Raw genomic sequence first — 72,089 nt, 5'->3', positions numbered from 1 at the left:
CAGCTGAGGGAGGGAGGGCTCGTGCCAAGCCAAACTGGCGGCAGGCAGCCGAGCGGGGGAAAGAGGGGTCCTAAACCAAACGTTTGCGTGCCAGATGAAGGCGAAGGCGTAAGTCACAAATCCCACACCATTTGGAATTATGATTAATAGAATGGTTATTTATTTAAAGGGGAAAAAACTTACAGATCACTGTCCCAGACAACAGCCCTCTGCGCAATCAGGAAGGGAGTCTAGTCGCTGGAAGCAGAGCAGGAAGTAAGAGAGAGCGAGGAGGGAAGTGGCCGCTTTTTTAAAGAGAGAGAGACCGCGCCCCAATGGGCTGGTATCTCAGCGACTATTGGATGGAGGAGCGGAAGGACCTCCCGCAACAAAGGCTGATCATCTGTAGGGTAAAATTTCATATGTAATATATATATATATATTACATATGTAATATATATATATATATATATCCCAGTAGGAATATAAACTAACTTAAAAATCAAAGCTGGATTTGGAGTGAATAATGGCTATCCTTCTCTAAATCCAAGCATGTTGTTAAAATAAAAATTCAAAGTGTCTGTCTCATGTCAGAAGCCATCTGATATGGGACAGAAAGAAGAAAGTTCTTAGGAAAAATTTTACTTTTTTCCATACCTATTTTGTCTAGATATTATCATTTATTGAATATATGTCTATATAAATAATGTTCAAGTTTTCCACAAAAAATAATAGATTTTCCTGCAGTAATCTTTGAAGTTTCCAGGAAGAAGTTGGGGCCCCACAACAATTACTCCACCTAGTATATATGATATCAGGATGCTGATAGTGCTACTTTAAGACCAGTTTTTGGTACCAGCTGCTCAAGATGCTTAACTTGGTTAACTATAATGGTGAACCTTCTTACAATGTTCTGGCCAGAACTCCAAATAGGAACCCTCAGAAAAACCCATCGACTATTCAGAGACTATTTGCAATTATAGCAGACAGTAATCTTGAAACTTAACTATCATTTTACTTTTAGAGGATCGCATAGAAAGAAGATCACCCCATGACCACTAGAAGCAGTTTTAGAAGATGACATCCCCTCTTCCAACAAAGTTTGTCCGCAGGGTTAGGGACATCAATTAGAAGTTTATTATAATTGATATAGGGTTGGGGGTTGAGGTGGAAATTATGTAGGCTTAGGGATCTCTTTGAAAAAAATGGGGGTATTGGATGGGACAGTAGGTAGATTGTGTGAGCTTAATCACATTAATAATAATAATAGTGAGTAATAGAGTAAATATTTGTATGTGAGCTATTATTTATGGATAATTTATATTGGTATAGATTCTTATATATTGGTACAAGTTCAAATTATACTTTTTATATTGACTATGCTCCTATTTATGATTACAATATTTGTGCACCTATGCAAATTTATTTTGTCAGATTGTATGCATGCATGTTTCTACCTCTGTTTAAGACATTTTGAATATTGATATAATTTTAGAATATATTTATCATATTGAATTTTACATTTCTACCTTTGTTCAAGATACTTGTACATTATTTACATTTTGAGGTCATGTCCTCAATTGCTGCACAGTTGTTAAAAGATTTTTTATACGAAGTCATAATCCTTAAGTTATACAGTTATTAAGTATTGCAGGTCAATAGTCATTCATATTTTTCATACATATAGTTAGACTAATCAGGTTCTATTGATATATAAAGATTGTATTCTGCATAGATAGGTAATCTTCAACTACTTCAAAGAACTGTAGAACATTACATTTAAATAACTTAGGGTTCTTTTGTCATGAGACACAATTGCTGTACCAATATATCCCCAAGAGAATGTTGAGCACTGAAGGCATTCCATTTGGAGCTTGTTTTCTTCTTGGCAAAACTGGCCTTTTGGGCAAGGTACTGCTTTGACCATTGACAAAGTGTACTATGTCCAGACAGAACAAGCAGGATACAAGTAAAAAGATTGCCAAACCTTGCCAAGACAGGGTAAGACTTTTCTGAAAATTTTCCTATCTCAGAAAATGATCTGTCAGTTATTCTAGGCCTTAGCAAAGTTGGTTGCTTCACCATTCATTACACATGAGACTTTGGGTGATTGCCCAGGTAGCCAGTTGTCTCTGTCTTCTACTGCACATTTTAGAAGCTGCTTGATTGCACTTCCTGCCTACTCAAGTAATATTATCTCCCTCCTCAGGCCTTAGATGGGGTTGAAGATTAGATAGGCATAGTTATTTTCCTCTTATGATTTAGCCATGCCATTTCTAATACAAGACTTAAACTCCTTAGGATAGACTGACTATTGAAACATTTAGCATATGTTCTTTGCTTAACATTGTCTATTCTGGCTGTAATTCTAATTTTTATACTTGATATTTGTTCTTATTATATATAGTTTGTATTGGGCTTTAAACTCTTTTATTTAAACAAAAGGGGGAGGTGCTATAAAAATTCCTTCAGTCAGTAGCCTTTAAGATACCAGCCCACTTGGTCATAGCCTTTTATATTATAAATGCCAATGTAAAGGACAAGCAGCCCCTATCCTGGCTTCTGGCTTTGTGTCCTGTTTCCCATTTGTGCAGAATACTGTGATCTGTGAGTCTACCCCTAAATACATAGTCCTTTATTATATGCAATTCTGAGCTAGTGTGGGATTATTTTGTAACTTCTGTATTCTGGCCCTTGATATACAGTAACCCAAGGTTTCTGAATCTTACAATGTTCCCGTCTCTTGCTTATTTCCAGTATTTTCCCACTATAATGCCCCTCAGAATTCTTACTACAATTTTTTTAGAGGAGGTTCAGTTCAGTTGTCTTGTCCTTCTCTGAATATGATCTTTGAAATTAGAAAGTTCAAAGTTAAATACCAGTAGAACCATTTTTTCATATCTAAATTTAGACTATATGATATTGGCTTTTTAATCTTTTCTTTAATGTCCATGTTTGTTTGCCTGCTTGCCTGTATGTGTACCACATGCATGCAGCACCTATAAAATTGAACCCAAGACTCCTATGATGGAGTTGGTTAATTAATAAAAAAACTGCTTGGCCTCATGGGTTAGAACATAGGTGGGTGGAGTAAACAGAACAGAATGCTGGGAGGAAGAGGAAGTGAGCTCATATGCAGGGCAGCTACTCTCAAAGCCAGATGCAGTGAAGCAAGCCGCCAGGTCAGACATGCTGAATCTTTCCCGGTAAGATTGGTGCTACATGTATTATTAGAGATGGGTTGATTGGGATATGAGAATTAGCCAGTAAGGGCTAGAGCTAATGGGCCAAGCAGTGTTTAAAAGAATACAGTTTGTGTGTTGTTATTTTGGGGCATAAGCTAGCCAGGCAGCCGGGAGCTGGGTGACAGGAATGCATCCGGCAGCACTCAACAGAATGACTGCCCAACGTGTGGACAACCGAGTCCACAGAATGCCTGAGAAAGCTTGGGAAAGAATAGAGTAAAGCATGTTTTCTTGGTAGCAGCAATTTCTCGGGTCTGCTCTGCTTGCTAGAGGCAAGCAAGCACTCTCATCTAAGAGAGGCTTCCTGACTCAGCTTTAGCTGCAAAACCCTGCAGCTCATTAAGAGGTCCTGCCAGGAAACACTTAAATGGTATTGATAAAACCTGACTGTATGCTTGTTTGTTTTCAGTCATAGCAGGAAAAAAGTTGTGCTGTTTTAAAATGCTGGTGTTCTGGTCTGTACTGCCAGGGAAAACTCTGACTCTTTCAGACAGGCAGGCCAAGTGTGGCCTATGAGCAGAATGCTGCAGCTTACTTGCTGGCAGGGACCTTGAAATGCCACAGACTTGTGGCAGTAAACATGACTACAACCTAAAATGGCTCCAGTGATAACTCCGCCATGAGGCTGGAAAGCTAAGGAATGGGCTGGATCCAGCCACCAAAGCCATGGCTTTAGTCCTACCGATATTGCTTGGTAAATTAAAGACTCATGTGGTCACAAAAAGAGAGATATTCAGTAAAAGAAAGATTCAAAGTTAAAGAAAACGTTTAAATGATTTACAGTATGTTAAATATATGCAGGCTAAAAGTTAAAGTTCTTAAAAGTAAAAAAAGGAAGAAAGAAAGTAGTTGGGTGTGGTAGTACACACCTTTAATCCCAACACTTGGGAGGCAGAGGGAGATTGACCTCTGTGACTTCAAGGTGTGGTAGCATACACCTTTAATCCCAATGCCTGGAAGGCAGAGACAGTCGGATCTCTGAGAGTTCAAGGACAGCCTGGTCTAAAGAGTTATTCCAGGACAAAGATATACAGAGAACCTGTCTCAAAAAATAAAAGTGAAAATAAATGAAATAGAGGTTAAAATAAAGCTGCACAAAAATGGAAAATACACAGAGAATTTTGATACTGTGTGCTATTATGCTCTCTTTGAATTGTTTGAATGCTGAGGAAAGAGCGACAGATGCTAAAAGATATTTGTTTATAAATGCTGCTGAACTAATCCAACATAGATATTTTGAAAATACCTTGACTTCAGAATTTGGATCTAAGGATATGATACTTTGGAAAAGAGTTTCTTCTTTTGTTTTCACAGACAATGAGACCCTGTGTATTGCTTCTATCCCAATATGGTATGATAGACCACGCCCTCCTGAAAGGTTGCTGTGAACACCCTCAAAAAAATTACTTTGCTCAACTGCCGACTGAGATGAACCTAGCAGACAGGTTATCCCATAAAAGACCTGAATAACAGCGCCCCCATTCAGCAGGAAGCAGGTTGGAAAGAAATAACTGCGCCCATATTCCCAAATACTGTTTATAAATGTTCTTTTACATTTAAAGGGGGATATGATATAGGTATGAATAATTTGCATTAGTATAGATTTTGCTTTAGTGATATAAATTTAAGGTCAATTTTGTTATATGTATATGTATTTTTGATCTTGATTAAGGTATTGTGATTGTGTAGTTCATGTAAAAATGTAATGTATATAGGTTGTTAATGGATAATCATTAATAATAGTCAAATTTGTAGTCATGTTAGTTAGATTTTCTAGATATATGTATATATATTTTAGTTGAATACGCATTCTTCATATCTTTCAAAGACTATAGAATATGACATTTAATGGTTTAATAACTTAGGGTTTTTCATGACAATGAGACACTCTGCTCCTGGCAGCACCAATCTACTTCAAGAAGAAAGAAGATGGGCATCAAAGAGGCATCTTATGGAGTTTGATAGCCATTTGGGCAAGAAACTGCTCTTGCCTGGACTATTATATAAACTGGACACAGAGAATCCGCAGAGAGAGGACTACTGAACTTGCCTAAAGGTGAGATGATCTTTCGGGGTTCCTGATTTATGAAAGAGTCTGTGAGAGATTCTGCAGGACACAGCAGATAGTGACTGAACTGCCTTTGAATTTTCCTGCCGCATGGAAATGTCTGCTGGATACCATGGGCCTGTAGGCCAAAGATGGATGCCCCAACAGTACAGAGAAACTTTGGGTGACTGTCCAGGCAGCGAGATGTCTCTGTCATTTCTAGAGTTTGGAAGTTGCTTATTTCTTGTTTGCTTAGGTAATATTGTATCTTTCTGGAGTCTTTGATGGAGTTGAAGAATAGTTAGTTATAGTTATAGTTTTCCTTAGTTATGATAAAGATAAAATAGATGTAAATATTGTAACTGTAATTCTTGCTTGATAACTGTTTTGTTATATGTAATTTTGCTGTTAAAGTTAAAGCCTTCCCTTTTTTTTTTGTTTAAACAGAAAAAGGGGAAATGATGGAGGAAGGTCATTGGTTAATTAATAAAAAAACTGCTTGGCCTTGTGGGTTAGAACATAGGTGGGTGGAGTAAACAGAACAGAATGCTGGGAGGAAGAGGAAGTGAGCTAAGATGCAGGGCAGCTCCTCTCAGAGCCAGATGCAGTGAAGCAAGCCACCAGGTCAGACATCTTTCCCGGTAAGACTGGTGCTACACAGATTATTAGAGATGGGTTGATCAGGATATGAGAATTAGCCAGTAAGGGCTAGAGCTAATGGGCCAAGCAGTGTTTAAAAGAATACAGTTTGTGTGTTGTTATTTTGGGGCATAAGCTAGCCAGGCAGCCGGGAGCTGGGTGACAGGAATGCATCCCGCAGCTCTCAACACTCCTACAAGGGTGGCAAGTGCTCTTAACATTTGACCAATTTCTACAATCAAGCTTTTACATCTTTTAATGGAGCATTTAGTACTCAAATTTATAGAACAGGGGAAGAAGGTGTAGTAAATAAAATGATTGCCAGAAATAAATTCTTATGTTCTAAGACATCTTGCCTAGCAATCTAAAATGATGTCACAGGTATGCACACTGTCTTTCTAAAGCTTCACTTTGTGTTAGAAATGAAATAAATTAATGGCATTATTATTAACTAGCCATATTTCATTCCAGCATTAACTAGTGGTGTGAAATGTTGCTCCTTGCATTGAAACATTTGAGGGATTCAAACATTTGTGCTTACTTTAAGGTAGTTGACTTTTTGAAGTGAGAAACAGATGCTAATACTTTTGTGGATCTTATAAATAAAATTGAGAAGATGGTTTGTGACAGACACCTTGAGTCTCATTTTGTACCCTCTCATTCCAGTTGACAACATTCTCCAGGCCCAGAGTGGACTCCCTTCTTTATACTTTTGGTTACACAAATTCCAGACCACTGCCTTTCCTCCCCATTAAAAATATATTTTCTATCTTTCACAATCCTGGGTTCCTACTATTTCCTCAGGCACCTGCTCTCATATTTTTTCGTACTAATGGTTCAGTGAGTAAGAATATTAAGCTTCCTTTCTGGATAAGCCATTTCTGCATCTTTTAAAAAGGATATAATTCTCATCAAAATTTTGATGATTTCATATGTGCATGTAATATATTCTGATTAATCACATCCCACTATCCCCTCTTCCCCTCCGTTTTCACATTTGTGTCTTTTAAATTTTGTTTTGTGACCCACTAAGTGTAACTATGGTTATTGGTGTGACTGTGGGTTTAGAACTGACCACTGGAACCTGCTAGGCTCACCCACAGCAGAGGGTACACAACAGATAGTCCCCCCCCACCCCGAACCCACAAGTACCCAACAGTTCAGCAGGAAGGAGTAGGGTTCATACATAAGTAGTTTTTTTTTTTTCTTTTAGACTCCTGGATTTGGCCTCCTCCCAGTCCTCTTGTCTTTCCAGGAATCACTCATCTACTCAGTTTCCAGGGATTGTAAGCCTGGCCTTGGGAAATAGTACTCTTGATTTCCCAGTGAAAGGTTTGCTGCAATCATCAGTATTTTTATGTCAGTTTCTCAGACTGAGCATCCTTGATTTTGGTCTAAGCTAAGAAATAAAATTCCCTGTATTTTTATTATATCTCTTAATAGTCCAGAAATGCTTGCTAAAATGTATACCTTTCAGTTTTCTGTCTTTTTGTTGTAGTTTCTTTGTTTTCTTTTCTTTTGAGACAGAGTTTCTTTATGTAGCCCTGGCTGCCTTGGAACTCCTTCTACAGACCAGTCTGGCCTTGAATTCATTGAGTCACCTGCCTCTGCTTCCCAAGGACTGGGATTAATGTGCCACCATGCCCAACTGTAATTTTCTACCTTTTAAAATTCCATCCTTGTATTTTTGTTTCTCTTTTCCTTTTTTCCCATTTTCCCTTTACATTAAACGTTTTAAAATATACAATTTATTTTTAAATAAGCATGCAATGTATTGATATTGTGGCATTTTCAAAAAAGCAAAGTATATTTTACTAGCTTTTCTTCCAACATCTATTCCAACCACTCCTGCCCCTGATATCCCCGTATAAAACATTTCCCTAGTCTTTTGTCCTATTTCTTGTCTGTTCCATGTGTTCTGTTCTCATGCACCAACTCTATTAACTCTTAAATACTAGAAAGGAGACCACAAGAGGGTTAAAATAGATGCTGTGGGGAATGAGAATCTACCAAAAAAAGAATCTTTACAGTACCCCAGACTCTTGTTACATTTATTCCTCAGTCTTCCCCACCCCCAAAATAATTCTCTGTAGGGTCATTTTTACCTTACAATATATATAGGCTGTTGATTTTTATATATTGACTTTATTCTACATTTTTACTAAAAGGCTTAATAAGACTTAAGAGATGACCTAATAGAGTCTACAGGACATTTTAAGTGCAGCATCCTGTAAGAATAATTTGTTTTCTTACTAATTTTCCCTTTTTATGTTTCTCTCTCTAGTTTTATTGTACTCAAAATCTTGTCTGTAGCTAGACAATAAGTGCAATATTGAATCAAAGAAGTGAGTGGTCAGCCCTCTCTCTCTTTTTCTCTCTTTGCAGATGGAGACTGCTGTTCATTTCCTATATGCCGAGACACAAAATAATCACACAGAAACTACATTAATTCCAACATTTCTTGGCCAATCACTTAAGCATATTGCTAGCTAGCTTTTATATCTTAAATTAACCCATTTCTGTTATTTTATATTTTACCACAGGATTGTAGTTTACCAGTAAGGTTCCTATATCCTTTGGCTGCTACATGGCATCTCTTTGACTTCTCCTACTTTCTATGTCTTTTTCAGTCTGGCTATATTCTGCCCTGCTATAGGCCAAAGTAGATTTATTCATTAACCAATAAAAGCAACACATATACAGAAGAAATTCCCACATCATTTCCTCTTTCTGTTTAAATAAGAAAGAATGTTTTAACTCTAACAAAGTAAGATACATAAAACAAAACAGTTATCAAGCAACAGATATATTTATAATATTTAGTCTATTTACATTTGGCAAAATAAGGAAAATATTATGTATGTATCCTATCTTTGTGAGTCTAAAGTTTTATATCTAATCTATCTTTTCTCAGAACTCAGGAGAAGTATAACTATAACTATATGTTTTTCAACTCCATCAAAGAGTCCAGAAGGATATATTACCTAAGTAAACAGGAAGGGCATTATAAGCAACTTCCAAAACTCTAAAATTGACAGAGATATCTCATTGTCTGGACAGTCACCCAGAGTTCTTCTGCAACATTTTTAGCCTTCAGGCTCATAGTTTTTGGCAGACTTTTCGACAAAACAGGATATTTGAAAGATATTATCACCTCCATTGGCAGTTTGTCAGTCACTTTCTTCTGTATCCTACAGAATGTCTGGCAGACTCTTGCATGAAACAGGAACCATGAAGGACTGTTTCACCTTTAAGCAGCTTCAGCAGTAATTTTTCTGTGGGTCCTGCATGTCGAGTTCATACAGCATGTCATCAAGCAATTCAGGTAAGACCAGTTTCTTGCCAAAATTGCTAACCAATTCCATAAGGAACCTATTTGATGCCCATCATCCTCTTAAAGTAGACTAGTGCTGCCAGGAGCAGATGAGTCTCATTGTCATGAAAAGTCTTAAGTTCTTAAAACATTTTCAATGTCATATATTTTATGTCTTTGTAAGATTTGAAGAACACCTATCCATCTAAAAAAGATCTCTACATATCTAGAAAATCTAACTGACATGACTACAAACTTCACTATTATAAATGGCTATCTATTAATTTGTATTTTTTAACTATACATTACATTTTAAAATGAGCTGTACAAACTCAATACTTAAAAAAGAGCAGAGGTATACATATAACAAAATTGATCTTGAGTTTGTGCAATAGATCAAGATCCATTGATGTGAGAAGTCCTTCTAAATATGTGTTGCTTTTATTGGTTAATGAATAAAGAAACTGCTTTGGCCTGTGATGGGGCAGAATAGAGCTGAATGCTGGGAGAAAGAATTGAGTCAGGGAGAAGCCATGTAGCCTCCACCAGAGACAAAGGTGCCAGGATGTTACCCAGTAAGCCACAGCCATGTGGCAATACACAGATTAGTACAAATGGGTTAGTTTAGGATATAACAGTTAGCTAGCAATATGCTTAAGATATTGGCCAAACAGTGCTGCAAACAGTATAGTTTCTGAGTGATTATTTTGTGGTCAGGGCAGTTCAGGAAATGAACAAACAGCCTCCTCCCAACAATCCATACTAATGCAAAATATTCATCTCTATATCATATCTCCCTTTAAATGAAAAACAAACACTAATAAACAATATTTGAGAATTTGGGCATAGTTTTCTCTATTCATTCCTGCTGTTTTTTGGGCAAAGTATTTTTAGGGTTCATGGAGACCTTTTAGCAAGTTTTGTTCTATGAAAGCATGTTAGTCTGGAAGGAACACACAGATTCTCAACCTCTGGGGAAACAAAAGCAGAATCTCTGTTCCAAATCAACATATCCTTAGACCCAAATTTTGAAGTCAAGATACCTTTATCTTGTTTTAACTTAGCAGTCTCCAGAATCAAATATCTCTCTGTAGTCAAAAGAATTTAAAGAAAACACAATAATATACATAATCAAGACTCTCTGTGTCCATCTTTACATGACTTTTTTTACTCCTTTAATCTATGACTGACTGTATTCAATCTTTTTCAAGACCTTGTTTTATTTTTTAAAATGATTAACTTCTTTTTAAAGCTCTCTCTATTCTTTTTCTTCTCTCTCCCAAGCCTACATATATATTTTTAAACACACTGTGTCTTGTTTAAAGGTCTTTCCCTCCTGAATCTGTCCAATTATGTATCTATAATCCTTTTCTGATGAGGGCTGCTTATTAAAATGCTAAGCAGCATGGCTAGGACTAAGGTTGCTTTGCTTTTTGGCTCTACCCAGTCCAACAAGGTGGAGGTGTGTTCAGTGCCAGCCGTGCGAGTCATGCTCACAGTCCCATTTCTAGGCACAGCAGGTCTATATTACCATTAAGCAAGTTGTAGCGCTCTACTCACAAACTCCACTCAAATGCTCTGTCTCCTGAAAGAGCTAGAGATGTTCATGCAACTAGCATCAACCAGGAAGCTGCTGTTTTGTAATGAAGCTATCTGTTTTTTTTTTGCTGCTCATGCTGAATTAGGAAGACCTCTCTAGGAGGAGCCACAAGCAAACAGAGCCCATCTGAAAAAAAATGCAGCTACCAAGAAGCTGTACTAAATTCTGTGTGTGTGTGTGTGTGTATGTGTGTGTCTACAATTCCTTTTTCAAGCTCTCTCAGGTTTTATGTGGATGTAGTCATTTCCATGTTGGGCACCAGATGTAGACTGATGCTACAAAGCAGTTCCATGCTAGCTCAGAATTTAGTATAATAAAGGGTTCTTTACTTAGGGGTAAACTCACAGATCAAGTCTTCTGAATGAGTGGGGGAACAAAAACTAAATTCAGCAGCCAAGAAAGCACTCAAGCTTTGCAGCTTTACAGCTGCATTTATAGTATAAGAGACCATGCTCAATTAGGCTGGTATGCTAAAGTATACAGACTGAAGGAGTTCCCACAGCATCTCTCTCTTCCTATGTCTGATGTGGGAGTCCCCTCTGTGTGCTGTGATTACCATTAATGAATAAAGACACTGACTTGGCCTGTTGATAGGGAAGAACTTAAGTAGGCAGGGAAAGTTAGGCTGTATGCTGGGAGGAAGAAGGGTGGAGTCAGAGAGAGACACCACGGAGCCACCAGAGTCAGACATGCCGAAATTTTGCTGGTAAGTCACTGCCATGTGGCAATATACCGATTGATAGAAATGGGTTAAAATAGCCAGGCAGTGGTGGTGCATGCCTTTAATCCCAGCACTCAGGAGGCAGAGGCAGGTGGATCTCTGAGGCCAGCCTGGTCTACAAGAGCTAGTTCCAGGACAGCCAGGGCTACACAGAGAAACTTTGTCTCAAAAAAAAAGAAAAGAATAAAAAAAGAAAAGAAATGGGTTAAATTAAGCGTTAGCCAATAAAAAGCTATAGATAGTGGGCTAAGCAGTGTTTTAATTAATAGTTTCTGTGTGGTTATTTCAGGGCTAAGCTAGCAGGGCAGCCAGGACAAACAAGTGGGCCCTCCTCCAACTTATGTCTCTCTCTGGTTTTTCAAGATAGGGTTACTCTGTGTTGCCCTAGCCGTCCGGGAACTCTGTAGACTAGGATGACTCCAAACTCACAGAGAACAGCCTGCCTCTGCCTCCTGAGTGCTGGGATTAAAGACTTGTGCCACCACTGCTCAGCTTTGTCTCTTCTTGATATTAAAGAAAATACTGTTTTACCCATTTAGCATAGCATTGGCTATAGGATTGTCATATACAGTATTATTTTGAGGTATGCTCCATCTATTCCTAATGTGTCCAGGACTTTTATCATGAAGGTATGTTGAACTTTGTCAAAAACTTTCTGTGTATTTATTGAAATACTTATGCAATTTATGTCCTTAAGTTTACTTACAGGATTATTTATTGATTTGCATATTCTGAACTAATCTTTTATCTCTGTGATGGAGCCCATTTCCTAATCTGTCCATAAATTTAGTTTGCAAGTAGTTTTGAGTTTTCATTTTTATATATGCACTTGCAAATGAGTGTGTATGTTTGTGTTTGTGTGCATGCATGTACACCTGGGGAGTCCAAAAGAGGGTGTTGGGTCCTTGGAGCTGGAGTCACAAGTGGTTTTATATAATGAATTTGGTAATTTCTTTCCATTCAATTTTATGGAACAAATTGAGAAGTGCATTAAATCTTCCTTAAAAGTTTGATAGAAGCCAGATTTGTGAATACTTCATCATAGTATCAGGAGGCAGAGGCAGAGGCGGAGGCAGGTAGGCCTCTATGAGTTTGAGGCCAGCCTGGTCTATATAGAAAGGCAAGTTCCAGGCCAGTGGGATTCTGTCAAAAAAAAAAAATGTTTGATAGAATTCAACAGTGAGCCAGCCAGGCAGGCAGTGGTGGCACACACCTTTAATACCAGCACTTGTGTGGCAGATGCAGGATAATGACGAGTTCGAAGCCAGCCTGGTGTACAGAATGAGTTCCAAGGCTGCCAGTGCTACAGAGAGAAACCCTATCTTGGAAACAAAACAAAACAAAACAAAACCAGAAAAAATTACAACTGTGAATTCATCTGCTTCCAGTTTTTTTTTGAGGAGACTTACAACCTTCATCTGATTGTTCTAATGGACTGGCTTATTTACATCATCTGGATTTAATTATGATCGGTCTTATGTGTTTAAAATTTCACATACTTTTCATAGGTTTTTTTCCAGCTTTTTGGTGTGTAAATTTTCAAAGCATTCCCTAAGATATCTTGAATTTAAAAGGAGTCCATTGTAGCAATACCCTTTTTACCTCTAACTTCCTTCAATTTTACTTTCTTCTTTTTGCCAGTTTGCCTAAGGCTTTTGTCAATTTTTTACCTTTTTCAAATAACCAAAGCTTTAGACTTTGGTTGACCATGTCTATTGGTTTTTATCTATTTCATTAATTTCTTCACTGATTTATATCATCATCATCATCTACTTTGCCATTCACTGGGTTTGGGATTGGCTTCTTGTTTTCCAGAGCCTTGATGTGCCTCATTAGGGTGCCCACTTGAAATGTCCGTCTGGCATAAATGCTTACAGCTATAAACTGTCTTTTTTGTTTGTTTTCATTTTTGATTTTTTGAGACAAGGTTTCTTTGTGAAACAGCTCTAGCTGTCTCTGAATCCATTTTGTAGACCAGGCTGGCTTTGAACTCAAGAGATCTGCCTGCCTTTGACACTCGAAAGCTGGGATCAACGGTGTGCACCACCACCACTGGCCTTAAATTGTCTTCTTAGGAGTGCCTTGTCTATGTCCTAGTGAGTCTGGTAAGTTATATTTTTCTTTTTATTTGACATTAGGAATGTTAGATTGTCTCAGATTTCTTTAATGACCCACTATTGATTCAAAGCTATATGTTTAACCTTGATTTATTGCCCATGACATGAACAATTTTGGAGAAGGTGCTATATGCCACTTAGAAAAATGTGTGTATCTTGTCTGTTGGATAGAGTATCGGCTTAGTTGATTGATGCTGCACCTAAGCCTTTTATAGAAATAATTTTTTGAGATAATTACATCATCTTCCCCTTTCCTTTCCTCCACTACCACACGCATACCCTTTGCTGTCTTTCAAATTCACAGCCTTATTTTTCTTTAAATGTTGTAACACAATATATGTGTACCTTGCAGAATCACTTTACTAAGACCTATGTCTTTAGCCATCAAGGAAACATCTCTTTGCAACAGATGGAGACTATTATAGAAAATCACAACCAATCAAAATGCAGAACTGTGGAGCCAAGTACCCAACAGTTCTGCTTATTCTCTGGGCACTGAACAATATAGACTAAGACTGATACTGTGTGTGTGTCTGTGTGTGTGTCAGTGTTCACAGTGAGTGGATCATGGGATTTTTCTCCATTGACTATTACAGATGACACTATAAGAGTAAAATTACCATTTCCACCTCTGTTATCTCACAATGCGAAACATTGAGAAGAACCAGCATTTTATTAATGGAGTGCATTAGACTGAAGCCAGGGCCTTGTCCACGCTAAGCACATTCTCTCTCCCTGAGCTATCTCTGCAGCCCAAACCTTAACTCTACTCTCTGCTGACTGCTTATTGAGGATACCACTGCTGCACTGAATTAAGGAAAGTGTGGAAAAGGGAAAACGCTCTAGTGCATTCTGTTTTTTTCACAATCAGAACATTTCTACTTAGCTTGTGCTTTTCTGGTGTGCTTAGCAGCAACTGCTAAACAGCTTTTGTGTTTGTGTGCATATGTATGTACGTGTTTAAGACCTTCTGCCCCACAACTCCTGTTTCAGTTCTGGGAAACAGAAAAAAAAAAAAAAAGATTCTAACTCTAAGCAGAAAACCTAGAGGTTCAGTAAGCAATCATTCCCTACATACAAAGACAGAACAAGGGTTGCTTGAGTTTCCATTATAGTGTAAGTTCCAAGACAGCCAGAGACTACGATCACCCCCATGTCTGCGGTTTCCTCAGCATTCTGTACGTGACAAAATACAAACAATTGTCCAATTAAAACTCTTTCATGAAAAAGCTGAATACTGCCCTACAGGGACAGATATACCTAACTCTAACAACTGCTATCACATTCATTTACTTAGAGAATCAATTCCATACGGTTGACATACATGGAATGAGAATGTTGTCATTTGTTAAGAACCCAGCAGTTTTTGTTAATGGGAAGTCACTTGCACTCTCTGGATCTCTATTACACAAAGCGACTGGACTAGGTGAGATTCAAAATTCTAAGTCAAACTCTAAATTGCTCCCCAGCCTTCAAATTTGTTAGTGGAACACACCAAGGAGCAACAGTTTTGCCAGGCAGTGGTGGCACACACCTTTTAATCCCAGCACATAGGAGGCTGAGGCAGGTGTATCTCTGAGTTCGAGACCAGCTGATGCTAGGCTACACAGAGAAACACTGTGTCAAAAACAGAAAAAGAAAGCCTTTCCGTTTACAAGTAATAGACAAATAATATTAGAAAATTTAAATTTTTTAATAAATGTGCTTTGTTCACAAAATGTGAGAAAATACAACAAACACAGACGTACATTTTCAGGTATACTACCTCCAACCACTTTGCAACTATGATAAAACCACATAATCTGTTCACAATCCCGATGAGCCCAACCAACAACACGACAGTCATGTTTTTGAAATACTGAATTATTTTTGAGAAATTGCTGTGAATGTAAGAGGAAGGTCCTTAAATGATTTATTCCCAAATGAAACCATTTTTAGCGTACCCATATAATATTGAAAGGACCTATCAACTTCACTGGTCATTACTTATATAATCTGGCACCAACCAGTGACTGCTCATATTTCAGCACTTACACCCTGAACTGGCCTTGTGGAATATGTATTGGTGTAAGTTCAAATTTGAATAAGCTAAGTTTACAGTAACAAATGATATAAAATCAAACATATTTATACTAAGTGGTAGTAGTTCTTATAAAGAGATATCTTTAAGTACTACTTAAAATACATCATGCACACCTTGGGAAAAAGCAGACTCAACATCAGTAAACAATCAAGAAAATTTATAGCACCAACATTTTTGCTGTAACACAAAAGCTGTCTCAAAGGTCATACCTAGATCAACCTTCCAAAGCACTGTTTTATTTACTTTCAAAGCAATTTCATTTGGTGTATTTTTCTTTGCTCTTAGAATTGTAACTAGTAAATAAAACAAATAGGTAAGAGGGATGCTATCAAAACATAGTTTTGTTTTATCCTGAAAATAGTGCCTTTTCAATCTTTGTCTTTTCTTTAGAGGAAGCTGTAAGACATTATCCTGTAGTGCCTAAATGAAAAGAAATATCAACTTTAATAATTATGGAACTGTATGCTATTGAAAGTAAATGAAAAATTTCAAGTTATTTATGGCATATTTGAACAACCAATGTTTATTGCATTTACACAACCAACTTTTCTAAAATTAGTTATAATCATATTACTTTCATTAATTTAGCATGTGAAACTGAACTTGAAATATTGGGTATACACAATGAACCTATCTTAAAGGGTAAGTTTTTGTATTTCTAAATAAAATTTGACATTCAAAGTTAACTATAACAATTCACAATAAGCACAAAAACATCAGTTTATCAGAGTAAAGAAGTGCAGTTTATGAAATTTAGGATTAATTATTGAAAATGCAAGTTTCCTTTAAAAATACACATACGCACCCACGTGCGCGCACACACACACTCACACACACCATTAACCATGAAATCTGAAACTGTTATATTTCAGTGCAAAAACCTCAGTATGAGGTAATTTTAATGTAATAACCACTTGAAAAAAATCCACACAGTGGCACTCTTAAAAATGATAGTTTACATGACAATTGCTGGCTGACAAGACAACGTGGACCATGTTTTAACTATTTAAACTTGTCTTGTTTGGACATATATTTCTTGTTAGTCATTTGCTTCTGATTCAGAAACACAGAAAGGGATATTTCCCGCAGCCAACTAATTGTTTATATAGTCACAGAAAATTATCTGCTTGGGCTTAGAAAGAAATTAGGATACCAAAAGGTCAAGACCATTCTATGAGATTTATCAGTAGAGGGTTAATTTCAAAAACGTTCATGTAATCCCAAACTTGTAGTGCAGCACCGCCTTAATGGACAGGTAAGGACCCTATCAGCTGGTCTCAATAGAATACTCTATAAGTGCAAACCCTTTCACAAAGGTGGTCTCAGTCAGCATTGAGTATTATACACCACTTCTTGCTTAAACAGAAAACTTTGTAAATGTTCTCTAAATTTTAAAAATAAAATCGAACTTTCACAGGTGAACACCAAAGCCTAAATCAGTAAGAAAGTCATACAAATATTACTCTGGCAATGGTGTTTGCTGTACTGTTAATGAAATTAGAATACACTTTGGGCAATCTGTCTTTCAATGTCTAATGTTTCCAAATGAGCTTAATATTAAGAGTTGTCCTCAATTTCAAAAAGTTCAGGAATACTGCATCTTTAGATGAAACAGTATAAAACGTCTTCTGTAATAGGTAACAATTTAAAGAAAAAGATAAGTGTACCACAAACAACTAAACCAACCTATGTGCGAAATGTTTAACTTGTGACTCATCAAAGTGCAATCTACAGCTTTCTACACATCTTAAGGTTCCTCATGACAATGGTGTAAAGTCAACACTACACTGAAAGGAAAATACATAGTAAATCAGACTTCACATAGCACTAAAGAGAAAAGAGGTACCTTTTTAAATCTTAATGTAAAATGCTAAAGTAACAGTGGTTTCTGCTAAGACAAAGTCACTCTGCATGAAACTTTAAGCTTCCTATATAAGAATAAACTTTGAAATACAGAAGTAGAAAAAAATAGCGAACTCTGTAAATGTTTGCATTTCTCCTATGCAAACCAGGCTTTAAATACTGAGTTCATGTTAGTATTCTGATTAGTGTAAGCAATTAGTTTAGGAGTCTGGAATGAAAGGGCCTTTTGCTTTATATTAACTTAAAAGTAAGATGGGATCCTCTAGCTCATAGAATGGAATAGAGCTGGCTTGACTTTCTCCAGAATCTGAGTCATAAGGAGCATCAGGGAGCTCTGTGAAACCGTATGCTAATTGTTCATCTTCTATATCTGATCGGACATAGCAGGAAGGGCTAGAATACTCCTCATCTTCTACACTGTTGAAATCTTGAGGAATATATAACATCCCTGGATAGTTCCTACTAACCAAGTCACTTGTGGTCTTAAGGGAGGTTTTCCTAAAAGCCATGAGATGCATATGAGAAAATTTTGAATACTTGAAGCGCTTAAAGCCCAGGGATTCTATAGCAATCTTCCAGCTCTTCATCATCATAGCATGCCGGTTCTGATGGGAGGAATCGGGGGTGATGATGAGCAATAAGCCATTCAGCACTAACAGCTCATGGGCTTTCTTGCAGCAAATCCATCGCTGGTAGGGTGATGGAAAATAGGAAAGGAGGAGAGAGAAAACAACCACATGAAACAGTTCTCCAGGAAGAGAATCAATAGGATTTTTCAGCTGCTTCAGGAAAGCATCTATAGCATCTTGTGCAAGCTGGAGTGGCTGCTGAAGCTGCAGGTTCAGGAAGTCACACTTATAGACACTCTGTAGAAATAAAAACAACAAAGGCATATTAAGAATTTCAAAGAGTGCCATATGCATGCCTGTAATTTCAGTCAGTACTTAGGACTGCATACATTGGAATCAGCCTGGGTGACATAATTCGATCTTGTCTCAGAAAGGAAAAAAAAAAACAAAAACAATTTCAAGAATATGTCCATTAGGGACTGGAGAGATGGCTCAGTGGTTAAGAGCACTGACTGTTATTCCAGAGGTCCTGAGTTCAATTTCCAGCAACCACATGGTGGCTCACAGCCATCTATAATGAGACCTGGCGCCCCCTTCTGGAAATGCGGGCACACATGGAAGGAATGCTGTACACATAATAAATAAATCTTTTTTTTTTAAAAGAATATGTCCATTATAAGTTTCACACCGCAATATTTAACATCTCACAGCCTTTCAACAGAATTTAGTAATGACTATCTTTCCCTTCTAGCTCTACACAGATTTTCCTTTCTTTTTAGTATTTTCTATTTTTTTTTTGAGACAGGGTCTCCTGTGGTCCAGGGTAGCTTCAAACTTCAAAGTCAAGGCAAACTTGGGGGTCCTGAACTTATCTCCTCCTCTCAAGTGTCATGTTTGGATGTGTGCACTACCATACCCTGTTCTCAACTCATTTTAAAAATTCTGAGCAATTAAGTGCCCCTAATTTCTAAACACTCGAAATTAGGAAGAACTTAAATCATCTATTTAAAACTGATGCTTATTTAGAATTTAATTTGGATAAGAACATACAGGAATGATTCATTTCTAATGTAAGCCACATTTATATTCAATTTATTATCACCAGTTAGCCAATAAGCAAAAAACAAAACAAAACAACTCCCCCCAAAGCACAAAACAAAACAAAATTAAAAAAAAAAAACATTTTAAGGAGATTATTAGAGCTGGTAAATATTAAACAGTTTGTAAATGAAATGCCTGTCAAAGAGCGTGTGCAAAAAGGCCTGCGAACCAGCTACTGGAACTCACATCCTTAATGGGAGGAGAGAAGGAGTCGCCAGAAACAAAAGCTAACCACGTTACTGGACTGATCGGGTGATGGGCTCCCAGGTGAATGGACAACTGGGAGGTGAAGCTTAATTAAAGGCAAAGGATGCTTTGGAGGTGAAGCTTAATTAAAGGCAAAGGATGCTTTCTCTGTCTCCATCGCTATCTCTGCATCTGAGGAGTGTCTGCCTTGCCTCAGGCTCAGAATGAACGAGCTAACTTACTGCAACCTCTGACATCCTGAGACAAAAATAACTTTCCCTCCTAAATCTGACTTTGTCAAGTACTTTGTCACAATGACACACAAAAGTAACTGGCAGATTTGTAGGCACAGAATGATGCTAACACTCTTCAAAGTTCAGTAAAATATTTAAAATGGCACTGACACTACTGTTAGTCTCCTAAAAAGTTAATTCCTGCCTTAAAGCAAACTGAACATTAAATTTAATTAACACCATCAAATGACTAAGGAAAACAGAACACACAAAGATATAAATATGTCTTATTTGCCTGAACACCAAAATGCTACAGATACAGAATAGGAAAGAACTACGGGGTTTGAAAGACGGGCCCATGGGTAAAAAACACCTGCAATGAAATCTTGCTGACCTGAATCTGAGCCCCTAGAACTCACATAGAAAGCAATGCACACACCTGGAATCTCAGCACCGTAAAGTAAGATGGGAGGTTAAGATGGGAGACTCTGTGTAGATGTTGTTCCAAGGCAGACAAAACTATGGACCCTAAGCAATACACTTGTCTTTGTTGTTGTTTTACTTTTTGGAACAAAGAAATCTTTGTAACTTACAGATTTTTAGATCACAGTGATTTTACTATAGTATGCCAAATCCTGGGAACAAAACAAATAAATTTAATACATTAATATTAGTTAGCTAAATGCTAAAAATTTTCAGAATATGTATAGTTTTGAATAGAAATAATTTACTAGTTCCAGACAGGAAAGTATATGTTAGCTTTTTTTTTAAAAGAATGTAAAGATAGTGATTTTCCTTTTTAAAGACACATGTAAATCAAGTCTTTAAAATTCACATACCTCTACAGCAGGTACAATATCTATCCCAACAGTTAGAAATTCTTCAAACTTCAAAAATGGATTAAAGCAGCTGCCAACATCAAGTAATCTGATCTTTTCTGAGGCTTGAAGCAACCTAAAAACAGACACATGTTTAAAAAAAAGCAAACTGAAAATAACACAGGTAAGAATTTACCTACAAGAATAAATATTATCATATAGATTATCAGCTCTTGTCCTAGGAGAAATGCTGTTAATGTTAGTAACATCTATGCACTCTAGGATAAAACAGAAATAATCTTTAATTAAAAATAGTTTTCAAAGTGACTGTAAAACGTGAGCCCCTGTTTTCTATTTCCTGAGCTGTGTCTGGTATCTTGCATGCAGTGGACTCCAGCAGCTATTTGAGTACTACTTAAGCTTCTGTAGTATTTCCTGGCATGAAGACAGGCTCTGAAAACACTACTCTCACAGAAAAAAAGCACATACACACAAAAACAAATGGCAGCTTATTATTGTGAAAATAATTTTACACTAGAAAAAGACTCCAAAAGTATCTTAAATCCATACAACACGTTTTGAGAACTATTGTTGTACAAGACAAAATAAAATCAATTTAATTCTCAATAGTCAATAGAATCATATCTTTGGATTTAACTTTAGCTCAATGACTTAAACGAACCAAAGGAATATAATGAAATAGAATTCTTTAAGTCAGGGAAACTTCTTTATTGTACACTAGCATTCCGCATTTCCAAAAACAGCAGAAAATAGCAAATGTAATCATAATGAAGTTCAATATGGCTCTAGGCAGTAGACAATGGCCTTTATTTGTCCCAATCCTATATAAATAAAAACAATAATTAAAATAGTACAGCTTTTTCAAATTTGAACATACGCCACGTTAACTAACATTTCAATAATTTTCCCTACAAAGTTTATGAGTACACATTGGAAAAATAAAGAGAACATAAATAATTGTGTAAGGACAGAATGTTGGTACTTTTTGAAGGCTAAAGTGTAGAGACTTGTCTAGCTTTTTCTAGCATTTACATTAGAGGGGTTCAGATTACATATCTAAAAGTGATGTTCTAGAGAAGAAATTTAATAAGGGGGTTATGTATTCAGCATATTTACTAATTCCTTTTGCTGATCTACTGGTGCAAATTTTAAATTAATAATATCTTATTATATGTCAGTAAGTTACTTGTGAAAGCTATATATTTAATGAAGCATGCCTACGTTTTTTCCTTGCATGTTAAAAGACAGTATTTTAAAGGGCATTCAAAAATTTTCCCACTAATGCCAAGTTGTGAGGCAGTGTGGGAAGGCAGTATCAGAACTTCAATTCACCTATGAAAATTGATCAAATACCAGTCTAGATATCATGAAGGTATTTCTTAAAGATAAAATTAATATATCAGAAGTCTGAACAAAGCTGACTGCCCTCTGCAAATGGGGAAGTTGCAGTCAATCAGTTGAAAGCTATGAGAAAAAGAACAGACATGCCCAGCTGACCTGAGCTTGTGGAAACTCACTAACTCTGGAGTCTGCAGACTGACAATGGGGGAACCTTCATAGGCCCAAACTAGGCCCTCTGAATATGGGTGACAGCTGTGTCGCTGGGTCATTCTGTAAGACCACTGGCAGTGGGACCAAGATTTATTTGTAGTGCTCCAAGTGGCTTTTTGGAGCCTATTCTCTTTCAAGGGATACCTTGCTCAGTCTAGATATAGGCAGGAAGGTCTTGGTCCTGTCTCAAAGAGATGCACCAAACTTTGCTAACTCCCCACGGGAAACCTTACTGTCTCTGAGGAGTAGACGAGGAAGGGTGCGGTAGGTGCAAGGTGAGGAGAGCAGGAAGAGGGGAGGGAGAGGGAACTGGGATTGGTATGTTAAGAAAAGATTGTTTTTTTAAAAAGAATGCCTCCAGACTGATTCCAGACTTCAGCACCTCCAGTACTTCCTATTCCCAGGATCCATAGCATACTAGGCCTGCATTACAGACTGCAAACCAGGCAAACCCTATAGCCATGGGGGCCAATTTCTTCAGAATTCTTCTCACTGTGTGTATATATGCATATTCCATTGATCTTTTTAAAGAAACCCTGACTAAAATGCAATACCAACATAGTCTCTGTATGTGACAGTGAAAGCACAGAGGAACGGTTGGGGAAGCCCACTGTTAGTCTCCTTGCAGTGCACTATAACGTGTTGTTTCCATGCCCCAAAAGTAAGTCCGAAGAATGACTTAATGAACACAGTTTCTTAAAAGGAGGCACAGTCATTAGGAATACTAGTAATTTTCATGGATGCATAGATCTGTCATTACCACTAATATGTCTAGACTTTATTTCTTTTAATACAATTGGTCTCCTTTTATCCTGCCATATTTTAAAATTGATACACCTGAATTTCTGTCTTAAGGTTTCTAATACGCTAAACACAAAAGTATTTTTCTTTGAAGCTGAATGTAGCTCACGTGTTTAGCATGCCCAATGACTAGGGTTTGGTTTGCAGAAAGAAGGAAAAGAAGTGTTTTCAATTTTAGTTTCAAAGTAATTACTTCAATTGATCTTCTTTTCCCTCTGGTGGTTAAATGTAAGTCTAGAAAAAGTATACCTACTATCATATAACTAGGGAAAGGAGCTAAATCATAGATACTGATATTAGATCATCATTTAAAAAAATACAGAACTTTTTTAAAGGAGCGCATTTTGAGTAATTTATTCTTAAACATTTTAATCTCCATTTAATCTAGCAATGTTTTTGGAGTTCCATCTTACTCTTCCAGCATTTCACTTTACTGAATGGTACACAGACTGAAAGATATTCTAGGGTAACATGAAAATTAAGGGAAAAGAGCATTAATTTTTTCTGATTCTAGCCTCACCTGGTCTCCATGTTATAAAGTCAGACTTAACACAGTCATAAGACTGACATAACTGGGAACTGCAATATACTTTATTTCAAAATTTCTTCTAACAGAGAATCTATTCACTGAATTACTGAGTTTCTTTATACATACAGTAACTAACTATGATAGACTTTGTTAGGCACAGAAGAATATCACACCACTTCTAACATCTCTGCTTCTAATGTCTAATACAGGGGTTTCTTAGGAAGCCTACAGTGAGTGGCCCTGGGCTAGGCACTAAGTTCACTAAGTCTCTCTTACCTTTGCAGCTCCTATGACGCTCTATGAAAAGTTTGGCATCACATAACAGTTCTCTTGTAGTTGAGAGAGTGGATAAACTTAGAATACTATGAATTATTTTAAAAAGAGACTTTCCCACAATTTCAGAACTGCTATTACATTTGTATGACTTGAACCTATAGCTAATCCATAATAGTACAGAAATTTTTGAAGACAGGTTTTTCCTATTGAGTGTTTTTAAGGCAAACAATGTTATTTAGAAGTTGTGAAATTGAGGAAGACAATTCATTCTGAAAAACTCAATACTGTGACCACTATAATTGATGGCTGAAATAAAAAATGTATATAAGTAACAAATTTTTGTTGAATTCCAAAAGTCATTTCTCTATAGAACTGACAGAAAAATCCAGAACTCTTCATAGTTTGTGTATTTCTACAAACACTTCACCTAAAGGTTCACATTTAATTTTGGTTAAGTTAATAATAACACTCCTAAGTTTAAAACATGGCATTTTCCAGAAATAACCATTCTCAAATCTTTATTTTATACACTTATGCCCTTGTTTATTCTCTCAGTTATTTAAATATTAGTGGATATTTATATGTTAGGCATTTCATAGTTTTCAAAGATACAACAATAAGATAGTCACTATCCTTCAATTACACAGCAGGAACATAACTTATGGAATTGTTATATAAGCACACTGCTTTCTGAATAATTTTCACAAGCCCTTCTATACAAAGAGTCAAACTGATTGCAGATGAGAATTATAAATAATAAATGCATGAGGACTATCATCCCCCAAATCATAAAGGATATTCTTGAAATTAAATGTATATATTCTTCTAGAAATATATCCTTATATACTTCCATACAATCCTGAGAAATAGGCCATTATTTTTATAAGAAAAAAATGAATGCAGAATGTATTATAAAACTTGGTCAGGGAAAAATCTCACAATTCTGTGAAACACCATGGCTGAAGATGCCTGCTTTGACTTTGGCAAGTCCACAATCAGGCAGGGAGTCTTCATCAGCTAAGTAAAACACAGCAAAGCCACTGGGAAGGGAGAGGAAGGCTCTCCAGTAGCTTGGTAAAGCAAACAAGGGCAGATGGAGGGCGGAAAGCGCCAAGGGGATGTTAACAATGTGCAGTGTCAGCTCCTACTGCAGCACTTTACACAGGGGCAGCTATCGCATAAGTTCATTGTAGAAGGCTTAGACCCCAAAATGTATGAGTAATTGGCTAAAATTGGGTTATACACTACAGATCTGATCTGTATGAACCTGAATACTAGATCTCACAAGGATTTAAAAATTATCAAATGATCTCTTTTCAAGTGATCTATTTCTAACATACATACACACACACACAAAGTTAGTAGAAATTTTTGTATGTATGTATGCTCTCCTTACTTGATTTTCCCTTCTTTTCAAACTTCTTCCAAATAATGTGAACACTGTATTTTTTCAAAACAGCAAGGCTGCAAACAAAGCTGGGATCTTTTTAGATTTAAAATTTTGAAGACTGGAGGTTTATAAAGACAGAGTCTCATAACTGGACAATGTGAGAGACCCTAGAAAACTCAGTCCTAAATGGGATGTCTTCATCTATTCCTTCCCCTCAGGGCTCAGGGCTCTCTGCTGAAAATGAGGTGGAAAGACTGGTGTAGGAGACAGAAGGGATGACGTACTGTAGGAAACAAGCTTTTCTAGCTGTACCTATCACCAATTGTTAAGTATTTTCTCCAATGAAGTCTCACTGGGTATACAAACAACATTTAAGGAAAGCCCATGCCTAGCGGTAGATGGCTAACAAAAAATGAGTTCAATAGCATTTCTGGAGGAATTTTGTGAGTCGTAATCAGAAGCATAATGTTGTTACATATAGGGTAACAATTAAATTCTAGGCTATGTTATATGAAAAATAAATCTGACGTCCCACCTGGGTTCTATCTCTAAGCTACCTCATTTGTTGTGTATATAATCTCCCCAAATCAGAAATCTAAAGCACTGCTGTTCCCAACCATTTAGATATTCAACCTGCAATATACTTTTTACTGTGCATTATATCTTTTCAAAATAACATTCCAGAATGGGTGGCTTGTAAATCATGTAATACTCCTCCTAAACTTTCATTTTTTTCTCCTGACTCAGCAGAAAAGAACTGCATTGAAATTTAAAAAATGAGTTGGTTTTTCTACCAAGTCACCATTCTGACTATCTACAACAAAGAAGAAGTAGCTTTGCTTAAGGTTTTACATTTTTGCAATCAATTACATTTTTGTAGACTTGTCCAACACAAACACACACCCCAGAACAAAATACCTCTAACACACAGTTGAGACTGGAAAAAAAATTTAGCTTTGTACCTTGTATTCTCTTTCACAATTCTTGTCCTTTGGCCTGCATTTCATCCTCTGTCATTGCCTAATACTACCTTTTCCTGGTTTCTTTTCTAAATGTTACCTTACACCTACACTTACTAGCTGTTTACGTATAAATGATGATACACGTTGGGGAAAATCTGGTTATTTTCTTTGAATTTGGCTGACCTAGTTTGATATACATTCTCAGTCCACTCATGTTCCAAAAATCTCATAATTTCATTTTTCTTTATAGCCAAACAGTATTCCATCTTACGTGCATACATTTTCATTGTTGATTCTTCTATTGAGGAATGTCTACATTGTTCTATTTTCTTGCTATAGTAAATATAGGAGCAATAAACAAAGATGTGCAAATACCTCTGTGGCAGGATATGGAATACTCTGGGAATATATCTAGGAGTAGAATAGCTGGGTTTTGTGGCAGTTAATTTTAAATAAATTTTTTGAGGAATTTCCATAATGACAATCTGAACATCCACTAACAGCGAATAAGGATTCTTTTTTCCTATGTCCCCTTTAACACTGGGGCATATTATCTGATAATTTTCTATCTGGGATGAGGCAGAAGCTTAAAGTAGTTTTCATTATCATCCCCTGACTATTGGGGAGTAGTTCTGAATAAATAAAATCCAGTCATGCATGCAGTGTGGACCCACCAGGATCCAAAACATAGCTCCAATCTCAAGTACACACAGATGACTCTGGTCAGCCCCAGAGGGACACGAAAAAAAACAAAAAAGACAGGAGAGACATGAATGTGGCAAAGAGAATAACAGCAAGGGACAGTACCAACAGGAAGAAGGGAGGAGAGTGGGGTGAAAGCAATCAGAATGTATCAGATACACACATGAAATTATTAAAGAACAAACTTAATTAATAAAAATCATACAAAGGAAAGTGGTCCTCATGGGAAAATAATAGGTGATGATTAAAATTCTAATGCTATATATCTTACTCTTCAATCAACCTGATTCTGTAACCGACCTGTACATCTGGGCAGGAGTCTGAGGGCTACTCTCTGTCTTACAATTTTGTAAATGTGATTATGTTAACATTAAAGTATTTATTTAGATGGCTCAGAATAGTGACAAAGCAGGTCACTGCACATAGAGGTGCAAATGAATATGTGTTGCACCAAGTTGGGTAGAACTCCCAGTCTGCATTTCCAGGTATTTCTTCATTACCCTTTCCCCTTATCGTATCACACTTGAAGATTGCCAACAGCCTACTAGGAACTTCCCAACTCAACTCCAAATCACTAAAACTTAGTTGCCACCCTTAAAGTACAAATTCCTCAATTTCAATGACCTCTTAGTTGTTAAAGCCAAAAACAGCCAATTAGTTTGTATCTTACTGGTAAAATCAGCAATTTTATTTATTTCAAAAGAAAACATGGAAGGCTCCATTCCTTAAATTATCTTTCTAAAGTTTTGCATAAGGTCTCACTAGATTTATATTTACATTAGATCAAGTTAGATTAAATTCCATTTACCAAAGTAATAATAATCTGGTTTAGGTAGTAGATCTAAATGATGTTGGGGACATAGTTCACAAAATTAAATAAAAAATGAGATTAGCAAAATGTTTAAATGATTTAAAACTCTTACTAAGAAGGCACATTTATTTCATAGAATCCTCAAAACAGTACTTATTTCAATAGAAAATATTTTATAGGGAGAGGACAGAAATGTATAGCTTAATAAAAACAACAACAACAAAAGAAAATGCTTTGTAGTCATGACTTTCCTCTAAATACAGTTATTACAGAAGTTTGATCATGGTTCTGGTCTCATGATGATTTCCCAACTGAGTTGTTAATCAAATGATATTTGAATTTCTATCATCACTACTACATTCATTCTTGACAACCAGTAATTTGGAAGGTCAGAGCTCTAGGATTTTTGATTTTCATATATTCATGCAATGTATTTTGATCATATCCCTTCTTCCACCTTCTCTCAGACCCTCACCTTTGCCTCCCAACTTCAAATGCTCTTCTCTTTTAATTTATAGCCCACTGCTGTGTGGTGGTGGTGTACACCTTTAATGCCAGCACTAGGAAGGCAGAAGCAGGTGGATCTCTGTGAGTTTCATACCAGTCTGGCCTACAAAGTGGGTTTTAGGAAAGCCAACTCTGTGATACAGAGAAACCTGATCTAAATAAAAAAAAAAAACAAAAAACAAAACTGCTGCCAGTATGTACATAGACATAGGGCCATGTAGTGGGACATGGATACCTAAGATAAGCCATGCAGCCATGCCCCTCAAAAAAAAAAAAAAAAAAAAAAAAAAAAAAAAAAAAAAAAAAAAAAAAACAAACCCTGACTCTTCTTCCACCAGCAGTCATCAACTATCAATAGCTCTCAGGGAGGAGTGGGCCCTTGTGAGTCTCCCTTCCCACCCATGCTGCAATACTAACCAGCTTACTCGCGTGCTGATCCTTCTACAGGCAGCCACAGATACTGTGCATTACTGAGTACAATGGTGCTGTCACACCCAGAGAACATTCACTACAGTCTTTGACCACAGGTTCTTATACTCTTCCGGCTCTATCTGCTGTGATGTTCCCTAAGCTTTGTAGGTGGGGGGGGATCTAACAGAAGTTTTATTTGGGGCTCAGCACTCCAAAGTCAATTATCTATACTTTGCCCAGTTATGAATCTCTGTGTCAACCACCGCCCACTTTAATAAGAAGTTTCTCAAATGATGGATGTGAAGGTCTGTGTTTGTCAACACAAGATAAGAGTCATTTGGAAAAAAACCCTCATCAAATTTGTCTGTGAAAAAGCCTGGAGGGGACATTTTCCTGATTAATGATTTATGTGGGTAGGTTCAGCTCCCTAGGGACAATCCATTCCAGGACAGGTGGTCTTGGACGTAATAAGAAAGCAGGCTGAACAAGTCATGAGGAGCAAATTAGTAAGCACCACTTTCCCTATGCCCCTGAATCAGTTCTTACCTCCAGGTTCCTACCATGACTTCATTCAGTGATGGATTGTTATCTTGATAATTTTGCTAATCTTTCTGATCAGGTATTTACAAACTTCTTGAATTAGCATTTAGCAAAGTAAATAAAAACCTTTACATTCAGTTCCAAGTGTACACATTTGTATTAATATTTTTATATATTAATACAAGGGATTGGCAATTTATTCCAGTGTCAAAAGAGAAAACAAAAACATGAAAACACACAATGTTGGTAGATTTGGGTAAATGGACATTTACTGGACTCAATTCAACAATAATGTGCAAGAGCCTAGAACCATCTACAACGATCCTACATAGACAATCATACCATCTTCTCTCACATATACTCTATTTAGTAATAGATAATCATATAGGACGTGTTTTTCTTAATATCTAGCAGATTTCGATCATTAGACTGAGGCACACACAATGTGAAATTTTTATGAAGAATATTATGCAAAAGTGAATGTTTTATTGGCAAGAGTTTACAAAATTCTTTATGGGCATAGTGTTTACTGAACAAAAAGTCATAAGTGCCCTGCAAAAAACCTAGGAAGAAGTGCAATTAAAATGTAGCCATGACTGAGGGCTTTCCCTTTCTTTTATAATCTTACAAACAACATTTTCATATCTTCATTTTATTGGTAGTCAGGAAAATCTCTAGTAGTGATTTTTTTAATATGACATAAGCACTACAATAATGTACAAGAAAAGTTAAATAACACTGCTGTTGTGGTGTGAGTGAGATTCAGCCCCACAGGCTCACATATTTGCATGTTGGGGTCCCAGTTCTTACAGTATTTGGGTGGAAAAATATAGTTATCTTAGGAAAATCACTCTAAATGTTTATTGTTATATAGCACAAATTCCAGCCTTTAACAATCACACTTAAATACTTTAAATACTAAGAAACCACATTTTCCCCTTTACAACTAAATCAGAGAAGACAGCTGACCATGGCAAAGGCTGGCTGTGAGTTAACGCTGTCTGTCAATATAGCAAAGTCCAGACTCTCTTGAGAACAAGCCCCTGTGCCTGTCTGAAGGGGATTGCTGGGATTACAGATCAGTTAGCCTCTGGGCATGCCTGTGAGGAATTATCAACATTAGATTCCCTGAGGTGAGAAGAGCCATCTTTATTGTGGACACCCCAGTGCCGAGGTGAGTTCTGGACTGAGCAGAAATGAGAAAGCAGGGGATGAGCTAGCGTTCATCCTTCTTGGCGTCCCTATGTGAACACAGCAGAGCAACTGCCTGTCCTATTGCCATGCCTTCCCTAATCAAGATGATTGATTTGGCTACCCTTGACCTGGAGCAAAAATAAATCCTTAGGTTACTTTCGCCAGGTCTTTTATCACAGCAATGAGACCTGTAACTAAACACATCAACAAATCTATTTTTCAAGAAGTAACTATAAGGTTGAACAAAGACATGAAAAATAAACATTGCAAGGGGTTTAAAGGAGAGGCAAGTAGGGTGAAGAATGCCATGAAAAGAAGCTGAATATATGTTAAGAGCACTGAATATCTGTGCTATGCTTCCTGGGACTGTGCTAGTTTCTACCATGCCTGCTTCATCAAAAGAAAACCTCAGATTCTTCTGGAAGAAAGCTTGCTGTGAAACTGCAGCAACTTCACTGCTGGAGAGGGCTGAATTGATTTTGAGTGTGGGGTGAAGACTTTACAGAGTATTTTCAGTAAAGGAAGTAAACTTGGTTGGAACAAACGGGGACAGTCAGCAGGTATGCTACTCTCAGGTTGCTATGCTACTCTTCGTCAGGCTGAGCTTCAGACTAAAGGATAAATCAGAAATATAGTAACAAGATCCTGAAAAATCAAACAGACATAGAGGAACTAGATAAGCTCCCCACAAGACCATGGCAAAGAAGTCAATGTACAGGACCCTCAAGAAGGAATGGCAAAACATGAAGGGGAGGTTGGTTTGCATACTGTTTACTTTGACACTATCTTCTTCAATAAATATATACACTGACAAGCAGAAGATGGGAATCATCCTGGCCCAGCTTCTAATCTATCAGTGTTTAATCATTCAGCTATGAAGATAGAGGTACAAATCCTAGAAAACTGACTTAAATTAATCAACTAAAAAAGAGGCAACACAGGCATCAGCATACACAAACCACATAACTTGAAGATGAATTACAATTACATCTAGAGAAAAGAAAAAGAGACACAAGGAGAAAAGAGAAAGAAGAAAGGAGGGAAGGAGGAAGGAAGGACAGAGAAAGTGATCCTATTCCTTGACCCCCTGCTTAGGAGAAAACTCTAAATGACAAGTTTTGTGGGAGATTAGGAACAATGTCCAATCCCCAACAGAGGACTGTAAAACATGCAAAAAATGTATAAAAGTGTGATCCACTCAGAATGAGTGAAAAGTATGAGATTTTGCAGATAAAAATTTCAAGACAATGAATGTAAAAGGGCTAAATGGGTATGAAGTATACATTTGCAGTCTCAGCTGCAGATGAGGCAACGATTGCTTGATCTCAGGAATTCAAGGCCAACTGAGTTACATAAAAAGATCCCACCTCAAAAGCAAAATTTTTAAAGAATTTAGAGAATTAAAAGAAACTATGTTTAAAGAATCAATGAAAAATATGACAGAAATATATAAAAAAAAATCCTCAGAGACTGAAGCTAAAGAACCATATAGAAAATGCAGAGCTAAAGCTTTTCAGAGCTACTTGTTTTGATGTAGCTATATAACTCCTTATTTTTATCAACATTTTATTTATTTGGCAGTATTGGGGATTGAACCTATGGCCTCATAGATGCTAGGAAAGTACTCTACCACTAAGCTATAGCCTTAGTCAATAACTTAAAAATATTTTATATATTTCCTGACATCAAAGGTACAGGATGTTTAGTAAGTCGTTATTAGCTTTGCAATAATAAAGGTAAAGATGATTTATTCTTTCCTAGTGATGTAATCGATGATGTGTTGATTTTATTTATATAAAATTATTCATAACTAGGTAATACTTTTAACACAGTATTAAGGTCAGAATAACCAAAGATAATTCTATTCTGGCATCAACAGTTCTGAAATTGTTTAAGAATTTAATTTTGTTGTTATCAAATTTCAGCATTTATCAAGAATGTTTCTATAACTCTCAAACAGTAAGTTATTTGACATCAAATTTATTCTGACAGTAATATGCATACATAATATTAATACTAATGATTAATTGGACTATAATACTCATGTATAGTTTATACCTATATGCATATGCATACATATATCACCAACAGACACATTTTCAATTCAACAACATGATGATGGTTGGTTAGTATTAATACATTTTATTTGCAATTTCTTAGTAGCTAAATACTTTAAACAGTTTAATTGGTTTTCACTGCTTTGATTCTTTGACATAATAGCATTTAATTGTCACAACATATAATTGTCATTATAACATTTAATAAACCACACTGTTTTCATTTTTATATGGACATCATATGCTATACGAACACTAAGTTTTCCTATACTTAATGTACTTTACATTATAAATTTTTGTTTCTGAAACTTACATATACCAGAGGAGAAAATAAATGGCCTGCTACTATGTATTGTGTATTACTCTATTTTATTCTATGTAAGCCACTCTATTGCATTATTCACATTAACATAGCTACCTGGGGAAATGTTGACTGCAACAGATAAAGTATACTTACTCAGTTATAAATTCAGGACTTGTAAAGCTGAGGTTTGTTAAACGACCTTCAAGTTTAGAAGACTCGTGCACGTTTAAGGCTGGAGTGGTCTTAGTGGCGAGTACAGCTCTTTTCTCGTCTTTCTCAAGTGCTTTTCTCTTCCCACCATTTTGGAAATACTCTCTGCATATACTAAAAATCAAAATGAAGTTGTATTTTAAAACATTAGATGTGATGAAGTAAAACAAACAAACAAGAAAACAAACAAAAACCCCACCCTTCATTATTCAAGGTGGGAAACTTTCAAATAAAAAGGTCCCATTTTAAAAGGTCAAATATTACAGTGATGGCTATTCTTGCTTGTTGACTACATCTGGACAAGTGGCTGGGTACAACTGTGAGAGATTTTTCTTGATTGGATCACTGAGGTGAGAAGACCCACCCTAAATCCACCTCTGAGGTAGAAAGAAGCACCTTAAATCTGGGCCACACCTTCTATTGGCAGCCTACATGAAGGATGGGGAAGAAAGAAGCACTTGTTCTTTGCTTGCTTGCCCCTGGGCTCTCTGGCTCATTCCTTCCTTGGTATTAAAGCCTACTGGATTAACTAGACGACAGCCAATTAACTACTCTGATGAATTCTCCTTTCTCTCTCTCTCTCTCTCTCTCTCTCTTTTCCTTTCTTTCTAGAAAAGACTGATTGATTCAATCAGTTCTGTTCCTCTTGAGAATACTGATTAATACAATTGCAATTTCAAAACATTATTGTATAAAAATGTTAAATAGGGTGGTTCCTAAGCCACTCTCATTAGGTAAGTAACAACTCCATTTGCTATTCGTCCTCCATATATTTGCTATCTATATATGAGCATAGCTCAGACTGCAACCTAAGATCCCTAACTCTTTCTTTCCAGTGCCACCTTTGCTGGGTGGATGAGCAGTTTCTTTCTTATCCCATGATTCACCCTACCTGTTGTCATTTCCACACCTACAGCCCTAGTTCCAATCTGCTTGTTGGGCTTTGAGTCTGCTTTGTTCATGATCCATCTTTGACTGGTGAGATGTTCTTTAGCTATTCCAACCTTCTTTTTACTCACTGTAATCTCTACACCTACTATTGTAGCTCCAGATTTGTGGGTGGGAGTCATCTTTGCCTGGTCCAGTTAAACAGCTCACCATCAGTTACTACAGTAGCCCAATCTAAGGCAGGCCCAATTCTTACATCAAACACAAAGAGAGTTCCCAGGCCTCAATTATCTTACAAAAACAAAACAACACAAACAGCAAAGGCAGTCTGTCTTATATCCAACTTATCAGTCCTATAGAAATATTCTATAATTAGAAAAATTATAAATTTTATCAAAGAATTAATCTAATTTAAAGACGAATGAACAAATAGTTCATTGAATTCCAAGAGGATAACGATAAACTCCTGAGCGATATCTAAGAAAATACAAATACACTGCTAAATAAAGATAATTCAGGATCTGAAAATAGAATTCAATAAATAGAACTGTTGAAGAGAACACAAACTGAAATGAAGACACAATTTAAAAACTCAAAATATCTCAATTAGAAAACTCAGGGGAAAGCCTTGCATACAAGAAGAAAGAATCAAGCAGAAAATAGACTATCAGTACACAAAGATAGAATAGAGGATCTATCTATCAAATAAACAAAGAATATTTTTAAAAAATCTGAAGCACAGGAAAGGAACATGCAAAACATATGAGACACCAAGAAATGTGAGGGAGAAGTATTGTGGGTTAACAAGAGTGTAGAAGAAAACTTCCCCAAACTAAGTAACGACATGCCCATGCAAATAGAAGTGCACAGAGCAGCAAATAGACAAGACTAGAAAAGAAACACCTCATAACATATCATAGTTAAAACACTAAATACATGGAATAAAGAAAAATGTTGAAAGTTGTAAAACAAAAAAAGTTACATATAAAGGAAAAACCATCAGAATAACAGTTGATTTCTCAGTGGGAACTCTGAAAGCCTTCTGGAGCACGGTATTCCAAGTTCTAAAAGACTATGGCTGTCAACCTAAGCTACTGTAACCAGGAAAACTATTTGCCACAGTTGAAGTAGAAAAAAACTTTCCTTGACCCAAATAGTCTAAAAAACTTCATATCCAACCCAATAATAAAAACACTAAGTAGAATACTGGAAGCAAGACTTCTAAAAGAAAAGAGACTAAACATAGCCAAGAGACTCTAGAAATAAACAACAAAGAAGCTGTAATTAAAGAACTACAAAGCACAACTAATGATTGCAATCTATACAAACCTTTCTGTAAGAATGTAAACATTCATCATCAAGACATAGGCTAGCTGAATGGATAAGAAACAAAATCCATCTTTTATTTTATACAAGAAACTCAGCTTGAAAAATAGGCACCATCTTAAAATGAAAGGATGGAAAAAAGTATTCCAGGCAAATGGGATCAGGAACAAGCACACATAGTCATCTTAACATGTAACAAAATATATCTCAAACTAAAAGCAATTAAAAGAAACAAAGGGCACTTCACTACAATCAAGATACCAATTAATCAAGAAAATAACATAATACTAAACATAAATTCATCAAACACTGGTGTACGCAGTTTCATAAAAAACATACAAATAGAAGTAAAGACACAAACCCCAATTATAGTAAGTGATTTCAATACTGTAATTCATCCAATAGACAGGGTATCTGGACAAAACAAACAAAATGAGAAATCTCAGAATTAAAAATATTATATCAAATGAACGTAAGAGATAACTACAAAATATTTCAACCAAACATCAAAGAATCTACATTCTACTCAGAAGCCCATGAAAACTTCTCTAACATAAACCACATGCTGGGACCCCAAACTAACAGAAAAAATACTGATAATTTCATGCATCCTATCTGACCAGTGTGCAAAAATCAATCAATCAATCAATCAATAAATAAATAAAATTGACAATGAATAAAACTTTAGTAAGTGTACAAATTCATAAAGACTAAACAACTCACTACTGAATGAGGAATGGATCAAAGGGAAAAAGAATCAAGAAAAAATAATCAAACTATCCTAGAACTAAATCAAAATGAAAAACAACAAAACCTATGGGGCACAATAAAAGCAGCTCTGAAAGAAATATTTATAGCCCTAAGTACCTACATATTACACAGCTAGGAAGAGCACCAATAAATGACTTACTTAATGGTTCAATTCAAAAATTTAGAAAATCGAGAAGAAAACTTAAACCCAGGAGACAACAAGCATTAAGAAAAATAAAAGTAAAAATTAATAAAATGTAAACATACAATACAAGGAATTAATACATTTAAGAGCTGATTCTTTGAAGAGATAAACAATACATATACTCAGCCCAACTAACCCTACTCTTCCCCAAAGAAAAGAAATGATCAGGGAAACATTACAATAGCTCACAAACACACATGCTGAGAAATTAAAAATGTGACAAGGGAATACTTGAAAAAAACCTGTGCTCTTTTAAGTTGGAAAATCTAAATGAAATGGATAAATTTCCAAGTTACCAAACTTAAACCAATGACTGGTCAATAGTCTAAACAGATCCATAATAACACAGGAAATTCAGTTATAGAAAGTCTTTTGACTAAGAAACACCCAGGACCAGATGGATTCACAACAGAACTTTACCAGACTTTCAAAGAACCACAACCAATCATTCTTACGTTATTCAAAAGAGTAGAAATAGGAGGAACACTCCTAAACTTATTCTATGAGTCAGTATTACTATACTACCCAAACCAGGTGAAAACACAACAGCAATGAAACTAAAACAGACAAATGACAGGCCAACGTGCCTGATAAACACAGACGCGAGCATTCGGAATGAAATACTGTTAAGCTTAGTACAGAGCAAGTCCAGGAGTAGTTGGACAATACGAAAGGGGCTCTATGTTTGTCTTTTGTGAACTTCCTGTTTAATTTTGTTGTTATTTTTTGGTCTTACTAGCTTTTTTATTTGTTTTCATTTTCATTTTTTGTTTACTGTTTGTTTGGGATTTTTGGAGGGGGTAGGGAAGGGAGAGGTTGAGGGAAGGGAAATAATATAGTGAAAATATACAGTATCAAAATATATTTTAAATGAAAAGCAAAGATGATCATCCACGAAGATCAAGTTGGCTTTATCAAGAAAATGCTGGATGGTTCAACATACTTAATTGTATAATATACCAATAAATATAATAAATGATATAAGAGGGCTTAAAGACAAAAACCCATGATCATCTCAATAGACGCAGAAAAAGCATTTGACAAAATCCAAAGTATTTTCATGATAAATGTCCTAGAGAGTAGGACTGGAAGGAACATAACTCAACAATAACAAAGGTTCAGAATGACAAACCCACAGTCAGGACTGTAAAATACCCTTCTTTTCAAACAATATTGGAGGCATGAGCTAGAGCAATATAGCAAGAGATGGAAATTAAAGGAATACTAATGGGGGAAAAAAGAAGCCAATTATCCGTATTTGTAGACAATATGGTATCATACACAAGTATGGTGGCTACTCTTGGTTGTCAACTTGACTACATCAGGAATCATCTAAACCCAAGTGGGAGGGCACACCTGTGAGGGGTTTTCCTTAATTAAATCATTTTGAAGTAGAAAGACCTACTTTTAAAAGACTCCCAGTGTTCAAAGATTAGTAGAATTAATACTGTGAAAATGGCTATAACCAAAAGCAATTACAGATTCAATGAAATCCCAATAAAAGGAACCACAACATCCCACATAAAACCAGAAAAGATTGCATAGCCAAAGCAACCCTAAGCAGAAAAAAACAATATTGGAGTTGGAGGGATCATCATCCTAGATCCCAAAATATATTACAGAGTCACAGTAATAATAATAATAATAATAATAATAATAATAATAATAAAACCAATATGGTACTGGCACAAAAACCAACATGGAATAAAAGCCAAATGGAATGAAACAGAAAATTTAAACAGGAGTACCCATAACTATAGCCATCTGGTGGTAGACAAAAGAGGCAAAAAAACATATACTGGAGAAAAGATGGCATCTTTTATTAAGTATTTAAAATGCTTACAGGCCAAGCCTAGTCTTTGTATCTTTGGGTACAAGGAGTCATTTCCCAATAGTTATCTTCTGATCTCCCACTCCCACAAATATAAATAAAATAAAAAACTGTGGGTGGGGGAAAGCAAGGAATAAAAGAAATCTTACATAATAGGATCTAGGAAAAACTGAAGCCTAAGAGAAGTGAGCCTTGTTCCTTGTCTCCATCTCCTTTCCTGTTGCTATGATAAAATCTTGATAAAAGCAATTTAAGGAGAAGGGTTCATTCTGTGTCATAGTTCATCATAACTGTGAAGTCAAGGAGCCTGACACAGTTGCTCACACTGTGTTCATACTCAAGAAACAGACACTAGCGGGGCGGTGGTGGCGCACACCTTTAATCCCAGCACTTGGGAGGCAGAGGCAGGCGGATCTCTGTGAGTTCGAGACCAGCCTGGTCTACAAGAGCTAGTTCCAGAACAGGCCCCAAAACCACAGAGAAACCCTGTCTCGAAAAACCAAAAAAAGAAACAGACACTAGAGCTGACAAGATGGTTCAGTATGTAAAAACAAGGAGCCGGGTCAAATGAACGGGAGAGGAAGAAATAAAAAAATGTATTCAGATGGTACTGTGAATATCTGGGCAACCTAAGAGAATCAATCACACACAAGCAGTAATAACATTATGTAAAATGGTGATATATATGAAACACAAAATGACAAGTATCCATAAACATGTTCAAAACAAATACATACCCTAGGCTGTTAGAATATGTAATGAAATGGAAGTTCATATTTATAACAGCAACAAAACTTAAGTTACTTAGCAATGAAGTAAGAGCTATGCATAACCACCATGGAGAAAATCTTGAAATACAGACTAAAAAGTAGAAAAAATCCAAATGAAATACATTTTTCATAGGCAAGATGATGCAACAATGTGAAAGCATCAGTTTTTACAATTTATAATTTCATCTCAATTAAAAAATGAGTAAACCAGCTTATTCTAAGATAAACATGGAAAAACAAATAATCAAGAAATTCTGGGGCTGGAGAAATGGCTAAGAGGTTAAGAGCATTGCCTGCTTCTTCCAAAGGTCCTGAGTTCAATTCCCAGCAACCACATGGTGGCTCACAACCATCTGTAATGGGGTCTGGTGCCCTCTGCTGGCCTGTAGGCATACACAAGACAGAATATTGTATACATAATAAATAAATAAATAAATAAATAAATAAATAAATATTTTTTAAAAAAAGAAATTCTGAAAAAGTAAAAGGGTGGGTAGGATAAATGACAACCAATAATGTTAAGATATTATGTAAGTCTATAATTAAAATACTGACATTACTCATAGATCAATAATATAGATAACTAAGTGAAAAATTGTAAAACAAAATCAACTGTGAGGTAGACAGTGAAACGTGTGAAGTTATGACACTCACTGTGATTTAGTTTTCTGCTTAAGTGGTGTTGGGGAAATGGAAAAATCACATAGGGGAAAGTTAGGGAGAAAAAGGAGAGTGATACTGCACAACATCTGATAAACCCCAAACAGGTGAACTACATAAATACAAAGCAATGAAGTTACAAAAGCTTAGTCTGCAACTCAAAAAAACTTTTTCTAAATATATTTAATTGGCACTGTAAGGAAGAACATTTAAGACTATAGTATGACATTTCAATACACTAATACAATAAACATATGGTTCTCCTTTAAGAGATTAGGTAGTCCTAGCCAAAAAGCCCATAATCTCCAAAGCCGGAAAATCAGTTTAGTTTGATCCAGATGGCAGGAAAAGGTGGAGTTCTTTGAAGATAGACAGGAGTTTCTAGTTATTTAAGGAAATTAACTGTTCAGACTTTGGACTCGCTGGATTAAACCAGGAGCAACCTGCTTTACTCATCTAACAGTTAAAACGAAGGTTTTAGGATATATAAGACTTCTTAATTATATGAGTCAGTTCTTTGTAGCCAATCTGTTACTACATACCCACACAGAAGTGCATAAATGTGTTGTGTACAAATACACACACATTGCTCCTATTTCTCCGGGAACATCTATCATAATACCAAAGAGCATGATCTCCACGGTTAAGTAATAAAGGGTAGGAACCTACATATAACATGCTATTACCTACAGTTACTAAAGAATAGATACTGGAAGGCAAATTAGTACAGGCACTAAGGAGATCAGTGTGGTGGCTACTCAAACAATTAAGACACGTACTACCAAATGAAAGGGCTGTATTTACCACATGCTCTTTGCTGCTCTATTCATAATAGCTAGGATGTGGAAATATCTAGGTGACCAACAACTAGTGACTAAGAAATGTGATAACTATATACAACCAAATTTTCTTCATCTGTTAAAGTCCAATGTTGCTATGTGGGCTGCTGCAGGGGTAGGGGTGAGATCATCAACACTCTGAACTACAATAACAAGTGGTATGGCAAGTTATGACAATGGGTTCAATAGCAGAACAAATATTATGAGAGTAACCAACTACTTTCTGAATAAAGGATTTGAGACCTGTTCCACAGGAGGAAATATGCCTGGCAGTGCAAATCTGACCAAGAATCCATGCTTGGAGAGCACACAAGTCACAGGTGTAAACTTACTATTATAATTCTGTTAAATGGACACAGGCTCAAACTACTAATAGACAGTATCATAGACTGTTCTCTATTGTTGTGATAAACACCAAGATCGGAAGCAATTTGGGGAGGAAAGGATTTTCTTAAGCTTACATATTGCAATTGCAGTCCAGCATGAAGGAAGTCAGGAAAGAAGTTAAGGGCGGAAATCTGAAGCAGGAACTAAAACAGAGGCCATGGAGACGTGGTGCTTACTGGCTTGCTTAGTCAATTTACAGACTCAACACAGAACCACCTGTCTAGGGGTCGAACTGCCCTGTGGCCTGGGCCTTCCTACATCAATTACTAAACAGGAAAATGCCCCACAGGCTTACCTACAGGCCAAGTTGATGGAGGCATTTTCTCAGTTGATTTTCTCGTTTGCGTTTTGAAGATAACCCTGACTTGTGTTAAACTGACAAAAGACTATAACCAACATGGCTATATAAATGGTAATTTTACATCGTACTTAAAAATTAATTTTTCACATTTTACCATGGCATTTCCTTACACTTTTACAATTATATTTTACTCTAATTTGCACTCCTTTTGTCTCCTGCCCTAGAAATAGAATAGGTGGATCACATGCGCATGCTTGTAATTTTAAATCTAGGTTGCGCGTTAGAGAGAAATCTATCGGCATTTGTCTGAGTCTGGCTTATTTCACTTACCATAACGACTTCCCAACTCCACCCATTCTCCTACAAACACCACATTTTTCTTTGTGTATGTACATGTCTTCCTTATATTCACCTACTGGTAGGCATCCCAACAAGTTCCATTTCTCACTAGTGTGATCAGTACAGCAACAAACTGGATAGATAACAATCTGTGTTCTGTGACTTCAGGTACATACCAAAGAATGGTGTAAGTGGGTCATACATTTTGTTGCTTTTGTTTTTAAACACTTTCATGTTGATTTCCCCATTGGCTACATAATTTACCAAACCTATTACTCCCCTTTCTTGTCTCCAGCATGTGGAATATTTTTAATATTTTGACCATGAATGTGGAGAATTTTCCATTTGTCGTTAAGAGTGCTCAAAAAACTACTGGATTTTGCAGCATTTCAGATTAAGGATGTTCGATCTCTCTCCCCCTCTGCCTTTCTCTCTCATGTGTTTCTAATTCTCTTCACAAAAATAACAAAAAGACATCCAGTTGGCTGCCTTACATTAAATCCTACCTTCCATTAAAAGCAAACAGGATTCTGAAAGGTTAGATTGTACATCTAAAGCAAAGAAAGTAAAAACTTATTTTGTACTGGATAGCAATAAATTGCTCAAAAGCAATGTCTGAACACAGAAACAAGCTTTGATTTATTCTCATTGGCCAACAACAAAGAAAAAAATGACTCCAAGACATGAGACTACAATGATATTACAGAAATGTTTATCATAATTATAACTATCTACTCTATAGAAATTATTTGTGAAAATTGGTCAACAGAAATAATTATAAATAAACATAGCTTAGGCGTTTTGAAGAAATATAATTATGATCAATTTATAATGGAAAATGCTTATTTACAAAACAATGGCAGCAAATAAGTGCTAAAGAATGGTACACCCATAAAAATATTAACAGAAGTGCTGGGCAGTAGTGGTACATATATTTTATCCCAGCAATTTTGTGTGTGTGTGTGTGTGTGTGAATCCCTTTGAGTTCAAGATCAGCCTGGTCTACAAAGGGAATTCCAGGAGAACCAGGACCATTATACAGAGAAACCCTGTCTTGAAAAAACAAAATAAACCAACAGAAGTAATTTATTTCAAAGGCTGTTAAAGATAGAATTGATCAACAAGACAAAATGTCATTTCCTATTTGAAGAGTCTAGAGGCGTCACCTGAACCAAGTGATAGCATTTCCCACAAAGGTAAGAGCCTACTTCCAAGATTCAGATGTACTTTCATCTACTAACATTTCTTTTAACAGCTGGGCAATGGTGGCGCTTACCTTTAATTCCAGCATAGCAGGTATATCTCTGTGAGTTAGAGAGGTCAGCCTGGTCTACAGAGTGGGTAACAGGATTGCTAAGGCTTCACAGAGAGATCATGTCTCAAAAAGCCAAACCAAACCAAACCAACCAACCAACCAACCAACCACCCAAAAAATATCATTTTTTTTTCCCAGTTCAGTGGTGGTAGTGGCGATGGTTGCATACCTTTAATCCCAGCAGAGATAAGTGGATCTCTGAGTTACAGGCCAGCCTGATTTACAGAGTGAATTCCAGGACTGCCAAGGCTTCACAGAGAGACCCCACCACAAAAGAGCAAACAAACAACAACAAAACCCAACCATCTCCCCTCCCCAAAAAATTCTATTTGCAGTTCAGTGGTGGTGGCACACACCTTTAATGCCAGCACTCAGAAGCAGAAGCAGGCGGATCTCTGAGTTCCAGGATAGCTGCCTGATCTGGAGAATGCGTTCTAGGACAGTCAGGGCTATACACACAAACCCTGATTTGAAAAACGAAACAAAACAAAAAGATTTCCTTTTACAAAAACATTTGAGTTGCAACAATCCTCCAGAGCAGTGATTCTCAAGCTTCCTACTGTTGTGCCACTTTACTCTAGTTCCTCATGCTGTGGTGACATCCAAAGATAAAATTGTTTTCAACTTCATAACTGCAATTTTGCTATTAGGAATTGTAATGTAAATATCTGTGTTTTCCAATGGTCTTAGGAGAACCCTGTAAAAGGGTTGTTCATCCCTCCCACTCCAGCAAAGGGTTACCACTGTGGTGACATCTTGTTTGTATAAATAAAGCTTGCCTGAAGACCAGAGGGCAACGCTAGTTACTAGCTAACCATTGAGGTCTAGAGGTCTGTACAGAAAAACAGGAAGTGATATGGCTGGGCAGGGAGAAGAATTAATAAGGCAAGAGGAAACAGGAACTCACTCTCTTTTTGGCTGGGAAGTTGAGAAGTAACATTTGGCTCCTTTGTCTCACTGATCAACCAGCATTTTCTCCCTGTATCTTTAACTCTGGGCTTTTATTATTAAGACCTATTAGAACACATGCTACATATTGGTGCTTAACGCAGGGCACAAAAACACCACTGTGAGATTAAGAGTTTTATGCTCTAGCCACTGGGCAAGCCAGGAGAGGCAGGAGCCCTGCATTTATCTCCAGCAGAAGCCCCATATGCAGCTCTGGGGCTGTGAATGGCTTTTATAGTTGGCATCAATTAAAATAGGTTGACAAAAATTAGACCCCAAAAGGTGCAAATTAGAAGAGATCAATTGCAGACTCTTAATAGCTTTCAAAGATTGGTAGGAGACATTTCCAATCTATGGCCCACTAGTGGGATAAAACCTGATGAACTGATTAAACCAATCCTTAGATGGTGACAAAGACTTAAATAGTCCCAGGAAATTATCAGCTAAAGCTGAAAGAGAATCATCTTTGGTAGAAAATAAATTACAGATTGCACATGTGGATCTGAAGCTTAACTACATTCTGGTCATGTTACCCTCCAAACATTCCACTACAAGACTTTGAAATGCAGAGGGAAGATATTATCTTATAATAGATCTTTTTTACCACATAAACAGAGTAAAAAATTAAAAACTTATGTGGAAAAGACTTAAGTTAATTTTGAAAGGAAAACTGAGCCTTCATCAATTGGCAAGAATAAACTAAACAGAGACTGTATTACCATTCACTAAAGATGAAACTGACAAATTATGGGCAGAAAGTGAACCCTGGCAAAAAGCTTGTGGTAATTTTTTGGGAGAGATTAACAACAAATATCCCAAAAGCAAGAGAATTCATCTTATAAAAAGAACTAACTGGATCCTTCCTTGCACTGTATGGTAAACACCAATATCTGGAGCCCCTATACTTTATATGATGCAAACACATCAGTAAAGGCAGGTTACAAATGAGAACATTTAAGTAAAGTGAATTTAAGCCATTATGATACTGTTCAAAAGTCAGAATTATATGCTACTCTCATGGTACTAACGGATTTTAAGGAACCCCTCCACATAGTTACTGATTCACAGTATGCAGAAAAAGTTGTTTTGCATATTGAAACCACTTAATTTATACCAGATGATACAGAATTGACTTTATTATATATTCAGTTACAAGAAATATTCAGGAATAGGAATCACCCTATATTCATAACACACATCCAATCCCACATGAGTCTCTTAGGTCCTCTAGCAAACGGTAATGCAGAAATTGATCAATTATTGATTGGAAATGTGCTGGAGGCTTCAGAATTTCATAAAAAAAATCACCAATAGCAAAGGTTTTTTTAAAAAAAGACCTCTCCACCACATGACAATAAGCCAAGGAAATTATAAGGAAACATCTTATTTGTTCTTTATACAACCAAACACCACTACCTGCATGAAGTAACCCAAAGGGTACTCAATGGACTAAAATCTAGCAGATGGATAGGTTTCATTTTGTAGAGTCTGGAAAACTAAAATATGTACATCACACCATTAATACCTATTCAGGTTTTCAATGGGCAACTGCTTTGAGTTTGAAAAGGCTGATTCGATAATTACACATTTCCTAGAAGTTATGGCCATCATGGGTATACCTGTAAAAATAAAGACAGACAATGCTCCAGCATATGTCTCTAAGAAAATAAAACAAATTTTGCTTATATACTATAAAGCATATTACGGGTATACCACACAATTCTATAGGGCAGGCAGTTATACAAAGATCAAATCGAAATCTAAAGGATATGTTAAAAAAAAAGAGAAAAGGATGATAAAGACACCCAGAGATAGATTAAATAATGCTTTATTAACTTTGAATTTTCCGAATGATAATGAGAAATGAACAACAGCCATGGAGGGACATTTGATTGTGAAAAAAACAAAAACAAAAACAAAAAAACTACAGAATCAGCTGGTATACTTTAATGATGTGTTGACCTCAGAATGGAAACCAGCATATGTGTTATATTGGGGAAGAGGTTTTGCTTTTGTTTCCACAAAAGAAGAAAAGCTATGGATACCATACAAATTGATATTTGATTTGAACAAGAGACACCTTTTAATTAGAAGAGATAATAGTTCATTAAGCAGAATAGCAGTTCAATCTAAACTAACTTTAAAAACTAACAAATGCTTTTCATTTAATCAGATATAACTTGCCATAAAATGTCCGAAAAATTATAGTTGGGGAATGGCTTTGCTTTTGTCTTTTTAGGAGAATAAAGGCATCCAGCTAAGGAATCCGAAGACCACTGGACAAATGAGACATCTGAAGAAAAAGGACTAATCATCCAGAAATTATTGTCCCCCCAAAAAGAGTAAATTGGCCTATTGATATATCACATTTCCAACAGGATAGAATTTCATAAATCTTCCCAAATGTTTGTTTTTGATATCCTCTACAGACATGCAATGCAAATGGTATTTCTGTAGTCCCAGACCAATTAAAAATTAAAGCTGGCTTTCAATTATAAATGTGGCTCTTTCCTTCTCTAAACCCAAGCATGCTTGTTAAAGTAAAATCCAAAATCTCTATCTCATGTCAGAAGAGCCACCTGATATGTGACAGAAGGAAAATAAAATTAAAGGACTATTTTATTGTCACTGATCTCATACTCCTTTGGTTCTATTTTGAACCTTGGAAGCTTTTTCTTTTTTCTCTTTCTCCCTCTCTCCCTTTCTCCCCCTCCCCCCTCTCTCTTCCTCCCTCCCTTTCTCTTTCTTTCTTTTCTGAGACAGGGTTTCTCAGTAGCTAAGGAGCCACTCTGTAGACCAGACAAGCTTTGAACTTACAGAGATCTGCCTGCCTTTTCCTCCCAAGTGCTGGGATTAAAAGCATGTGCCACCACTACCTGGCTTGAAACTTTTCTTTAACCTCTTTGAGATCTGCTGTACATGAAGAACATGACTAACAGCAATCTTTGAAGTCTCCAAAAGGAGGATAGGGCCCCACAAAGATGATTCCACTAGGACTATGATAATACCATTAAGTTGAAAAACAGCACCTAAAGATCAGCTTTGGACAGCAAATTGCTCAGGACAATTTCAAGGTGGCTAGCTGAGATGATCCAGCCTAACAGACTATTCTAGCCAGGACTTAAGACAAGCCCTGCACTTTCCCATTATGCAGAGACTGAACTGAACAACAAATGATACAGCTACCTCTTTCAAAACTTGATAATTAACCCAAATTTTTCTTTTCAGGATCCCCTAAAGATGCTGCCACCCCCAGATAGAAGCAAGTAAATTTAAGAATATGACATCCACATTCCCAAAAGGTGGGGTGGATGATTTTTGGTCATGTAATAGGTTACGGATATTTGTTATTGTTCAGGAGGGGTGGATATAAGTTGTTATTGGTTATGGTCAGGAAGGAAGTTGAACAAAGGAAGACTAGATTCAGAGTTTTTGTTTGAAAAAAAAGAGGGGGGACTACAGATATGTTAGGATGTAAGGGTAGATTATTGAATATACCTGGAAAAGAATACAGGGGATATAGAAATAAGATCAAAAGGTAGATTATTGAATCTACTTTAAACTAAAAAAGCAACTATTAGTTTTAAATACTTTATACCAGCTTGGATTTTTTTGTATATTGATACAAAGTTGAGATTATTTTTGTTAGAACATACTGTAAATATATTTCTAATCTTGTTCAATGTCTGGTACCTATAAAAGTCATTTAACAATATAATGCAAATTTCTAGCCCTTGAAAGTTATTATTGTCAACTATAAAGAAACGCAGGTTAGCAATTCGTCACCTATTACAATTGAACGTGTAGTCAGGTATGTTTTCAAGGTCAAACAGATGTATTTTAGATAGACAGTTGATCTTCAACACTTCAAAAATCTACAGAATATGGCATTTCAGTTGTTTAATAACATAGGTTCTTTTCTTTCTTTATGACAATAAGGTATGACTGCTTCTGGCAGCACGAATCTACTTCAGAGAAGATGATGGGCATCAAAGAATCTCTACGTGGAGTTTACTTTCTTTCTAGCAAAGCTTAGCCACTTGGTTAGAAAGTGCTCTCCCCGCGACTGCTGACAGTATGCTGTCCTAACTGGACAAGCAGCACACACAAGGACTGTTGAACTTTTCCAAGACACGGTAGAACAGCCCTTTAGAATACCCTGCTTCACAGAAAAATCTGTTGGATATACTTGGACTATAGGCCAGAGATGGATGCAGTTACACTGCAGAGTAACTTTAGGTGACTGTCTACACAGACAGCTATTTCTGTTGTTTCTCATATTTTTTGGAAGTCACTTGCTTGTACTTCCTGCCTACTCAGGTAATTTTTCCTTTTCCAGTTTCTGGTAGATTTGAAGACTATAGTTAGAGTTAATAGTTTTCTTTGTTACCAGATCAGAAAAGAAATTCACTAAAGAAATGTAAAGTGTATAAGATTGAGAGACATAAAAAGACAGCTTTGGTAATGCAAATTAGAATAGAAAGTGAATAAGGTACAACTTTTGGACTCACTAAGATAGGATAGAAAAGGAATATTTTCCTTGAATTTGTCAATTATTAATAGACATTGTTGATGGATTCATTGTCTGTGTATATTGTATATAGTTACTGTACATATTGTATATAATTTTCCTCATATTAGTTATAACCTTCCCTTTTTAATTTTTACACAAAAACAGGGGGAAGTTGGTGATATCTTGTTTGTACAAAGCTTGTCTGAAGATCAGAGGGTGGAGCTAGACACCAGCTAACCATAGAGGTCTCGAGGTCTGTACAGACAGACAGGAAGTGATATGGCTGAGGAGAGAGAGGAAGTGATAAGGTGAAAGGAAAACAGAACTCTCTTTGAGCTGGGAAGTTGAGAAATAAGGTGGAAGTGGTTTGGCTCCTTCGTCTCTCTGATCTCAGCATTTTCCCCTATACCTGACTCTGGGCTTTTATTATTAAAACCTATTAGAAATGCTATACATGACCCACAGGTTAAGAACCACTGTTCTGGAACCAACTTTTAGTTTGCAAGAAATAAACAAGATTGTAAACATGACTAACTAGTAGCACTAAGAGGAAACAGAAACAAACAAATACATGAAATACTGAATATAAATCAAAAAACTGGTTTTAGATTAGAATATAGACAATCACAACAGTTTCCAACTTCTATCATAACAAAGGGACAAACAAAAAAACATAATATAAAAAATATATATATTTTAAAAGTCTGGAGGAAAAAAGACACAACGTGGCTTAAAGGAATGAAGGAACCACATAGAAAAAGAAGCCTTTCCTAAATAAGGGCGCACAGGCAGTGGGAGCGTGTACTGCAATGTTTCTGAGCAGGAAGAATCAGGCTTGCCAGAACCCTGGGATACTGAAGAGGCAAAGCTTTTAAGGGATGGTTACAACATGGACAGGTTGGAATCTTTAAAGAACCAAACTACAGATATAATAATTCATATATTCTTTCTGATTCTTGGGCAGCAGCAGCATGAGAGACTGAGAATAGAATGAAAACTCAGAGAAGGATCTTTGTGCTCTTTCTTGGGCTAATATCTCAAGATTAGTTCCTCTTCTCCAAGAGCTGTCCCTCTGCATACACAGAGCATTCATCCCCTCACTCTTGAAGCACTGGAAACCAAATGTGAACTGACGCTTTCTAAAGAGGTAATTTACCTCCATTCCAGATCAATTACTACTGATGGATCTAAATGTTCTTTCTTTCATCCTAGCTCCTGCATTAGAGAAAAACAAAGCTGTGTCCTTTCTGGGGAAAACAGTTATTCCAGTGTCTTTTGAGCACAACAGCAATATTTAACAAGCTGCCACACACACAATGAAGCAAGTAAAAAAAACAAATGGGTTATAACCAAAAGAAATGGCCTGCAGCTAAGTTATGTTAAAGTAAATAAAGTCTTAATGTTAAAATAATAAATATATATAAATATAATAATATAATAAATATAATAAGCAAAAATAGAGAAAATAGTTAAGCAATTTTAAGAAATTTGGTGAAATTTATCTTATAACATTCCTCAGTAATTAATAAAATAAGACACCAAAAAAAGAAAAATCGGTGAAGATATCTAAATATTTGAACAATTCAATTTGCCACTTCTAAGCAACAATCAAAATTAAACTATGTGAGATTTTGTAAAAAGCTGACATTTTGGCAAAAACTCAATGTCATAAAAACAAAGTAAGAACACAGAGATAACACTGCCAAGGTCTCCCTGTATTAGGAAACCTTGGAATCTTGTCTTACTGCTCTACTGCCATAACAAAGCACCACAGCCAAAGAAAACTAGAAAAGAAGACATTGAATTTGGGACTCCTGGTTCCAGACCGTTAGCCCATGACTGTCGCAGCCAAGAGCACGGCAACAGCAGGCAGGCATAGGTGCTTACATGAGACAACCATAAAGCAGAGAGCAAGCCAGCAAGCGAGAGACAGTGTGTGACCTTGCTAACTGGGAATACACAGGCTTTTGAAATCTCCAAGTCCCACCCACCCCCAGTGACACACTTATTCCAATAAGGCCACACCTCTTAGGCCTTTCCAAATAGTTCTCCCAACTGTGGGGCAGTATTCAAAAGTATGAGCCTATGGGAGCTAGTCTAATTCAAAGCACCACAAAATCCTAAGATTCACTCTGGATACAGTAAGAAAAATATCTGAATTTATGAACTAGATAAGTTTAGTAAATTGGAAGATTACTGATAATTGTCTTAATGATAATGGTGTTGCAGTTATACAGAAGGATATTCTTCTTAGTAGTTGTGAGTTCAGGGATAAAATGGCATGCTATTTGTGAACTAATTTCAAATTGTTCAGAAAAAAATGTGTTTATGTATCTTTGGTGATATACATAAAAATGCTTTACTTCATATTAAATTTGAAATCTAATTATTTTTATAAAAGAAATTAAAAAAATTAAATGAAATTTATGCCCTGGAAATACTGAAGCATGCATGGGCAGCCCATATATGCAGTTCTGTTGAACATATCCATATTGGGTTTAATGGTCTAAGGATATTTGACCAGGTCTCTTCCTTAAAAGGGAACCAGATCTCATTATAGATGGTTGTGAGCCACCATGTGGCTGTTGGGAATTGAACTCAGAACGTTTGGAAGAACAGGCAGTGCTCTTAACTGCTGAGCCATCTCTCCAGCATATTACATTTGAAATCTAATTATTCTTCTAAAAGAAATCCAATACTGAATTATTCCTACTAAATGACCATTAAAAATCTTAGCAGAGTAAATGAGTCAGGAAATAAGTAAATTTCACACCAAATTTCTTTAAAATTTTAAGTATAACTAAATGGAAGCAAACTTTTGACCAACTGGTATTTAAGTCCATATTAGGTTTGAAAGTAATACTGATCTCTTATAATTATCAAAAGGGAAAGAAATTATACATAATTTAAACTAAGATTATATATAACTGCAAATTTAATATTGTTTTGAAGGCTTTAGGTTTATAGAAAGATACTATTCAACCTCTCTTACACACACGTTTTGTTTTGAATCAAGATCTCAGTGTATAGCCCAGGCATGCTCAAACTCACAACTCACTTGCCCTGCCTCCTAGGTGCTTTTAAAAGCATGTGCCATCATGGTAAGCTCAATCTTTTTGTTATTGTTATTTTCTAAAACCACATCTTGTACTTGACTATTGTTCTTCAGAAGTTTGAGTTAAATTCTTATCAACTATTTTTATCAGTTTGACCTAAAAATAATCTCTTTCTGAACAAAGTCCGCTCAAAAACAGGATTTGCCTCCTGGATTGTCCTGACTGGAGGGCACTGGAATCCCCCCACTTCCAGTAGTATAACTCTGTAGTTCTTAGTTGAGAGGGTGGAGTGAACTAGTCAACTCTATAAACATTTTCTCTGTAGAGCTAAGTAAATAGAACTAAGCAGTTAATTACAAACACCCCATCTTTCTTTTTGGGGGGATGAGGGAGAAAGGGGATCCTTCCTTTATTTCCCCAACTGTACAATTCTTTGTTCCACAATTCATTGTTCTTATTTTCTCACTACTTTCACCTACCTAATATATATATGAATGGATGTAGGCACATAAATAAATATATGACTCTCTTAAAATTAACAGGGAAGTGAATTATACATAATTTAATATTAAATTATATATAACTGAAATTTTAATATTTGGTTGAGGCCGTTTTGGCCAAACTAGCTTTAGGTTTAAATAAAGACACTGTATAGCCCCTCTTACATACACATTTTGCTCTGGATTACACACACAGACCACACACACACACACACACACACAATTCTACTAATTATAGAACAAGTCATAAAACTGGCAGGGAACAGGACATAGGATGACTTGGAGTAGGAAGGAAATGGGGTAGAAAGGATGTAAACACGTATACAAGTCTCAAAAAACTAACAGATGAAATCTCAAAGAATTAGTTTGTATTTCCCTGATGGCTATAGATGTTGAACTTCATTTAAGTGTTTCTCAACCATGTATATGGTCTTTTATGAATACTTCTAATTACAAACAAACAAAAACAAAAATTTACTACCAGCTTCATGACTGACATTTTATTATTATTGTTGTTGTTATTATTATTATTTTGATGTCTTACCATAGTCAGAGTGCCTAGGGTTAAAAAAAAGGAAGAAGAAGAAGAAGAAGAAGAAGAAGAAGAAGAAGAAGAAGAAGAAGAAGAAGAAGAAGAAGAAGAAGAAGAAGAAGAAGAAGAAGAAGAAAGAAACAACAAAAACAACAATCCAAATGAAGGAGATAATGTAGAGGCTGTAGAGAAAAAGAATATTTACTCACTGATGGTTAGTGTGAAAACTGATCAGCCACTATGGAAATTAGTCTGGAGATTTCTCAAGAAGTTAAAAATAGGTTTACCACGAGATGTAGTTTTATCTTACTACAGAGATACTTGCTTATCCATGTTCATTGCCCCTCTATTCACAATACCCTGGAAACAGAAAACAACCTAAATATCTACTAAGAATGGAAAAATACAAATGTGGTGCGCATACATAACAGAGCATTATTCAGTTGTTAAGGAAAAATAAAATTTACAGGCAAATGGATGAAACTGGAAACAACCATGATCAAGAAGGTAACCCTTTCAGTATGGTTAATCCAGAAGAACAAGCATTATAGGTTTCCTCTCATGTCTCATATTTGAACTTAAGCTTTAAAATTTTATATTTCATTTGGAATACCCAGAGGTTAAGTAACTAGTAAAGACCACTGTGAAGGAGGGATCTTTCAAGGAATGGGTAACAGAAAGTAGCACTGTTGGGTGAGAAAGCTGGAATAGGAAGGATTGGGTAAGGTGGGGAACAAGCAGGCAGGGTGAAAGAGAGAATATGGGTGGATAACTAACACTGAAGGCCTTTTGCAAAAGCAATATAAAAACCTACCATGCAGAAACTTTCTAAAATGTATACACAATATAAAAAAAGGTCCAAGCAGGTGCCCTATAATGAGGGTGGGAGGCAGCATGGACACAATAACCCAACTAGACACAATACGCTACCAAATAAAAGCCTCAGTAATTGGAATAGGATACCTCTTTTTGAGATGTTGGCCTATCGGGTCCCATAATTACCCCCGTCCCATCATGCCAAATACAGGCTACTGTCAATAATATTTGTTACCTCTAGAACTTGACAGTAAGATCTACAGCTTTAGTCAAGAGAACATGGAAAACTCTAGCTAGTGCTGGCCTGGAAGATTCATCCTTACTAGCTAGTGTTCACAGGGCTGGAATATGCCATTCACATAACCAGAGGCAAAAAGTAATCAGTATCCTTACTCAGCAGCTATGGATCCCGAATCCTGCATGTTGCACTAGGGATTTTTCTGCAACAAATCCCCATTGGTATGATAGTGGCACAAATACTATAGATGTTACCAGTCACTTTTTGATGGGCAGCAAAGCCCACCACAGGAGATGGAACCCATATATACCTGATACTGTCAATGAAGCTAAAAGTCTGTGGCTAAATTCTAAATTCTGAGTCCTAGGAGAAAACCTATCACTATTACTGTTACATGGATAGAGCAATATAATTACTTCTAATAACTTACAAGGTTACCCTGTTATCAGTGCATAACTCTACCTTCATTGGAACAGTTGGGGTGGGGAAGAATAATCAGAATTTATATTACAAAACAATCTACTTTCAATAAAATACAAAAATTTTAAGGGGTGGGGACTGATGGCTTCACTTAAGTGCACTGGTTGATCGTTCTTCCACAGGACTTGAGTTCAGTTTCCAATAGCCATTCACTCCTCCTTTCTCTACAGAAAAGGGCAGACCTCCCATGTGTAATACCCAGCCATTCCATATCAAGTAGACGTAATAATAGACTTAAAGCCATATTTTATAAAATGCTTCGAAAAATTAAGCATGTGAAAGGTAAAACATTTCGATTAAGAAAAGGAAACTATAGTTTCTGAGATCAGATGAGATTGGGCGTGTTCATGGTGGTCCAATGAATCAAAGGCCTCAACATAAAGCCAGCCACACTGAACCTTATAAAAGAGAAAGTGGGAAGTACACTTGAACACATTGGCACAAGAGACCACTTCCTAAATATAACCCCAGCAGCACAGACACTGAGAGAAACAATTAATAAATGGGACCTCCTGAAACTGAAAAGCTTCTGTAAAGCAAAGGACATGGTGAACAAGACAAAATGACAGCCTACAGAATGGGAAAAGATCTTCACTAACCTGACATCAGACAGAGATCTGATCTCCAAAATATACAAAGAACTCAAGAAATTGGTCATCAAAAGAACACATAATCTAATAAAAAAAATGGAGTAAAGACCTAAAGAGAGAACTCTCAACAGAGGAATCTAAAATAGCTAAAAGACACTTAAGGAAATGTTCAGCAACCTTAGTCATCAGAGAAATGCAAATCAAAACAACTCTGAGATTCCATCTTACACCTGTAAGAATGGCCAGCATCAAAAACACTGATGACAACTTATGCTGCAGAGGTTGTGGGGGAAAGGGAACACTTCTGCATTGCTGGTGGAAATGCAAGCTTGTGCAACCCCTTTGGATGTCAGTGTGGTGATTTCTCAGAAAATTAGGAAACAACCTTCCTCAAGACCCAGTAATACCACTTTTGGGTATATATCCAATGGATGCTCAATTGTTCCACAAGGACATGTGCTCAATTATGTTCATAGAAGCTTTGTTTGTCATAGCCAGAACCTGAAAACAACCTAAATCCCCCTCAACAGAAGAATGGATAAGGAAAATGTGGTACATTTACATAGTGGAGTACTACACAGCAGAAAAAAATGACATCTTGAATTCTGCAGGAAAACGGATGGAGTTAGAAAACATTACTTTGAGTGAGGTAACCCAGACACAGAAAGACAATTATCACATGTACTCACTCATGGGTGGTTTTTTAACATAAAGCAAAGAAAATCAGACTACAAGCCACAATCCCAGAGATCTTAGACAACAATGAGGACACTAAGACAGACTGACATAGATCTAATCTACCTGGGAAGTAGAAAAAGACAAGATCTCCTGAGTAAATTGGGAGCACAGGGACCTTGGGGGAGGGTTGAGTGGGGGAAGGGGAGAGGCAGGGAGGGGAGCAGAGAAAAATGTAGAGCGCAAAAAAAACAAAAAATGAAAAAAAAATGAAAAGCCAAGGAAACTGAAAAAAAACCTAGACAAAGTGAAACACAAAGGAAAAAGAGAATCTTAAAGACATCACTTAAGAGTATTTATAGTTTCCTCTGTGGTATAATAAATAGCACATCATTTTACACTTAAGTTAAAGAATATATTGGAGACCAAAAGTGCCCGTTTATAAAACACTCACCTACAACACCATTCAATGCGACCTTCACCCTCACAAGTTTTTGCCCAGTGATTATCTGCCAAATTTTTCATTGCAACAGCATATTCACAAAGTGTTTCTGCATCTTCACAGTGTTCTCTCCAGATCTTATCAAAGTCTCCCACTGTATGCAAAGAAAAGATGATCTAGGTTAACTTTATTTTTATGTGTCAGCTAATTTTAGGAAAATAAGGATAGTTTATAAAACAAGAATACAAAAAATCATGAATTAAAACTTAATGAAGTTTCAAACACTGCTTTACAATTGATGATCTGACAATCAAAATTTACCCTTTCAAACAGACTAATTAAGTTGAGCATCGCTAATTGTATGCACATACCCACCCCCCCACACACAGACAGACATATATGACCTACCAATTCATAAAGTAAATGTGTGTTGGTAGGGTACAAGTATGGCTGGAAATTAGGCATTAGTTAAAAAATTACCATTATAAATGTGAGTGATTTGTATAAAAATTCTATTATCAAATGTATTTCAAAGAACCTATGTGTAATGAAAACTCATTTCACTCCTGCAAGACTTGATTTAGACTCTACATGGTAGTAGGTTGATGTGGGAGTCCCTTCTGTATGCTGCAAATACCACAGGTTAATGGAAAAGCTGCTCTGGGTCTATGGTGGTGCAGAACAAGGCAAGGTGGGAATTTCAAGTAGATAGAGGAGGAGAGAGTATGGAGCCAAAGAGATGCCATGTAGCTGCCGGAGGAAACAGGTGCTGGAACTTTGCCTGGTAAGCCACAGCCACATGATGATACATAGATTAATAAAAATGGTTTTATTTAAGATATAAGAGCTACCTAGCAGTATGCTTAAGTGATTGGCCAAGCAGTGATTTAATTAATATAGTTTCTGAGTGATTATTTTAGGCTTGGGAGGCCGGAAAACAAACAAGCAGCCTCTGAAAACAGTAGGTAAAATTGAAAGACTTGAGTATCTGTACTTTATTTGGAAGAAAGCCCTAAGCAACAACAGTAAGGGGATGGGGGGAAAGCTAGGAAAAAAACTGACAAAGAGTACAAGGTTTGTTAGTGACATTATTAGTGAAGACATCATATCCACAATATTACTGGACCTAAGAAGGGCAAGAAGCTTCAGCACTAGCTTTCCTAATTCCCATTAACCAGGGAAAGTTATAAACCTTGGATTCTAGTATGTACTTATTGAGTAAGTACATATCGATCAAAGGCTCCAAGGTGCTGGAGAAATGTAACAGAAAAATAGAACACACACAAAGTGGAACTCTTGTCACTAATGGTGACTCAGAGTTCAGTGTTTGCTCATTACAGCTGAGAACTAAGGGGGTTATGTGAGACACTACTGTCCTCTATTAAAACTTCTTAGTGTCCTTACTATGTCATATCAGACTCTGAAACTTGATTTACTCTGTAACTACTAGCGAGAAGGTACAAACCTGTTTCTGTATAGTCTCTGTATTCTTCACATTCAACAAAATTGTCTTTGAAAAGTGCTTTTGGTGTAGTTTTGAGGTTTATTGCTTATCTGACATTTAAAGGATTCAAACATTTGTCTGTGTGTTTAATTGACTTTAACTGTAAACAACTCAGTATTTTAACATTTTTATTAACAGTAGAGTTTACATATCCTCAGAGTATGCTCACACTGAAAGTATGTGATTGTAAGCATAGTGCACTAAGCTATATACCTGAAACCAAACAATAAATTTGATTTATTTATTTGTATACCATATTTGTTGAAAAGGGTTTTGCATTTTTGAAGATCATTTTAATGTGTGCGTGTACAAACACACATACACATACACAGGAACGAACACATGCATGCCACATGTGTGCGGATACCCATGTAAGACAAAAGAGGGTGTAAGATCAACTGAACTGGAGTTTATAGGCAGTTGTGAGCTGCTTTACATAAGAGCTGAGAACCAAAGAAGGAACCTTGGAAGAGCAGCAACTTCTCTTAACTGCTAAGTCATCTCTCCAGACTCAGAAAAAAAAAATACTGTTAAATGCTACATGAAATAACAGTCAATAGGTAGAGAGAGAGAGAGAGAGAGACAGAGAGAGAGACAGAGAGAGAGAGAGAGAGAGAGAGAGAGAGAGAGAGAGAGAGAGAGAGAGAGAGAGACAGAGAGGGGAGAGTGCCAAACATACAAATAAAATGTGAGTGAGGCTATAACAAAACAGACATGAATTTAATATACTCCTTATGTCCCTTGTAAGTATCCTGAATCATAACATTAATTCAAGTCCTTACCCAACAAACATTTATCAAAGCCTATTAAATATATACTACAGTAAATGTTTAGTGGTTAAAAATGGACAAAACATAGTTGAGGTTTTGTTTTTCATGTTTTTCATGACAGGGTTTCTCTGTGTAACATCCCCGGCTGTCCTGGAACTCTACTCTGTAGACCAAACTGGCCTTGAATTTACAGAGATCTGGCTGCCCCTGCTTCCTGAGTGCTGGGATTAAAGGTGAGTGGCACTACTGCCCTGACCCAGAGTTGATTTTTAATTTTGAGAAAAATTTACTTTCCATTATATTCCTGAAAGTTTATTGAGGGTGGTATGTTAAATAATTTATAGAGAAAAATGGGAGAAGTTAATTTTTCATAGTATTCTCTTTTATAGTGTTTAAAATACTAAACATTAACAAAATATTTAAGCATATTATAATGTGGGTTCTGAAAACACTGCTCCTCAAATTGATTTTTTAAAAAAGTCAATAAATGCCCAGCATGTATACTCAAATTTCTTCTGCACACTCAAACTGTATATACATTAAACGTATATTAAAAATTAAAAGTTGATTCTAACAACTTTTGACAGCCACCTGGTTATTAGGCCATCCACAATTTTAACTACTGCTTCGTTTCAAAGGAAAATACACTCTGCTTCCTGGCTGTCACGAAAATGTAATCACCAAAAACCAGGGGCAGGGATTGCCCCTACCACATGAACTCTGCCATGCTTTCCCTGAAAGAAACTCTGAGCTTAAATAAATCTACTTCCTCAAAAATTACAGTAACTTGCATCCTGGGGAAATGGCTCCATAGGTACAGTGCTTGCTCAGCACACAGTCAAAAGAAAAGCTCCAGTGTGTTTGCCTATAACATCACACCAGTGGTCAGCATAAAGGAGACTTGGGAAAGCTCACTGGCCAGCTAGTCTAGATAATCAGTGAGCTCCAGGTTCAGTCAGAAAGCCTGGCTTTTAAAAACAACGATGGAAAGCAACTAAGGAAGACACCAAACTTTAATTCTTGGTCTTTACATGGGTACACTTGGGTGTGTGTGTGTGCACCTGCTTACACATGCATTCAGCATATACAAAATAAATGATAATATTTTCATTATCAAAAGTCAAATCAGAAAGTAGAATTTAAGATCTGCTCAAAACTGTAGTTCATTATATCATAACAAATATTTTTAAAATATTCAACACCAAATGATGGAGGAAGGTCATTGGTTAATTAATAAAGAAACTGCTTGGTCCTGATAGGTTAGAAGATAGGTGGGTGGAGTAAATAGAACAGAATGCTGGGAGGAAGAGGAAGTGAGGTAAGACTCCATAGCTCTGCTCTCTGGGGCAGATGCGATGAAGCAAGCTGCCAGGTCAGACATGCTGAATCTTTCCCGGTAAGACTGGTGCTACACAGATTACTAAATATGGGTTAGGCAAGATATGAGAAGAGGCTAGAGCTAATGGGCCAAACAGTGTTTAAATGAATACAACTTGTGTGTTGTTATTTCGGGGCATAAGCTAGCTAGGCGGCCGGGAGCCGGGTGTCAGGAATGCAGCCCGCAGCTCCTTCTACAACCAAAGTTGGCAATGAGCTTATCTTAGGATTTATTTCAATATAATGTCATTTATGAATGACTCAATACCACTGTGACTAATAACCCATTTTTTGTTTTTATTCATTATTTATTGTTTGAGCATCTCATACATCATAACATCAATTTCACCCATTATTCTCTGTCCTCCAATTTCTCTATATCTTCCTCCCACCACTTATCTCTCTCAGGTTCAAGTGCTCCCTTAAAAAACTGAGAAATAATTATGTAAGATATATTTTCATTAAATAGCAGGGTATATACCTAAAACTTACTCAATTATCATGATCTATTCTTTATTTTATATATAATAAATGTATGTGTATGATATACTATTGAATCCATATGTATGTATTTAGTAATGGTATTTAGTAATGTTGCTCATATGTATGTATTTAGTGCTGACAACTTGAGATCACAACATATCAGAGAGGTTATTACCATTTATACATCAAAAATCAACCTGTTACAATTTTTTTTGTAGTTTAGCCTGTAATTCATAACATATTACTGGTTTTTAAAAGTCATGATTCAATACACTATGCCATTCTAAGTATATAAAACTCTGAAAGGTAACTCTATAACAAAAGAGCATAAATGGGGCAGTCAGTAGAAAGATAGAAAGGTGGTAAAGGGAATTCTGGGAGTAATGGAATGTTTTATATTATATGGCAGCATTTTCATATGTGCATATAACTATTAACATCCATAGAATTCTGTACTTTAGAAGGTGTCGACTGTATATGAACTACACATACTTCAATAAACTTAAGCTTTAAAATGATGTCCAGTGAGCATAGCAAATGCTACAAAATTAAAGCTTAATGTGCTAATTGTTAATCTACAGATCACAATATATTTCCTTAATTTCGAGGCCAAATTCTAGATAACTAACACACCTCAGGGACCTAATACTATGTAAGTCTTAAACTTGTAGAAATCAGAGCAAGTTTCTGGCTGTGACTTACACATACTGTCAACGTGGCCATAAGATGTTTTATATCTAGAAGTCTTTTGAAATGCTATTGCAGAACATGGAGAAACGAAGCTGATGACTGGGAAAAAAAAGATACCTCAATCACCATACCACCCTGCCTTTCTTCATGAGTTTTATGTTTATGAATGATCATGGACACGAACAAAGGTCTGCAAAACACAACTACAATGATTTCCTAATCACAAACAAATGGGCTTTTGTCAGTCAAATGCTGTATTTAATCTTTGTAACTGCATTATCTTTAATTTTCTGGTAGCTGTTTTCATCTCTGGTTGCCAATTCTCAATGCACATTGTAAACAACTATACCTTTTATTTAATGGATCTAGAGTGTGAACTGGTCATTTATCCCAACACTTTACAAATAAATTCACTGTATATTCATGGCTCAAATCTGTGCTAAACATTCTAAGGAACTAGTCTAAATGATCATCTATAGCATTTTAAGAAGCCAAAAAATTTCTAATTTTAGACCGTAGCATTTGATAATATGACAGAGATTAACTGATTTATCTATTTAGTTTTTGTTGCTGTTGTTGGGATGGTGATGATTATTTTCTCCAGAGTTGAGTTATATAGTCCAGGCTGGTCTCCAACTCTTCATCTTTCTGCTTCAATTTCTTAAGTGCTGAGATTAAATGCTTATTCCACTATGCTTGGCTAATAACTTAAATTTTAAACTGTCAAGAAAACAATATATGGCTAAATTTCTTGGGCATTACTATTCCTAGTTCCAAGATGGGGTAAGGGATAATATCCAAGAGTCAACCAATTCTTAATGCTACCTTGGAAATGTACAGGTAGGACAGCAACAAACAACATCTCTAATATTTATGTAATCTGAAGATAGTTGTGATCCCACTGATTTTAGAAATTAAAAAGAACTAATAAAAATGGGAGATCCAAAAGTAAGTTTCATAATAAAACAGGAACTTTTTAATACCACTGGTACTTAAATTTACAATTTGAGATTGCTCTTTCAATAGCACAGTATTACAAAAAAGGAAATTTTGTTATATGTGACAGTTTTTGATCTGTGACGGAAACGGTAGGTATTTCCAAGTACCAGACTGTCCTAAATTATTATAAATACTACAAAAGACTAGTATGGCAGAAACTATCTGAAGCATTTGCCTATATTATTTAGATATCAGCATAAGTGTGCTTATTTTTACTACAGAAATGTGAAGATGCAACCAAAATAAAGAGACAATCTAACATATGAAATTAATTTAAGCATTAAAACTATTAACAGGGAAATTTAGAGACAGAATGCTGATATGCATATTGTCCCTTAAAAATAAATAACTTTTATAGCAGTACAGCAAAAACACCAAGAAGTCAATAGAGAAATCACTAGCTTAGCTATCCCAAATGACAGTTCCTTCCTGCATATTATGATTTGTTATAGAAATGAAGCATCATATAGGCACCCAAGGAATGAGCTTCATTTTTTTTTGCATCAAACTATCTAGTTTTACAACAAAATAACCTTAGTTTAGTGTCGCCCTCCCCAACCAGGGTCCAACAGTCACCTGCATCAAAAGCATAAATGTGTCCTAATTTACAACTTACACAATTGCTTTCTGGGGGCCCAAGAATCAGCATTTTAAAATTAACTGAGTACTGGCACATACTAATGTATAAGAAACCTCACACTAGGTCCTAGAAGCTAAAAACTGGATATACACGAAAGCACTGCCCTTAGGCTAATGTTGAGAATGTTTCAGAATCAAAGCCAATCACCTTTTCTTAAAGAACATAAGAATTCTAATTTTGTCTTCTCTTGAAGACTATAAGTTGCCATTTTGTGTAAATGAAGTGTAAATAGCAGGTAGAGTTCTTCAGCGCTACAACCTAGCACAGAAGAAACTCAACTTCTGAGAGTGTTCCTTGTGTTCTGTGGAGGCTCCAAGCACCTCTTAGAACATCTTCATCACTTCTCTGGGCAGTTTTGCTGGTGCACACTAACCACTGTCTCCACCCCTGTCCTAAGGCACTCTGCCTGTCTACCCAGCCCACAGCACTTTTACTCAGACACATAGAATGCATTTCTAACCTGGGGTTTAATGGCTACTAACATTTCCCCCAAAAACCTTACATTATCGTTGTCTTTTCCTCTTTACTTTTATGAAAACTGTTTATTTTACTTTTCAAATTATTCTTATTTTTCTCCATTTCATCACCATGACTAAATCAACTCTAAATAAGATGAACATCAACAGCCATCTAACTAGTTTCTTCTCTTTCAGATTACTTCCTTTGCAGTCTCCTGTACTTTTGCTTCACTGTTCTGACTCTTCTGTCTATTGTGTACTCCATGGAGTTCCAAAGAGAACACTTGTAAGGGGCCCAAGGCTAAGAACAGGACTTCTGGGTTTATTTGTGGCCTGTGAAGTAACCAAAGGATATACATTAATACTTTTGTTCTTAGGTTATCATTTAAAATATACCACAAAGACACACAATGATAAAATCAAATAGATAACACACACTGCATACTTACTGTGTGCCTTTCACTCAATCAACTGCATTAGTATCCTCTTAGTGTTATTGATTATTACAATTTGTTCATATCTCTCCTTCAATACAAAAACAACCCCCCCCCCCAAAAAAAAAACAAATGAAGCAGCAACAACAAAATCTTCTAGAGCTAAGTTAACTAGATTTTTGGTGAAGAATCTATTACAGTGATAAAGCAAAGATTTTCTCAAAAGCATGCGCTCATGCGCATGAGCACACACACATGCACACACTTTTCTTACTCTGTATCAGAATGGGTACTAATTAGGGGAAATGTAAAATGAAACATCATTTGGATAATAATAAAAGAGGAGAACCTTTCCAAAATCTCTTGGTGGCCATAGAATTGGCCAACTTATTAAAACAGCTGTGGAGAAAGTCTACTAAAAGAAAAGTTGAAGATAAAATGAGTTCCCCACAATACTCTCATTTCAGGTGTTTGCTCGAAAAACAGCGAGAGTTGAAAAGGTGGCTCAGTCACTAAAGCACTTGCCTTGCAAGCATGGCTAACACCATATAAAAGGCCCAGGCACAAAATCGTGCCACTATAATCCCAAGATCTCTGAGGATTTCTGAATAGCCTGTCTGGCCTAGTTAGAGAGCTCTAGGTTCAGAAAAAGACCCTGTCTCAAAAAAATAAAATGAATACAACCGAGGAAGACACTTGAAGTTGGTGACCTCTGGGCTTCACAGTTAAAGGCACACATATACACGTGTATCCACACAAGACATATACTCACATAGCACGTACACCAAAACTACAAAAAGAAAGCAAAAACAAAACTGAAAATCCACATGGTTCCAGTTCAGTTCTAAATCAGATACACTGATCAAGTAAATCTGACCAATCAACCAAGTCCTTATTTAAAAAGCAAAACCAGGGCCGGGCGGTGGTGGCGCACGCCTTTAATCCCAGCACTTGGGAGGCAGAGGCAGGCGGATCTCTGTGAGTTCGAGACCAGTCTGGTCTACAGAGCTAGTTCCAGGACAGGCTCCAAAGCTACAGAGAAACCCTGTCTCAAAAAAACAAAAAACAAAAAACAAAAAACAAAAAAAAAAGCAAAACCAACCTAGTTATTTCCTCAAAATAAGCTGTCTATTCATCTTATCAATAATTTAAAATGTTTTAAGTTACTGTGGAAATCAAACTCTATAATTCTGTATAGCAAAGATAGAAAATACCTGTTTCTGCGAGCATGATTTTCTTCACATAAACTCAATTTATAACATTGTCTTATCTACAGGTGACTGGACATCAAAGAATCTTTTCTGATTAGCAATGCTAGGAACTGCCCTCACATTTTCTTTCAGTAACTTATTCAGGTATATAGAACTATCTCAAACACTGCTCTTAACGGCCAATTCTCATTTTCCTTATACAAGCTAGAATACGATCTTTGGTGACACCGGCAGGCAGTGAAGTGGAGCAGAGTCAAACAGTGGTCAGAGCGCATTAAGTCCACCAAGCTGCCCTTGTAACACTATTCACTTTCCCAGCTCACGCCTGCTCATCACTGTCAACACTCACCAGTTGGACAGATTAGAGCAGGGGAGGAAAACACCTTTCCTCATCTTAGCAGGAAGGTCTCATTTTCACTTTTCTTTCTGTTGCGTTTCAAATCCACTATCGGAGATAAAGGCAAGAAAAATTCCATTTTTCAACACTACATTCTTTACCCTTGCTTGTGTTCTTTTCAGGAACTGCTTTGTTTCCCTTTCCATTCCAAGCCAAACCACTTCTTTCATTACCAGCATATCCCTGAAAAAGCTGTACTGCACATTGCCCCAAGTCAACTACATACATGTCCTACAGCCCACAGCCACCAACGAATATCCTTCTTTCTTGCCCAATTTTTAGTATTGCTTCCTGCTATCCACTTTCTGTTACATTCTAACATGTAAATCACCAATATTAGTATAAGAGATGAGAGAGAAACTATTCTCTCCCATAAAATAGTATGGCACTAATGATGAGCATTCTCAGCTTCATGAAAGTTACTTTGATCTCCTTAGAGTCCACTCATCTATAAAAATGAAAGAATTAATTTAAGTTCTACACTAAATCTGGCTAATATATTTCCTAATGATGGAGGTCCAGAAACTGTAGATATGAGATAAATGTAGACAATTTAAGATCAACCATGTTTAAGAATCATTCATGACAACTATGGGTTCTTATAGTCTTACATTCCAAGGTTTTAAGTGGATTTTTCACTGCATTTCCAGGTGAAAACTGCTATGAGTTTATAGAATACAAAGTCTAGAGACCATCAGTACTACAATACTATGCTGAACTAATAAATACCAAGAATAATTTCGTAAGATTATATAGCCAGACTTCCTGGGCATTCAAACAACTGAGACTAGGGCCATACAAAACGTGAACATTCGAAAGGACACACTCATTCAGATCATCTACTTTGCAAGTTAACTGATGGGGTATTATATATCACTGGAGCAAAACCTAGAGAAGCCTAGATGGGTGATGGAATTCAGGGTATTAAAATGCCAAAAGAATAGCTTCATTCAAAGGCTTTTTACCTGCCCACCAGCTCATCAGATCAATGACTTCTGAACTAGATGCACTGCTTTCAGTTCTGGTCATTTCTAAGTACCCATCTTCATTATGAACTAAGTGTTCCCCTACTTAGAATTTGGGCTTAAAGACATGTTTAAACATGTGGAACCAAGCATGCATAAACAACAGCTTAAAGAGATAATGACACATTAGTAGTGTGTTAATTTAAGTGGAACCTATTCATTCATGAATAAATGAATAATGAATAACAATGAAATTATCACAAAAAGGTTAATAATAGAAACTGAATTATATACTAGTCATTTTCTTTTAAAAGACGTGTCTTCGATTTTTACAAAATGGCACTATAAATTGAAGAAAAGTGGGTCCACTTATTTCCTCATTTCTGCAAACATAAAAACCAATAGAGAATGCCATTATGTAAGTGAATTTTGTGACTATCAAGAATGATGCAACTGTTGCTATGGTAACCACTCATTTTATTGAATTGAGGTTGGGAACTAAAGCAATTTTAATAAAAAAAAATTCAATACCTTAAAATGCTTGCCAAGGCTCTTCCATTGGTACCTATCAAACAATAGCTATAAACCATCTATGGGGATATCAAATGGCCTCTATTAAAAGCCAGGACTGAGTTGTCAAGGAAAAAAACTTTGAATACTTTAAAAATGAAACACTCAAAGGAAGAAGACTTGGACTGAACTTCTGGAGTAATTGGAAAGTGCATAAAACTGAAAAGCAACATGATCTCACAGGTCTTTGTTCCTTCCCTGTCATAACTTCTCTTTTAACCTAAGTTATTAACTAGCTAAAGGACTAACATCAGAACACTGCTGAGTTTTCATTTTGCAATTAAGTTAAAGCAAAAATCTGCTGAAAGTATCCCATTTTAATACTTAAGAGATTTTTTTCCCCCCTGAGCAAAAGAATAAAGTGAGTTTTCACCTTCGGAAATCTTATAAAGTTGCTTTGTTTGAAAGCCTCCATTTAAAAAATGCCAGGATAAGTCGTAAAACCCAACTACAGACACAGTTCTGGCATAAGCAAAAGTCAGTAAAGCTGCTTCCACGGAGGGGGCTGCATCTATGGCCGGCTTCAATGGCATCCGTGTCTTTCAGAGTCTCTGTGGTTAGACACTATTCAAAACTGCACAGTATCTAAAGAACCTGCCCCAGATCTCTTTTTTGCCTGCCTCCACAAACTTGAAGATGGAGCTGCCTGCCATCCCTTCCTCCGGCTAAACAAGGTGAAGCACCTTGAGATCATCTCCTGGGCCTGCTGACTTCGCAGCCCTGGGAGACCAGGCAGGGGAGGCCTCGGCACGGCCTTGCCAGTGGGCGAAGAGGAAGAGGGGCTGTTGCCAAGCGAGCAGAACAACAGGCTGGTCCAGCGCAGCAATCTGGAGGGCAGCTTCCCTTCCGCCGGGCTCCTTCCCGGGTGGATTTCCCCTTGTCTTCGGGTCTTACCTGAAAGCCCCATCCCTGCGCTCCCTCCCTCCTTCCCAGTGTGTGCCCGGTGACAGCGGTCTCCGGCACACCGCTGGGGACAGGGCCTGGGCCGGTGGCCACTGCCCATTAGGGTTCCGGGAGGCGAGAGCAGGAGGCCGGTGGCGGCCTGGGCAGACGTGCCGCCCCCGTGTGTGTCAATGGTGGCCTTTGGGGCTGGAAAGCGCTGACCCAGCCGGGGGACGCGCCTCCCCTCCCCCGCCCGCTGCCTGTTTACCTTCGCGGTACTTCTTGCGGAGCCGCCGGTGGACGCTCTTCACCACCCCGGACAGCTTCTCCTGCTCGAGCTTCCGCTCCTGCTCGCGGGGCTGCGCGGCGCTCGAGGGCCGCTGGCCGCGCGCTGCGCCTCGGCCGCCCGACCCGGGCTCCATCGCAGCCGCCGCCGCCGCCCCTCGGGCCCCGCGGTCTCTCCCCGGCCGGAGGAGCTGGGGAAGGAGGAGGCAGCAGCGGAGGCAGCAGCCGGAGGACGAGGCCGAGCAGCCCCAGCCAAGGCCTCGGGGGCGGGGTCTTCCAGAGAGCGCCAGGTGATTGGTGGACGTCGGAGGGCTGGGCGGAAATGGAAAGGGCCAAGGGCCAATGGGAGGAGGGCAGCAGCGGGGCACCGGGTTGTTTGGGAAGGAGCAGCTGGTGGAGGCGGAGGGAGCACCGGGCCTCTTGCCAGGCCCCGCCCCGGATGCTGTGCGGAGGAGCCAAGCGGGCCTGGGGGGTGGGGGTGAGGGGTTGAGGGGGAGGAGGCTGGTGGTGCGAGGTGCGCTTGCGCCTCCGAGTTTGCTGAGTTTGGGCTTCATTGTCAGGTCTAGCTTTGGCACGTCTCCCAACTTTCCGCTGAGTGTTATGAGATGATGCCACCATCTGAGTTCCCGTTGCACCTTTGTAGAGTCCTATCAACTAGATACCCAATGAAGACTTGATTGCACAGGGTTTTACACTTCAAGGAGGCGTCCAAACTTGCCTGCTTTCTTTGGGGGTCAAGAAGAGGTCAAGCTACCAAATCCGGCTTTAATTCTCCAGCTAACTGTGGTTAGTGCCAGGCATGCTGCCGCAGCACAAAAGACACATAAATGGGCAAAGGAAAGGTAATAGATAAACAATAGGAGATGTGGAAAAACCAAGCTGGAAACATTAAAAGACCACATTGTCTTCCTGTAGAACTTTTGTAGAAACCATGGGGTTTTGGGGAAACCTACATTGGTTGTAGGCTGTCTCAGAACTCAGAAAAGTCTGCTCAGGTGGTCTGTCTCACATGGGTTTGGAGATTTAGTCTACTAGTGCCTACAGAGTTCACTAATCAGCTTTCCCTTCCTAATTTTTTAGGACCGGCATGGTGGCACAGTCGCGGCCAATGCTTTTAATTCCAGCACTCTGGGCACAGAGACAGGTCAATCTCTTGAGTTCAAGGCCAGCCTGGTCTACAGAGTAAGGTCCAGGACAGAGCTACACAGAGAAGCCTGTCTGGCAAGAAAGAAACCTGGAAGAGTATTCTCCAAAAGGAAACCTTATTAGCTCTGTACTGGTACCTAGGCTGCTGGAGCTTCTGCAGGCCGGGAATGAATTGTATCCAATTGTGGACTACCTCCACATTGTAGCTGTTGGTTACATTACATTGTATAGACATTGTTACATTGAAATTTTCAGATCAATGATTTTGTAGTACTAGTAACATTCTCCTTTTGTAACTGTTAAATCCAAAGGAAACTCCATTTCCCCAGATTCTGGGATTAAACAAAAGCCAGCATCCCTTAGGAACGGTGAAGCTGGTTCCCATCTACCAAGGGAGCTATTTCCCTTATTGCTGGCAGAAGGGACAAACGGTTATCTGTGGTCCCTATTAGCACACCAAAGTACATGCTGGCCTCCAGGCTCCCTCAGCATTTTAGAGTTCATACAGTCATCCTGGCCCTTCTCACACACTTCCTCCAGCTCCTCTAACTAACTCAGGAGCTTCCCTCCCCCAGTTTCTCATTCTCTTTATAATGCTGTATTGGTTATGTGTATTTGGCTATGCTCCTCTTTCTTGCCCTTCCTTGGTCCTCTTTCAGTCTTCCTCTCACCTCTCTTTGACCTTTCTACCCCAACCCACCCCTACCCCCTTCTCCCATCTCCCATGTATCCACCACGGGCCCTCTCCTCTCTCTGCCTACTCTGCTCCTCCTTATCTCCTGGTCAGGCCCACTCTGCTGGCCATGTTTAATGTACTACTTTCTCTTTACTCAGACTCTTCCAGATCCCTCTGGCTGTTCATATCTAGCATAAAAGCTTTCCCCTCAGCCATGCAATAGAGTGGTCATGTAGTCAGTTTATACAGTAACTATTGCATGTTCCCTCCTAGGTTCAGATTAGCCTGCAGAACAAAGCATTACCCATGCATTCCAGATTACAGGAGCAGAAATATCACAGTGATGATCGGACACAGAGATAAATAAACTTCAAAACAACTACCAAAGAAACATGTAGTGTGGTCTTACAGAGGGAGATTTCTTTTGGAAAGAAAGGAGAGCTTAGATGGTTTGTTTGTGGTGTTTAATTTTGTTTGTTTATTTGTTTTGATTTTTCCCCATATGAAAGGCAAATAAAGTTGAAAATATTTGAAAGCTACATAGTAGTTGGTAGTAAAGAAAGGAACATTTATACTGAATGTTAAATATTCAGTTGTTTTTTTTGTTTATTTGTTTTAATAGTAACTTTTTCTTTTTCCATCTAAGAAAGTAAGTCTAATGATGTGTTTTTCTTTAAATATTTTTATTTTAATTATTTGTACATGTGTAGACTTGTGCATGTACATGTCATGCCCTGTGGTGCTGGAGGAATGCCTTGGGACAGCTGGAGCTAGAGTTAGCTATAGGGAGTCATGAGTCATCAACAGGAGCTGGGAACTCTATGTGGGCTCTCTGCAAGAGCAGTAAACTATTAGCTGCTGAGATAACTCTTCAGCCGAGGATGGGTTTGTTTCTTTGTTTTCCTTTATTAAACTTTCATACTACTAGCAGATGAATTTTTAAGACCTTTTTAAAAAGGTCAAAAACATTGGAGTGAATGTGGAAATTTAAGAAAAGGCATTCACGGAAGCATGTAGGTTTCATGTCATACTGAACAAGCATACCCTATGGCCAAGCAAATACCAGCACTGTTCCCTTATCTAGTGAAGCTTTTAATCTATTAGAAATGTATTATTTTAAAACTTCTTCCACCATTAATTTGGATGTCTTCCAGAGATAGAAGTTGTTGGCGTTAAACACTGAGAAAGACAAAGCAGTCTTGAAAAAGTACCATTTCTTAAGACTGTACTCAACCCTGGTCACTAATTTCTCATCTTCACTTCTTGCCTTATCTGACCTCTCTCTATACTCTCTTCTAGGCATGTTATAACAAGGTTCACCTGTTGAAAAAAATCATCTCATACGGCAGTAAGGAAATGCCTTGTACTTTTTGTTTATAGTCATACTCTTTATAAGAAAAATGAAATACTGTTGGTGATGAAGAGAGTTAACACAGTATAACAATGTGGAAACTAAAAAAATAACATATTCAGTGTTGGAAGCAAACTTTAGATGTCCACATCACAGGTTACGGGTGCCTATGTAAAGGTCTAGTCCCTTTCATTCTGCCTTTATTAAGCATCCTTGTGAAACAGAGAACTGCTATTGGAAATTAGGAATCTCTGGATGACATAGACCATTATTAATATATTTTTCTTTGATTCTGGTGGTGCTATCCACTTCATTTTGGCCTTCATTATTGCCAAATTTTAAAAATATATTTTAATATTAGATAATAAAATCCCTATGTCAAATTTATATGTATAACTCATGCAAAAATACTGCAAAAGATTTGATCAACCTCCTTATTACTGATGCTAGAGCTATTATTATATTCCAAGTCAGAAAAAACTTCAGCTCGTAACTTCAGGAAATTCAATTAAAAGGAAGACTAGATGTGTGGTAATTTCCTCTAAGGTTAAAAGTCCTTCTGTTTCTGAGGGAAACATGTTAAGACATAGATATAAAAGAAAAGTAAAACAATAAGGTATTTTATGATACAGTGTTACAAGAAGGTGGAACGATGAAGCAACAGATGGATCAGAAAGTTATATACTCCATCCTACAGGAAAGCCTTTAAGACAGGGAGGAAACAACTCAAGATAGCTTCAGGAAGTCCCTGAAAATAACCAGATTCATGAGGTCCTCTCCTTCCCCAAGAGTAAATAAACAATCATGACTGCTGAGAGTTACTTTGAGGCAAGTCCAGTCACCTGATCAAATTGACAGCAGAACTGCCCGCGAGAAGAAAAAGCTCAATCCCTGAAAGACACACAAGCCAACTATGCTACCTGAAAAGGATAGTTTTCAATCTGTTGAGCTGTGAACTTATGTTGTGGAATATTACTTTAACTAAGTAGAGCTGTGTTACATTTGTTTATATTGCATTTGTTTAATGATGTAAAGATATGTTACATTTGTTTATGCAGTATTTATTTAATTGTGTAAAGATGTGTTGCTGTTTCTCTTTGCCTGCCCAAGGCACCTGATTGGTCTAATAAAATGCTGAATGGCCAATAACTAGGCAGTAGGGATATAGGTGGGAATGGCAGGCAGAGAGAGATTAAGTAGGAAATAGAATCTAGGCTAGGGAGAATGAGGAGAACAAGAGATGGAGATTGAGGCCAGCCAGGAAGCTGCCAGTCAGACAGACATGGAGTAGGACATACAGAATGAAAGTAAGGTAAAATGCCCTGAGACAAAATCTAGATAAAGAGAAACAGATTAAATTAAGTTATAAGAGCTAGCTAGGAATGAGCATAAGATAAGGCTAAACATTTATAACTAATCATGAGTCTCCATGTCATGATTTGGGAGCTGATTGGTGGCCCCAAAGAAAGCCTGTTATAGGCAGGTAGCTGTATATTCTAGGTTTCCAGATTTTGTGAACTTTCACCCAGACTGAGGTGTGCTTTGGTGATACAACTCTTTAGTCATTTCTGCTCCTATAAGTAACCCCAATAAAATTCACTGCTTTACCCAACTGGACTCTAGTGGTTTCATCGTTAGGGTTACTTTTGCTGTTTTGTTTTAGTTAGAAAACACTATCACTAAAAGCTAGATTAGAACCTCGAGTCAGGAGATGATGCAGAGTATATTGAGAGGTGCTTCTTACTGATTTGCTCCTCCTTGCCTTCTCAGTCTGCTTTCTTATAGAACCAAGGACCAATGGCCCACGGATGGCCCCACTCACAAAGGGCTCAGTCCTTCTCTTCCAATCACTTACTAAAAATGCCCGACAGGGTTTGCTACAGCCCCACCTTATTTTTCTCAACTGATGTTTCCTCTTCTCAAGTGACTCTAGCTTGTGTCAAGTTGACATAAAACTAGCCAGCACAGATGGTATCCACACATTGGTATGTCATCAGTTCCCTAATTAGGGTGAGCCTCATGTCTGTTGTATCTCCCCAGGAAAAGTCTGTCATACAACACCAGAAATGT

General features: G+C 37.1%; 1 protein-coding gene across 1 annotated transcript; it reads right to left on the bottom strand.

Annotated features, from left to right (window-relative positions):
- Positions 1-15,335: 15,335 nt before the first annotated feature.
- Bmt2 (base methyltransferase of 25S rRNA 2 homolog) lies at positions 15,336-67,103 on the bottom strand. Its single transcript, XM_057784602.1, has 5 exons — positions 66,830-67,103; positions 55,194-55,335; positions 32,724-32,894; positions 20,536-20,650; positions 15,336-18,473 (listed from the first exon to the last, which is right to left on the bottom strand). The coding sequence occupies exons 1-5, from the start codon at positions 66,981-66,983 to the stop codon at positions 17,844-17,846; spliced, it is 1,212 nt and encodes a 403-aa protein (XP_057640585.1). The 5' UTR covers positions 66,984-67,103; the 3' UTR covers positions 15,336-17,843.
- Between the last annotated feature and the right edge of the window lie 4,986 nt (positions 67,104-72,089).

Source organism: Chionomys nivalis, chromosome 1, assembly GCF_950005125.1.
Source record: "Chionomys nivalis chromosome 1, mChiNiv1.1, whole genome shotgun sequence".
NCBI lineage: Eukaryota > Metazoa > Chordata > Mammalia > Rodentia > Cricetidae > Chionomys > Chionomys nivalis.
This window is presented reverse-complemented; position numbering and strand designations above follow the sequence as displayed.

Bases quoted from the DNA above. Each gene is read 5' to 3' on its own strand.
- Bmt2 (XM_057784602.1), bottom strand. From the start codon at position 66,983: ATGGAGCCCGGGTCGGGCGGCCGAGGCGCAGCGCGCGGCCAGCGGCCC. The intron at 55,336-66,829 runs GTAAACAGGCAG...CTTTGCATACAG, and splicing joins CCGCAAGAAGTACCGCGAAG to TGGGAGACTTTGATAAGATC. The intron at 32,895-55,193 runs GTGAGTGTTTTA...TTTGATTTTTAG, and splicing joins CGCATTGAATGGTGTTGTAG to TATATGCAGAGAGTATTTCC.